Genomic DNA, 60,948 nt, shown 5'->3' with positions numbered 1-60,948 from the left:
TGGATCCAGGGTAAAGGCCGAGGATTGGCATTTCTGCCAAATCCTGCTGGTCCAGGGCCCAGACTTTGAGAACTATCAGCCTAGAGGGAGAAGGAGCTTTGGGTGGATGGTGTGGCTGGCATAGCGACATGAAGGGGGACAGTCTGCAGCAGGGGAATGGGAGCGTGCTGGGTGGTCATCTGCTTCAAAGTCACTGGGTTACACCAGGCCTGTGCTACTGCTGTGGGTTGGCCCCATTCTCAGCCCTGTCTGGGGTCCTGCTCCTTGGAGCTCCATAAGGAAGCAGGTACCTCCTAAGGAAGGTACCTCCTACTCCACCAGGAATGATGCCCCAAGGTCTGGGAACCTGGGAATGAGCCTTCCTGGTCCCTCTTGGATGGGTGCCCAACAAGTGCACTTGACATGACATGTCATGTACAAATGAAATGTCATGAAATGCCATGATAAATGGCTAGAAAATGGGAAAATGGTAAACTTTATGCTATATATATATTTTACTACAATGAAAATTATGTGTGTGTGTGTGTCTGTAGTTTCCTGGCAATTCGCTATAGCAGTCACAGGAAGCTAATACACCCTCCATAAATGTTGGTGGAAAAATACAAGGAGAAGGAAAGTGCCTTTGAGGGTGGCCAGTAGTACAGAAAAAACTTTGACCTCAGTCTGGCTTCTCAGACCTAAGCCGCCTCCCCAGCCTTGGCGAGGGGGTGTCTCTTATTAGAAACAATTATCCTGGCCTCCTCGAGCCATCTGACAGCTTATGGAGAACCAGCTGGAAGAAACCCCCCCACCCCATCCCCTAGAGGCCAGGGCTGGACTTCCTAGGCCATGTTCCCTGGGTGGGCTCTGAAGCCCCCAAAGGAAAAGGAGTGGTGGACCCCTCAGAGTCCCTGCACATGGCAGCAGGGTGAAGGGCTGGCTCTGCTGGCCCACCCAGCCTGAATGGAAGCCAAGTGCTTTCTGCCAGGGACACCCCAGCCCCTCTTCCACGCAGAAAACAGGGCTTGCCCCTCGGAGGCCCCTCCCTGGATGCCTGGCCCTGCCTTCACTGGTTCAGGTCCCATAAAGACTTCCCTCCAGTCTGAGACATGGGAATGGGGAGATTCCCTTCAGCTGTTCTTCTGCTGCCAACCGCTGGCTACCCCCATCCAGTCTAGTCTCTGCCCCCCGCCTTCTGCCTTAGGAGTGGCCCCAGCCCCCACGTCACAGTGACCAGAAAATCAAGAAGAATTCGCTGGAAATGTCTCAGGAATGCCCCCCCACACACACACACACACTCTGAGGAGGAGGCCATGACAGCAAAGACAAAGGCTCCTCCCAGGATGACCCTCGTGGGGTGGTGCTCCGGTAATCCCGTCCACACCTGACTCCACGTGCTTTCCCTCATGCCCTCAGAATGTCCTCCTGGAGCCCACCCCTGGACACAGAGAGGACAGCCTCGCTGCCACGTGTCCCCCAGAAGACTGGGACTGGCTGGGGCTCCAACGTCATCCTCCCTTCCCCAGCCCGAAAGCTGACTTCGAGTAAGAATTTCCCATGTTCGGAGCTTCTCTTTTCCTTTGATTCTTTCTTTAAATCATGACCAAAGAAGTCTTGAATTTTCCCTTTGGCCAAGAGATACAGGCCTCCTAACAAGCATGCAGCCCTGCCCATCCCTCTGACCTGTGTCCCAGCCTGGATGTCCAGGCCCCTTGTCAGTAGGCAGTGGGGCAAACAGACCCCCTAAGCGTGGAGTTGAAGCTGCAGCTGGCAGCAAAGGGAGGGGCTCCCGGCTGGAGGAGGCCAGGGCTGCACCTATGGACAGGGCTGGCTGTCCACTATCTCAGCCTCATTGTTAGCTCTGGTTAAGGGGGTCAGGGTGGGGCCCTGAAAAGACTTCCTCCCCCTCTCCCCCAAGAACATCCCCCAACCTGGTCCTGGAGTCCCTAAATCCAGCATCCTCGCAGTTTGCCTGGCTCTGCACTGCCTGCATTTAGTCCAAGCTGGTAATGAGTTGAGACAGTCCCCAGCTATTACCTGCACTCCTAAAAGCCTGACCATTCTGCTTCTCTCTTAGCACATCCGTGCCCATCCGCACTCTTCTCTGGGCAATTAGCTTGGAGCGATGATGTGTGGCCATCCTGGCTTCAGCCAGCCCTGGGTCCCAGCCCTGGCTCAGCCACGTGAACTGTGCTGGCTGTCTTCTCCTTTCACTCACCGGCCTGAGCCACGGGGCCAAACAGAAGCCCATACCACGTGTCTGAATATCTAAGTGTGATAAATCAAGCTAATGAGTAAAATATACTCCATGTCCCCACCTTGACTGTATTCTTTCAAAAGACCTGGGAGTCTAGGTTTGAGTTGAGAATTCTCGGGCTCCATGGAGACCCACTCCAGGACGTGGCCATGGCGGGAGTGTGGACCAGTGAAGGCCTGGCCCCTGGCCTGCCCCTAACCACTCCACCTGTTACCATAAAAGCCTACACATGCACACGACTTCCCAGCCCCGCGACTGAAGAGCTTCCACAAAGAGCTGCTTCTTGGCCAAAGAGCTGCCTCTCGGCTACTCCTCCACCTGCTCCAGTCCTGGGTTTCCTTTGAAAGAGAGTGTTAGTCGCTCAGTCGTGCCCAACTCTTTGCAGCCCCATGGACTGTAGCCCTCCAGGCTTCTCTGTCCATGGGATTTTTCAGGCAAGGATACTGGAGCGGGTTGCCATTTCCTTCTCCAGGGGGATCTTTCTGACCCAGGGATCGAACCTGGCTCTCCTGTACTGCAGGCAGGTTCTTTACCAACTGAGCTATGAGGGTTTCCTTTGGGGTTGGGTTTAAGGTTGGGGAGGAGACCCTCACGGGGCCTGGGATGAGGCCTCCGGCCATCGGGGCAGGAGATCCAGGGAACCAGGTATACCGGGCTTGGTCCAGATGGTCTCACAGGCTTTAGGTAGGCATGTCCCCCAGCACCCAGCCTCCTTACCCCAAGAGGAGAGCAGAACCTTCTAAAGCAGGAGTCCCCAGACTCCAGGCCACAGACCTCCTGTCAGATCGGTGGTGACATTAGAGTAGAAATGAAGCGCACAATAAATGTAATGTGCTTGAATCATCCCAAAACCGTGCCTCCTGCCCAGTGTGTGGAAAAACTGTCTTTCACAAAACTGGTCCCTGGTGCCAAAAGAAAGTTGGGTATCTGCTCTAAAGCACAGTGTCCCCCCCTCCACTTGCTGAGGTCTCAGCCACTACTGGTGTGACCTTAGGATATTTTTTCAACCTTTCTATTCTCAGCTGCCTCCTTGATAACTTGTCCAGCAGAGGTGATGTGAAGGTTGACTGGGATAAAGCAAGTAAAACCTCCAGCACAGCATCTAAAATGTGGAAAGTGAGCAAATACTGCTGGACAGATTTGTCATGTTTGCTGATTTTTCCTGGCGTGAATCCTCCCCCCATGGTGGATTTCAAACTGTCCACGTGACTTTACTGAACCTGAGCTGGCGGGACCTGGCTCTGGCCTCCGCTGATGGTTTCCAGAGGATGCAGACAAGACCGGTGAAGTCAGTGCCAAGAACGAGTGGCAGGAGAGATCATGTTGGGGGTGGAATGAGGGATGGTACCTCCTGAAGGTGATGGCATTTGGGGTGAGCTTTGAAGGGGTGGGAAGAGATGTGTGAAGATTTCCCAGGCAAGAGGGGCAGCTTGGGTAAAGGCCCCTTGAGGGAGAGCCTCAGGCACATGGAAGACCCACCCCAGTCAGAAGTGGGGTACCCAGAGAAAGATGCTGGAAGATCTGATTGGAAAAGCACTTGAAAGCAGAGCTATGGACTTAACTCACGTGGCAATGGGGAGCCACAGAGGCTTCTGTGCAGGGGCTGATGTGGTCCAGAGGATTAAGCAGGAGCAGGTGGAGGTGGCCTGGATGCAGAGGGAGACTGGATGGGAAGTGGGGGTGGTGGGTCGAGGAGCAGCCCCAGCTGCCCAGCCCAGAGCTCACACGAGGGACAGGCAGACACAAAGGGTCGTGTTAAACTCTGCTCCGAGGCTACAGCTGGGGATTTGCTGTTAGTTTCCTCTGAAGAATTGTTCTTCTAGAGAGATGAGAAATGCTAATGTCCGTGTCCTGAAAACACTTGCATCTTCCAGACAAAGAATGAGGGGTCTCCAGTGGCCCCTGTAGGGGAGAACTTGCAGGGGAGCGGGCTTCTCCAAGGCCTCCCTGCACAAGACCCAGCATCCTTCGAGGACCTTCCAAGTCTCAAGTTCCTCTTGGTCACCTATCTCCATGGTAACAAAGAGAAGACAGGACAGGGAAAGCTGAGCGTGTGATTTGTGTAAGAGATGCCTAGCAATCCTGGTCAGGTTGGGGGGTAGAGGAGACCCTTCAGCCCTGTCATGCTCCATGCACCCTGCTGTTGTCCTAAATGAGGGTGGGCGTGAATCGTTGTCAAAGACCCATGTGCCCCTCACACTATGACATATCGTCCCCCTTAATCCTCACACACATCCTGACTGGAAGTCGGTATTTATAGCTCCACTTTACAGATGGAGGAGCTGAGGCCCAAAGAGGGCAAGGGCTCCAGCAGGCAGGACGCTGGAGGGCAAGTGCTCTCCCATGCCCAGGGCTCTGCCTTGGGATGTCCAGCCTGTCCAGGGGCAGGAAACTTACACCTGTGCAATATCAGAAGGAGCAGAGAAGACTTTCTGTGGTCATCTGCAACTCAACAGCCTGACGATGCTGGTCTGAAGAAGCCTTGGGGACCCTCGGGACAGCACATTGCACCTGTGTTCACCACACAGAGGCAGCCCTTACGGTGACCCAGATGGAGACACCTCCATCTGTGAGTGTGTAACCAGAATAGAGCCCAGTCACCCCGGGACCAGACAAACAGAGTTGAGCTCACATGAAACACGGGCCTCTCCCAAAGCCTTGAAAGGGTTTTCTAAAGTGTCTTCTTGTTCAGTCACTAAGTCATGTCTGACTCTTTGCAACCCCATGGACTGCAGAACGCCAGGCTTCCCTGGCATTCCCAAAATATCTCCCAGAGCTTGCTCAAACTCATGTCCACTGAGTCCAGGATGCCATCCAACCATCTTACCCTTTCTCCCCCTTCTCCTGCCCTCAATCTTTCCCAGCATCAGGGTCTTTTCCAATGAGTCAGTTCTTTGCACCAGGTGGCCAAAGTATTGGAGTTTCGGCTTCAGCCCCAGTCCTTCCAATGAATATTCAAGGTTGATTTCCTTTAGGATGGACTGGTTTGATCTCCTTGCCATCCAAGGGACTCCAAGAGTCTTCTCTAGCCCCAAAGTTTGCATCAAAAGTGACTAGAAGAGGCAAATACAGGAGAAGAAGGATGTGGGCAGGGGTGAGGGAATATTCCAAACCTACAGCCCCCACCACCACATCTCCAAACATCCCTTCCCCAACTCTCTCCGAAGTCACACAGCACAGCGAGCTCTCCTCTCCACCGCAGGCTCCAGCGCCCTCTCTGCCTCCCTCCCTTGCCCCCTCCTCTCTGCCCTGATCTCTGCACTCCAAGCTCCCTCCTCCAGGAGGCTTTCCTCTGAGAGCAGCTCTAAGTGCTTTCTCTGGAAAATCGATTTAGCCTCTCGCATCTTCTAAATATCTCCTGCCAATCATCCCATGAACACACCAAGGCTAGGGGGAGGAAGGCCAGCCAAGGCTGAGGGGAAAATGTGTATGTCACAGTCACTCATTACTCGTTCTACCAGGCGATGGGGAAGATCCTGGGCTGCAGCTGAAGACACCTGGATGTCACCTCAGCTCCATCACTCAGGAAGTATGTGACCTCCAGTGGGACATTTAAGCCTCGGACTTTGACTTAGAGCAGAAACTGGGAGCAGGGGCTCCTCCCCCTGGGATGAGAGATGCCGCGAACTTTGAACCTGCTTGATCTGGGGCAGAGGAGTGAGAGACAGAATCATATCCCATCCCAGGGAAACAGACCCAAACAGAAGGATGCTTCTGCAACACAGTCAGTCTGTGGTCCTCCAAGGTGTCACAAAGGTCACAGGACTCTAGAGAGACATGGCAGCTGAAGGCAGTACGATCTGGGAGTAGATCCCTAACATGGGATGGGGTGGGGGAAGGCATCTATAAAGGATGTTACGGGCACAACTGGAGTGTGTACATGGATCACACAGTAGATCATCGTTTTGAGTCCATGTCCCAACTCATGAATCTGATAAACTGCATATGGGGTGTGTGAGAAAATGCCCTTGTGTTTGGGAGACACACACTGAAGTGTTGACAGGCAAAACCCAGGACTCTCCAGCTTTTTCAAATGTTTCAGAAATTAATAACAGCCTAAGTGTATATATGCATGCGTGTATATAATACATATATACTTTATATGGGCTACCCTGGTGGCTCATATGGTAAAGAATCTGCATGCAATGCAGGAGACCTGGGTTCAATCCCTGAGTCGGGATGATCCCCTAGAGAAGTAAATGGCAACCCACTCTAGTGTTTTCATTTGAAAAATCCCTTGGACAGAGGATCCCGGCAGGTCACTGTGCATAGGGTTATAAAGAGTCAAACACAACTGAGTGACTAACACACATATACCATACTTATGTTTTATATATATGGAGAGGACAGTGCCAAATGCTAACAAATAGGAAATCTGATAACTTTTTGGTCTTATTTTAATGAGTTTTCTATGGAAGCATTTCAAAGCAAAGAGTTAAAAAGAAAAACAACAGTGGTACATAGGAGTCCTGTGGTTGTGAATTTTAAAATATTAAAGAAGCTTGTTACCCAACTCTCATTCAACAAGGATTTGCTGAGCACCTGCTATATGTCAGACACTGCTAGGAACTGGGGCGTGGGGGAAAAGAAGCCCCAGTCTAGAAGGCCAGACCAAGATCAGGAGTGCAGAGGGCTCTGCTGTGTACTCCCCCATCCTCCTTGGACCCCAAGGCTCTCGTGCCCTGGGAGGGCTGGGGCACACTGCCGGGAGGTCCTTCCCAGGAACTGCCCACACCTGAAGGCATCTACTTTGGCACTCCCCTCCCAGGATCTGATGGCTGGTCATTTGGGGGTCCCGGGAAAGGCTGCTGGCCCCTTGTCTGGATTTCGGGTAACAATAAAGGCCTCCCAGCTTCAGCTCTCCCACAGGGTCAGCCAGACCCCTGGGGAGACAGCATGGCAAATCAACTTCTCCCTTTGCCAAGAGCACACAACTGAAGACTCAGGGTTTGTGTCCAAGGAAACTGAGAACTTTAAAGCCCCAGCAGGAATCAAATGCCAGAGTCAGATCAGGCAAAGTCGAGGTGGGTTCTCAAAGGAACAATTGACAGGAGTGTGGGTGGGATGTGGTGGGACCACAAGGGACAAGGCAGTGAGCTGGGGCCGGGAACAACCAGGCTGTGGTTACCCCTACAAGGGAAGTCCCCAGGGAGAGTGGTCATGTGGAGCAGGGTCCTTTGGAGAGACATAGCCAGCCTGAGAGGACCCTGCAGAGGGAGACCCCTGCCCCCTCCATTCTCTCCACCTGCTCTGAGTCACCCCCGCCCCCGGGGCTCGGGGCACAGGGGATGAAAAAGGTGGTGGTGGGTCTGGGGACAGGTGGAAAACAGGAAATGGCAACGTGGAGGAGGAAATGGCAACCCACTCCAGTATTCTTGCCTGGAGAATCCCATGTGTAGAGGAGCCTGGTGGGCTATAGTCCATGGGTCGCAAAGAGTTGGACAGGACTGAGTGACTAACTCTTTTACTTTCACTTCAGGGCCCAATATTTTGCCTTTGGATCTTATCCCTTTGAGAATCTGATGGGAGTTCTAAACTCTCCCAGGGAAATGGAACCTAAACACACACAAAACTTTGCACCTAATTTTGAGAATTTCATGGATGCTCCCCCAGGAAGGCACTATAGCATCAGTTACACAGTACAGTGCTATGGAGTGGTCCAAGTGGACCCTCAAATATGGGCTCTGGAAGAGAGGAGAAAAGCAGAAGAAAGGGAGGTGCCAGTACCCTTATCCTACAAAGCTGGGAATTGAGAGTTACATCAGCAACTGTTGTTGGAATAGGAGGTGCTCCTGCAGAAACCAGAAACAGTCTCAGAAAGTTCACACATTGGGAGTAGGGATCTAAATGCTTGTCTGAGCAAATGTGGGCTGAGTAGCTACTGTCTAATGTCGGGGACTGAGGAATGGAGGTACAAGTTTGAGATCTGGAGTTTGGAGAGAAAAACATACACTGGAACTAACTTCCAAAAGATGTTGTCTCTCGGATAGGTTGGAAATCTCAGCAGGTGAGGTGCAGCTGTTTTCATGTTAACATTTTTTGATAGGTCTGAGTTGTTGCCACATATGTGTGTGTGTGTATACTGTATATTACTTTGATAAATAAAAATAACTTTTATTTTAAAAGCCTTGCTTTTTGTCTGCCCTTGTCTCTACCTCCGCAGGTCCTCAAGGCAGGAAAACCCTGCATCCCTCCAGCAGGCAGGCTCACTCCCACCTGCGGAGCAGAAACAACCCTGCTTCCGCCACCTAATTCTGTGTCACAAAAACCCAAAAATGCTGACTCAAAACAGTAATGCATTCTTTCTCACCATTCTGTGGATTGACCAGGTGGTTCTGGCTGGGAGCTCAGGAGAGCTGTTGACCAGAAGCCTCTGTTGCTGTGTGTGTGTGTGTGTGTGTATGGTGTGTGCGCATATGGTGCGTGGTGGGTGTACGTGGCATATGTGTACATGGTATGTATGCGTTTGGGGTGTGTGTGTGTATGACGTGTGCACGGAAATGACGTGTGGTGTGTGTGTGTGTATGGTGTGTGTATGGGGGGTATACGTGTGTATGGTATGTGTGTGTATGGTGTGTGTGTGCATATGGTGTGTGGTGTGTATGTATGGTGTAAGTGTGTATGGTATGTGTGCATATGGTGTGTGTGAGTGTATGGTACGTGGGGTGTATGTGTGCATGGTATGTGTATGTATGGTGTGTGGAGTGTATGGTGTGTGGGGTGTGTGTGTGTGTGGTGTGTGTCAGCGTAAGCATATGGTGTGTGTGAGTGTATGGTGTATGTGGGTATATGGTGTGTGTGTGTGTGTATGGTGTGTGTGAGTGTATGGTGTGTGGAGTGTATGTGTATATGGTATGCGTGTGTATAGTGTATGTGTGTATATGGTATGTGGTGTGTGTGTGGGGGTATGTGTGTATGGTGTGTGTGTGCATATGGTGTGGTGTATGCATGTGTGTGTGTTGTGTGTCTGTGCATGGTGTGTGTGGGGTGTGTGTGGTATATGTGTATGTGTGTATGGTGGGTGTGTGCATGTGTGGCATGTGTGTGTATGTATGCTATGTGTGTGTGCAGGCACAGCCACTCTGCACAAGTGTTTCCTGAATGTCTGTCCAGGTGCAACCTGCAAGGACGCAGGTAGAGGGTCCTAGGTCCCAGCCTGTCTCACTCAGGAGGGAGACCATTGCGACAGGGTGAGAAGGGAGGGGAAGGACCAGTGGCCCGATAAGCATCTTAGTGGGCCTTCTGACGGCCTTTCGAGGCTTCTAGACAAGAGAGTAGCAGACAAGACAGTCACACCCACTGAACTCCCCAGGTGAAGGTGTGGAGCCATCCTTAGACAGGTCCTTGGGGTGTAGTCTCTGAAGGAGACACAGAAATCTGGAGCACACATTGCCTCCAGGAAGGGACAGAAAAGGAGAGAGACCCCTGAGTATGAATTCTTCTGCATCTTCTGGGTTTTATTTCATGTGAGCAGCTCTTCAAAAGCAGAATAAAACTTAAGATCGAGACTCTGGGAAAGTAGACAATAGTTCACCCGAGTTTCTTCATAAAGAGGAATCAGTCAAATCCAAATTGAAGAGAATTCTGAAAAACAAATGGGTTTCCCGGATGGCTCATCAGGTAAAAAAAATCCGCCTGCAATGCAGGAGATGTGGGCTCAATCTCTGGATCAGAAAGATCCCCTGGAAAAGAAAATGGCAACCCACTCCAGTATTCTTACCTGGGAAATCCCATGGACAGAGGAGCCTGGCAGGCTACAATCCACGGGCTTGCAGAGTCAGACACGACTGAGCAACGAAGCATGCACACACAACTGCCAAACGAACAACATGAACGCTTTAAAATACCCCCATCTGGAAAGACAAGGTAGGTAGGAGAAGGTTCAAATGAGAGGTGGTAGAGAAGACCCAGCAGTGGGGAGAGGTGATGGGCCTTATCTGGACCCTGGATCAAGAGGGAAAGGCCAGGATTAGGAAAACTGACAAAATCTGAATATTGGCCCCAGAGAGAGACCAGATATGCCTCTGTGTAAGATTCACTGGTGTGATAAGGGTTTTGTTCTTATGAAGGAGAATGTTCATGTCTTAGAATAGATGTGCAGGCTTACCTGCACAAAATGTGCAACTTTCAAATAGTCCAGGGGAAAAAAAAGAACCAAGAAGAAAAGAAGGAAGGAAATATTACTGAATTTTTTTGGACCAACGTCTGTGCTTCTATAGCGAGATAGAGTAAATGTGGCAAAACGTTAACTGGTGATGAATTTGACAGTTATTATTGTCACAGTTTTCTGTGGCTGAAAATTTTTTCAAATGAAAAGTCAGGGGAAATTAAGATGAACATAAAATAAAAATCCTTTTTAAACAATTGCTTATGAAAGGAAAAAATAGCGAGTATTGGTAGATTCTAGAATGAATGTTGAAACTTTTCATATTTTAGTCAAAAACACATCCCTCCCCTGGACGGCAGTGGCCAGCTGACCCACCCCCTCCTGCGGGTGACATGATGCTGAGGCTTCCAGATGACTTTTTAAAAACACTCACCCTGACTCCACACAAAGGGAGAAATAAATCATGGTAAAGGCGCTGAGGGAGCCACACGCTCAGAAAATTCTCCGTTCTTTGCAAGCATGTAGCCATTTCCAACAGTACAATGACCTGACCTTTTTCACACGCCAAGCCAAAGTCATTTTTCTTTGAATAAGCTCAGATTTAGAGCAAGAAAATTACCCAGGTGGCCTTTAAAGCACGAGTGTGATTGTGGAAGTTCCCAGCACCAGAGCAGCAAGAGGGGCCATGTTGATGGCTGGTGACTTGGGTCCATTGGACCAGTGATGTCCCTCCTTCCAAACACAGGTGCCGGTCGGTTCACCACGAATTCAGAGTATGGACTGGCCATCACGCTGCGTTTCCGGTAAAACTGGAAATAATAAGAAAGAAAATTCACTACCATTCACGGTGGCCCAGCAGTGAGTTGGCCCTGATAGACGTCTGCAGAGGAGGGTGTTGATAGTACCAGGTGGCACCCAGGGAGAGGGGTCCTGGTGGGGTCAGTAGTTCCTGCAGAGGGGAATCCTGAGATTTAAAGAGGTGTGGAAAATTGTGGGTGCTGAGGACAAGGTCTTGAATTTGACCCTGGGTATTCAGATTCGGGATCCAATCCTGAGCTGGCACAGTCTCTCCAAGCCTTATCACCTTCATCCTTAAACCGGGTGGGTGAGGAGCCACCAAGAGGTATACCCTGAAGATAAAGAGATTGGAAGTCTCTGAAGCCCCTGGGTGTGGATGAGCACAGACCAGACCTGGATGTGCTCCACAGAGACCAGACCCAGGGTTCCTCCATCACTGCACAGGGGCGAGTGGAAGGTGTGCTTTGTGGCCCTGGTGGGGAGAGTGGGGAAGGTAGGACCAAGGAGTTACCCCACCAAGGAGAAAAGAGATGCCTCATGAACTGCAGGGCTTCTGCTTCCCCGAGTGGAATTTGCAAGTTTGGATTCTGAACTGAACCACTCAAGAAAATGGGGTTGAGACTAAACCAGGACCTGTCACCCACCTCCCCACCAGCTCCCCACTAAATATGTGCCGAAGAAAGTGGTTTCATAGTTTATATCCATGGAGAAAAGAGGGAGCCTTCAGAAGAGCCTGATTCACTGGGACAATCAGGCGGCCACCTGGGAAAAATAAAGCAGGATCCCCACCTTACTCCTCAGCCCAAAATAGACACAAGAAAAGATGCTTGGCACCACTACTCATCAGAGAGATGCAAATTGAAACCACAATGAGATGTCAGCTCACACCTGTCAGAATGGCCACCATCAAAAAGACCACAGATAACAAATGCTGGCAACAATGTGCAGGAAAGGGAATACTCACACTCTGTTGCTGGAAGTGGAAAAAGAGGCAGCCGCTATGGAAAACATACGGAGGTTCCTCAAAAAATCAAAAATAGGATTACCATATGAGCCAGCAATACTACTCCTGGGTAATGTCTTGAAGAAAACAAAACACTAATTTGAAATATTATTTAATTTGAAATATTTGGTATATGCATCCCTATGTTCATTGCAACATTATTTGCAATAGCCAAGATATGGAAGTAACCTAAGTGCTTACCAGTATATGAATGGATACTGATTAGTTTTTATATATGGATACAGTTCAGGTTATATATATATATATGTATATATATACATACACACACACAGACACATGGAATATTAGTCATTAAAAAGAATTTAATTTTGCCATTTACAACAACACAGATAAATCTAGAGTGTTTTACGCTAAGTGAAATAAATCAGATAGGGAGGGACAGATACTACACATGGCATTTTCATTATATGTGGAATCTAACAAACAAAACAGAAACAGACTCATAAAAACAAAGAAGAAACAGGTGTCACCAACAGGTCAGGGGTTGAGTGAAATAGCTGAAGGAGACGAAGAGCCACAAACTTCCAACTACAAAATAAATAATTCACAGGGATGTGGTTTACAGCTAATAGAATATAGTAATAAATACTAATTTTTATGTATGGTGACAGATGGTTACTAGAATTATTGCTATGATCATTTCATAATTCATTTGATTGTCAAATCACTATGTGGTACATCTGACACTAACATAATATTGTTCATCAACTACACTTCAATAAATAAATAAGTACATAAATAAATAAATTCCAGATGGGTCAGAAATTTAAACATTAAAACAAACCATATAAGCATTAGGAAAAATGGAATAAGTTTTTTAAATAATCTCAGAGTGGGAAAGATTTTTCTCAGCAAAACAAAATCTGGAAGGCATTTTTTTGAAGTAATAAATTATATTAAAAATTTAAATTCAAGTGTCAAATAAAAGTCCAAATATAAACAAAATACAAAGAGATTTACAACTTGGGGGTTGGCAAAGGCCAATTTCCTTAATATATAAAGCACTTCTAGATATCAATAAGAAAAAAGCCAACTAATTTTTATGTATGGTGACAGATGGAAGTGAAGTGAAAGTCGCTCAGTTATGTCCGACTCTTTGCGACCTCATGGACTGTAGCCCATCAGGTTCCCCTGTCCATGGGATTCTCCAGGCAAGAATACTGGAGAGGGTAACTTTTCCCTTGTCCAGGGGATCTTTCCAACCCAGGGATCGAACCCAGGTCTCCCACATTGCAGGCAGATTCTTTACCATCTGAACCACCAGGGAAGTCCAGAAAAAGGCCAACAATCTAATTAAGAAAAAAAAAACCAAGATGGGGAACGCCCTGGTGGTCCAATGTTTAAAACTCTGTGTTTCCACTGCAGGGGGCATGGGTTCAACCCCTGGTACGGGAACTAAGATCCTACATGCTAGGTGGTACAGCCAAAAAAAAAAAAAAAGATGGGAAAGGTTAGAAAAGAACTTATAGAAATGGGAATGAAGGGTCTTTGAATATAATGAGAAGATGCTTTAACTACACTGGTATAAAGAAGAAAGATTATAATGACTACTACATACCAATTACTTTAACTCCTGGGCTGGTAAATATCAAAAAGTTTGATGGACTTCTGTGTTGGTGAGGGTGTAGAGAAACAGACGCTGTCAAATATTGTTGATGGGACTTAAGAAATCAGTACAGTCGCCCTAGAGGGCATTTTGACAATATTTATCAAAACTAAAAATGCACATATCTTTTGGCCAAGAACACCACTGCCAGGATTTATCCTGCAGACATGTAGGCACTTGCACCAAGCAGTCTAGTTAGAAAGATAAAGATGCTCACTGTGACTTAGAGAGATAGCAAGATTGGGAGCAATCCAAAGGCCTGGAAATAAAGAATTGGTTAAACAAACATACAATCCTACAAGGCATACTAGCAGCCACTTTTTAAAATGAAGAAGCACTTTCTGTGCCCATACAAAACTATCTCCAAAATATACTAAATGAATTTATATACAGTTGCCCCTCCCACAGTGGGATTGGGTTCAGTCCCCTACCCCCACCTCCAGCCACACCCCAAAATCCTCAGGTGCTCAAGTTCCTCATATAAAATGGTGTAGTGTTTGTATATGATAGACCTCCATCCACCCATAAACTTTAAACCATCTCTAGATTACCTACAATACCTAATATAATGCTGGCCCACACAGCAAATCCAAGTTTTGCTTTATGGAACTTTCTGGAATTTGGGGGAGGAATTTTTTAAATTTATTTTTAATTGAAAAGTGAAAGTGTGTCCAGCTCTTTGGGACCCCATGGACTATACAGTTCATGGAATTCTCCAGGCCAGAATACTGGAGTGGGTAGCTGTTCCCTTCTCCAGGGGATCTTCCCAATCCAGGGATCAAACCCAGGTCTCCCACATTGCAGGTGGATTCTTTACCAGCTGAGCCACCAGGGAAGCCCAAGAATACTGGAGTGGGTAGACTATCCCTTCTCCAGTGGATCTTCCCAACTCAGGAATCGAACCAGGATCTCCTGCATTTCAGGCCAATTCTTTGCCAATTGAGCTATCAGGGAACCCCTTTTAATTGAAAGATGATTGCTTTACAGTATTATGTTGGTTTTTGCCAAACATCAACATGAATGAGCCACCGGTATACCTATGTCCCCTCCCTTTTCCTCCCTACCACCTCCCTCCCCATCCCACCCTTCTAGGTTGTTACAGAACCCCCATTTGAGTTCCCTGAGTCACACAGCGAATTCCCATTGGCTATCTAGTTTACATACGGTAATGTATGTTTCCATGTTACACTTTCCGTATATTCTACCCTCTCTTTCCTCCTTTGGGGGAATATTTTTGATCCACAATTTATTGAACCCATAGTGTGGAACCTGCAGATAGGAAGGGCTGACTCTGTGTGTGTGTGTGTGTGCATGTGTGCCCTGCATATATTTATATGTACATACAAATGTATATAATCTATACATTTCTACATACTTTGCACAAAATATACACATATATATGCTTGCAGGGACTGCCTCTGGAAGACGTACAGGTCGTGGTTCTCTCTAGAGAAGAAGAAGGGATAGAGGGGTGAAGCCACTTATGTTTCATGTGTAATTATACTAACATGTAGATGTTTTACCTATTTTGAAAAATAACACACTTTACACTTGGGTAGATCAGCCACGTCTTCCTCATGGACAAGTTCAATCCCTCAAGACAGAAACCAGACTCCTAGGGGACCCCAAAGGTGATGCAGGCTTGGAAATGGAGAGACCAATTGGAGGGCCCAATGTACCCCGCTGCTCCAGGCTGAAGCCAGCCCCAAACCCAGGGAACATGCTTCTGGCAAACTGGCCAGGCAGAGAGAGATTGGTGGTGTGGGGAGAGGGGTGGTGGGCTCTCCTAAGCCAGGAGCCAGTCACCTCCAAGAGAAGAACGAAGAAGGAGGCAGGGCCAGGACTAGACTCAAGGAGGTGGCTGGGTGGGGGAGGGCCGCTGAGAAGGCCCTGGCTCAGCCCAGGGCAGGGTGGAGGTGTGGAGAGCCCCTTCTCAGACAAAGTCCTGGGCCTAGCAGCCTCTGCCCAACCCGAAGGTCCCACGAGGCTGGAAGCAGCCCCCCAACCCCACCAGCCACATTTCTGCCCAGAAGTTGGCCTGTGTTTGCAGCCACCACGCAGTCTGGACCGAGTCAAGGAATTCCAAGAACAGTCGGCTCCTGCACCCCCAGGCGACCCCCCACCAGACGTGCGGTAGAGCTGGACGTGGGTCTGCGCTCTGTAACATCAGCCGTTTCTCTGTGCCCAGCTTTTCCCCTCTATGTCTTAGTTAAGTGTTCCTTTTGGAAACTTTCAGCCCTTTTATGGCATAGTTAAGGGGAGAGGAATTTTTCCAGAACTCAAAAGACGCTGGTTTCGCTGGGTTGGGAGGAAAGGGCGATTTCGGGGAGAAGAGCCAGAGCAGCTGTGGCTGGGGTGAGGGTGGAGAGACAACGTGAGACCTTGGGGAGCGGGGGACTGGGCTCCTCCGGCCTGGGCCACCTGTCCCAGGGGCCATGGGTGCTGAGTCTCAACGGCCTGCACACATTACAGCTCTCCAGCCTTTGGTCCTCCGGTACCTCTCATCTCCTGCCCTGGCACTGTCAACATTCAACACACATGTTCAAATGTCCCCTGCCAGCCACAAGTCCCCATCGTTCCCTTCCTCCCCACAGCTTGCCTTCACCTCTCTCCAGCGACACCACAGAGAAAAACTGCTAGGAAAAAGAACTTTCTGGACTCCATCCCAGCTAAAGTTGCTAAGAGCAACTCAGAGGAGAGCAAGCAAAGTCCACGGAGGCCACTGACCCACCCGGACTCCAGGGACTTGCAGGGACTTCCGGGGGTCTTCGGAGCCCCGTCCAGTCTGCCCACTCAGACTGCCTCGGCCCAGCCCCTCTGTGAGGCGTCTGCTTTCTCCACTCTGTCGTCTTCCTCCCATGGCTTGTTGATTTCCTGCCAAACCATTTCCCTCCTGGCTCCAAACTTCTGTCGGGAAAGAAATGAAATCAGCACTTGGAGGGCTGGAAGGGGAAAAACAGCTGCTTCTAACAAAGTGGGGTGGGGGAGGGGCTGGCGAGCAGCTGGATCCTGGTGGAAAAGGAAGCGTCTGGTGGGGGCGCCGAGCTCATAGCTGGAGGGGCAAACTCACGGCCCAGTGGGCACCAGGATGGAGGCTTCCTATGGGCATCTTGGGCTGCAGTCTTCAGACGCAAACACATCTCATGTCCATATTAACCATCCTCGGCCGTGTGTTTCCCTCCACTTGATAGATGTGAGTCCAGCATCTTTCCTCTTGACTCTCCTAGGAAGAAAAATTATAGTGCATGTGTCTGGAACATGATAGAGAACAGTGGGGGCTGTGGCATCAGGACCCTCCACTAATATTGATCAGCACAGGAAGACACGGCGGCCTCCACCAATTGTGGCCACGTGGAGCATGGACCTCCGATAATAAACCTGACCTAGAGACCCAGATTCTTATGCACAAATCGCCTGAGATTTAAATGTTGGCAACTAGCTTCCCTGGTGGCTCAGACAGTAAAGAATTCGCCTGCAACACAAGAGACCTGGGTTCGGTCCCTGGGTCGGAAAGATCCCCTGGAGAAGGGAAAGGACTCTGGTATTCTTGGCTGGAGAACTCCATGGACAGAGGAGCCTGGTGGGTTACAGTCCAGGGGGTCACAAAGAGTGAGACACGACTGAGCGACTAACAACAAGTGCAGTGGCCTTAAGGCACTGGCAGACCAGCTCACTGGGGGCTGAGAAAAATTAATGTGAGAGCTGGGCTGACAGGTCAGAGGCGGAGACCCTGCTTTATGGGTGAAAGCTGATGAGTGGACTTGTCTGATCTGGCCACTGTGGCCTGAAGTGGGCAATGCTAGGGGCCCCACGCACCCCTTGGGTCTCCATTTAACAGCATGTATCACTGACTCCTCCCCACTCAAAAGGACTTTTGCTCTCTGGAGAGTGCCCCTGGGGCTCGTCTTTGAAAGGCTGCCCGCCTGCCACAGAGTTTCCTTGCCTGGAGACAGTAAGCCTGGAGCACTGGAACTTCCCAGTCTTCTCCCACACCCCACTCATCCACCAGCTTTGGTGAAGGACTAACAGGAGTATGGACACTTGGCCCTCTTGCCTCGAGTCAGGATAACCCTGAGCATCCCTCACGTTCCAGAGGTCCCAAGGCTAACACACCCTCTGCTAGACTCTGCCTAAAATTGCTCCTGCTGTGGCCTTCCCCCTGTCATGACCTGCTTTCTCCACTCCCTTCAAAGTTTCTTCTGGGAGAGCTTCCTTAATAAACCACAGGCACAGGATCTGTTCTGGAGGCCCCTTCCATAGACACAGCCAGGCTAACAGACAACCCCGCCCACAGTGGAAAAAAGAAGTTTGCCAGGAGCTGAAACCACAGTTAGAGAGCCTCAGAACTGTCAAAGGACACTGCCTTTTCTGAGAATCAGCTTAGGATGCTCAGGGCTCCCACAACCCCTCTACTCTCCTGTCCCACCCCACCCCTTCCTCTGCAGGTCACCCTTCTTTTACCTTGTGGTTGCTGACAAAGCTCCCCCAGGTCCACCCCCCACCACCTGGCAGTCATGAAGACTGTATGTCTGACCCCACCCTGGACCCAGGGGTGGGACTTGACTGGTAAAAGTCAATTTCAGTAAGCCCCGTGGCATAGTGGCTGGTACAAATAACCAACCTGAAAGTCATTAGAAAACAAAACAAAAAAATTCCCAGGGAATGCTCTGGGGAGTGGCGCAGAAGTAACCCAGTTATCTTGAAGATGGAAATTCTAGAAGACACATGCAACCATGATATGAAGGCTTGGAAAATTAGGGCAGTTGGTGAGAATAGGGGTTAGGGTTAGCAGCCAGACTGGATGGTTGTGATGGACTCTATGGCTTCCCCGGTGGGTCAGTGGTAAAGAACCCACCTGCCAAATGCAGGAGACGCAGGAGACACAGGTTCGGTTCCTGGGTCTGGAAGATCCCCTGGAGAAGGGAATGGCAACCCACTCCAGTATTCTCGCCTGGGAAAATCCCATGGACAGAGGAGCCTGATGGGCTACAGTCCATGGGGTCGCAAAGAGTCGGACACAACTGAGTGGGTGCTCACGCACAGAAGAGGTCGGATGAAAAAATGGAAGAGAAAAGAGGACAGAGAGCAAGCCTGGTGCCTGTTGACTACAACCAAAAGCACCCAGGAAGTGAAGGAAGCCAGTTACCGCTGTGGGCAGCTGGGTGACCACCAGAGCAAGGCAAGGGCCTCGGAGTTACCCCAGCCAAGGGGAAGGGACCTGGGGCATTTACCCATCAACTCCCACCAGCCAGAGCAGCAAGGCTCCGGCTCCCGGGGCCTCCCGCTAGAATCCTCGCAGGAGTTTCTTTTCAAACTCACAATGCCTGGGTCCACGTCCAGAGATCCTGGGTTCATGAGCCCCAGCGCTAGGGCTGGAGAAAGCTCCTCAGGGAATCCATGAGCACAGTATGGCTTGGGAAACCCCAGTCTTGCTGACTTCTCGGATCCCTTGGAGCCTGCAGGCTCAGGGCCTCCCTGAATAAGTTCAGCTGAGGATGGAAACCCTGGGAAAGCCGCCAGTGCAGCTGGAGATAAATCACTCACGGGCCGGGACCGCAGCCGGTGGAGGCTTGAGAAGCGGGGGATTTTGGCCTTCACTCCACTGTTTGCGCTCCCGTGACCAGGACGGAGCCCAACCCACTTTTCAGGAGGAAAGAAAAAATGTCAAGCATATTTTCTGAGCTTTAATTTCCTCCCAGTGTCCTGAGGAAACCTTCCTAAAGCTCAGGCAACCTCAACCCAAGCGTCCGGTATAACATCAAAGACTTTGAAATCGATACCCAGTGTGATTTTGCTAAAATAAATAAAAACCAGGGGAGGAGGAAAATTAGAAAGAGCCTGGGTCTAGGAGAGGCCGAACCTCCACCGAGAAGGTGAAAAAAAAGAGGCTGGTTGGGGTAGGGGAGGGGGCAGAATTCTGAGTTTCAAATTCAGGGAAAGGGTTGCCAGATTCAGCAAATAAAAAAAGCCTCGTTCAATCAAAAACTGGATGCCTAGTTCAATTTGAATCACAGATGAACACTGAATAATTTTTTTAGTGTAGGAGGGTGTCCTATGCAATACTGGGGACATACTTGTATTAAATATTGCATGGGACAAATATTAAAAGTTGCAAGCATTGCCTATCTGAAATTCAAACTTAACTGGGCATCCTGGATTTTATCTGGCAACCCTAAAACCTACAGGCAAGTAGATAGGTCTCAATTGATTCTGCTGTGCTCAGTTGTGTCTGACTCTTTGCGACTCCATGGGCTGTAGCCTGCCATGCTCCTCGGTCCATGGGATTCTCCAGGCAAGAATACTGGAGTGGGTTGTCATTGCAACTGATTCAGTTCAGTCCGTTCAGTCGCTCAGTCATGTCCAGCTCTTTGCGACCCCATGAACTGCAGCACACCAGGCCTTCCTGTGCATCCCCAACTCCCGGAGTTTGCTCAAACTCATGTCCATCAAGTCGGTGATGGCATCCAACCATTTCATCCTCTGTCATCCCCTTCTCCTCCTGCCTTCAATCTTTCCCAGCATCAGGGTCTTTTCAAATGAGTCAGTTCTTCGCATCAGGTGGCCGAAGTATTGGAGTTTCAGCTTCAGCATCAGTCCTTCCAATGAATATTCAGGACTGATTTCCTTTAGGATAGACTGGTTGGATCTCCTTACTGTCCAAGGAACTCTCAAGAGTCTTCTCCAACAACACAGTTCAAAAGCATCAATTCTTCAGTGCTCAGCTTTCTTTATAGTCCAGCTCTCACATCCATACATGACTACAGGAAAAACCATAGCTTTGACTAGATGGACCTTTGTTGGCAAAGTAATGTCTCTGTTTTTTAACATGCTGTCTAGGTTGGTCATAGCTTTTCTTCCAAGGAGCAAGCGTCTTTTAATTTCATTGCTGCAATCACCATCTGCAGTGATTGGGAGCCCCAAAAAATAAAGTCTGACACTGTTTCTCCATCTATTTCCCATGAAGTGATGGGACCAGATGCCATGATCTTAGTTTTCTGAATGTTGAGTTTTAAGACAGCTTTTTCACTTTCATCAAGAGGCTCTTTAGTTCTTCTTTGCTTTCTGCCTAAGAGTGGTGTCATCTGCATATCTGAGGTTACTGGTATTTCTCCTGGCAATCTTGATTCCAGCTTGTGCTTCATCCAGCCTGGCATTTCGCATGATGTACTCTGCATATAAGTTATATAAGCATGGTGACAATATACAGCCTTGACGTATTCCTTTCCCAATTTGGAACCAGTTTGTTGTTCCATGTCCAGTTCTAACTGTTGCTTCTTGACCTGCATACAGATTTCTCAGGAGGCAGGTAAGGTAGTCTGGGATTCCCATCTCTTTAAGAATTTTCCACAGTTTGTCGTGATCCACACAACCAAAGGCTTTGGCATAGTCAATAAAGCAGAATTAGATGTTTTTTCTGGAGCTCTCTTGCTTTTTCGATGACCCAACGGATGTTGGCAATTTGATCTCCGGTTCCTCTGCCTTTTCTAAATCCAGCCTGAGCATCTGGAAGTTTGCGGTTCATGTACTGTTAGAGCCTGGCTTGGAGAATTTTGAGCATTATTTTGCTAGCATGTGAGATGAGTGCAACTGGGTGGTAGTTTGAACATTCTTTGGCATTGCCTTTCTTTGGATTGGAATGAAAACTGACTTTTTCCAGTCCCATGGCCATTACTGAGTTTTCCAAATTTGCTGGCATGTTGAGTGCAACACTTTAACAGCATCGTCTTTTAGGATTTGAAGTAGCTCAACTGGAATTCCATCACCTCCACTAGCTTTGTTTGTAGTGATGTTTCCTAAGGCCCATTTGACTTCATATTCTAGGATGTCTGGCTCTAGGTGAGTGATCACATCATCGTGATTATCTGGGTCGTGAAGATCTTTGTTGTACAGTTCTTTTGTGCATTCTTGCCACCTTTTCTTAATATCTTCTGCTTCTGTTATGTCCATACCATTTCTGTCCCATACTGTGCCCATCTTTGTATGAAATGTTCCCTTGGCATAATTTTCTTAAAGAGCTTTCTAGTGTTTCCCATTCTATTGTTTTCCTCTATTTCTTTGCATTGATTGCTGAGGAAGGCTTTCTTATCTCTCCTTGCTATTCTTTGGAACTCTGCATTCAGATGCTTATATCTTTCCTTTTCTCCTTTGCTTTTTGCGTCTCTTCTTTTCTCAGCTATATGTAAGGCCTCCTCAGAAAATCATTTTGCCTTTTTGCATTTCTTTTTCTTGGGGATGGTCTTGATCACTGCCTCCTGTACAATGTCATGAACCTCTGTCCATAGTTTTTCAGGAACTCTGTCTATCAGATCTAATCCCTTGAATCTATTTCTCACTTCCACTGTTAAATCGTAAGGCATTTGATTTAGGTCATACCTGAATGGTCTAGTGGTTTTCCCTACTTTCTTCAACTTAAGTCTGAATTTGGCAATAAGGAGTTCATGATCTGAGACACGATCAGCTCCTGGTCTTGTTTTTGCTGACTGTACAGCGCTCCTCCATCGTCGTCTGCAAATCAGTCTCATATCGGTATTGACCATCTGGTGATGTCCATGTGTAGAGTCTTCTCTTGTGTTGTTGGAAGAGGGTGTTTGCTATGACCAGTGCGTTCTCTTGGCAAATCTGTTAGCCTTTGCCCTTTTTGTACTCCAAGGTCAAATTTGCCTGTTACTCCAGATATCTCTTGACTTCCTACTTTTGCATTCCAGTCCCCTATAATGAAAAGTACATCTTTTTTGGGTATTAGTTCTAGAAGGTCTCACAGGCCTTCATAGAACTGTTCAACTTCAGCTTCTTCAGCATTATAGGTCAGGGTATAGCTTTGGATTACTGTGATATTGAATGGTTTGCCTTGGAAATGAACAGGGATCATTCTGTCGTTTTTGAGGCTGCACCCAAGTACTGCATTTCGTACTCTTTTGTTGACTATGATGGCTACTCCATTTCTTCTAAGGGATTCTTGCCCACAATACTAGATATAATGGTCATCTGAGTTAAATCAACCCATTCCAGTCCATTTTAGTTCACAATTCCTAAAATGTTGATGTTCACTCTTGTCATCTCCTGTTTGACCACTTCCAATTTGCCTTGATTCATGGACCTAACGTTCGAGGTTCCTATGCAATACTGCTCTTTACAGCATCAGCCTTTACTTCCATCACCAGTCACATCCACAACTGGGCGTTGTTTTTGCTTTGGCTCTGTCTCTTCACTCTTTCTGGAATTATATCTCCAGTTTGGGCATCTACCAATCTGGGTAGTTCATCTTTCAGTGTCATATATTTTTGCTTTTTTCATACTATTCGTGGGGTTCTCAAAGCAAGAATACTGAAGTGGTTTGCCATTCCTTTCTCCAGTGGACCACGTTTTGTCAGAACTCTCCACCATGACCCGTCCGTCTTGGGTGGCCCTACACGGCATGGCTCATAGCTCCATTGAGTTGGACAAGGCTGTGGTCCATGTGATCAGTTTGATTAGTTTTCTGTGATAGTGGTTTTCATTCTGTCTGCCCTCTGAGGGATAAGGATAAGAGGCTTATGGACGCTTCCTGATGGAAGAGACTGACTGAGGGGAAAACTGGGTCTTGTTCTGATGGGCCACTGGTTAGGACTCCCTTACCTGGGTGTGAGAGTTACTGGTAGCTCTGCTTGGGTAGAAGTCTCTAGTCTCACCTGGCCATCCCTGACCAGGCAGGTTGTCTCTGGCCGTCTACTTGTAGGTAGAGTGGAAATGCCAGAAGAAAATGTGGAAGTAGATGGAAAAGGGAGGAAAGAAGGGAGGAGGGGGTCCAGCTGGGGGTGTGGGGTGAGGAGCCCCACATCCCCTGACCAGCCCTCCCACTCCAACTCCACCCCATCCCACCCCACGCTACAGGCCAGGGTAGAAACTGCCTCTCTCTCTGCCAACGGAGGATGTGGAGCGAAGGTCCGAAGACACCCGGGAGCTGCCCCAGCCCAGCAGCGACGGGAGGGAGACTGAAGGCTTATTCACCCCGCCCCCATACTCGTTACTCAGGGCCACCCCTTCCCCGCCCCCCACCCCCACCCGCTACACTTTTCTCCCGGGTTGCCTGCCTCCACCCTCCTCTCTCCCCACCAAATAAGGAACCGGAGGGGGAAGAGCGGCGGCGAGGATGCCCAGGGGCTGGCTGCTACTCTCCCCGGGCAGGATCCGGCTGCCTAGCCGCCGGGGCTGGTGGAGCGCAGCTGGAAGCGGCCCCTCGGGCCAAGGTCAGGGTCGGGGGCGGCGGCGGGAGTGAAGCTCGGGCCCCTGCAGGTGAGAAGAGCCCGAGGGCCGCCTAGATCCGGGCCGCCCCGCGCTGCCTGCGGCCCCTTCGTGGAGGATGACGTGGCGGCGCGAGGCAGCGCCACGACTTCGGCCCAGACTTCCATCCCCCGGGATCCCGGGATCCTACCCAAAGAAAAGAACGCAGACCCAGGAGGGACGTATCCGGAAGCCGTCGCCCGTGGTAGGGGACACGGTTTAATAAATGTTGGTACATCAGCACAGTGCAATGTGACTTTATGTCTCCTGGCACTCCTTAGGTGCCCGATGGGTGACGGGCACCCTGCCAGCCTCTGGGTACACAAAGGTAGAGATAAGCTCGGCTCTTTGGCTCTTTCCGGGGAGTGAGGGCTCGGGCCCCGGGGTCACAAGGGCAACAACAGGTCTTTAAGAGTTCAATCTCCAGAACCGGGTAGCCAGTGGCAGGTTTGAACACGGGTCTCTAGCCAGCTGTGAGATGAGGACCTCAGAGGGACCTGGGGAGGGTCCAGTGGGGTTCTGCCTGCGAGACCTTTGGCACAGAGCCTGGCATGTAGGTGAAGCTGCCAACAGTCACCAATTATTATTATTACTATTACTCCTATAGTAATACAATAGGAGTGCAATAGGTGCTGGGGGCTACCCAGGTGGCGTAGTGGTAAAGAACCTGCCTGCCCATGCAGGAGACAGACACGGTTTCAACCCCTGCGTCAGGAAGATCCCCTGGAGGAGGAAAGGGCAACCCACTCCAGTATTCTCGCCTGGGAAATTCCATGGACAGAGGAGCCTGGCAGGCTACCATACACAGGGTCGCCAAGAGTCAGACATGACTGAATCGACTCAGTGCACAAGCAAGTGCTGTAAGAGAAGAATGTACAATGTAGGATGCAGGCACAGAGACCAATGGGCTAAGAATCCTAATAAAGGGCACAGAAGCTTCCAGGAGGACACAGAACAGAAGGGCACTCTTAGCACAGAGGGTGGGGTGTATCAGCCTGGGGATGTCGCCAAAGCTCCCATCCGTTCCGTTCCGTTCCGTTCAGTCGCTCAGTCGTGTCCGACTCTTTGCGACCCCGTGGACTGTAGCCTACCAGGCTTCTCCGTCCATGGGATTCTCCAGGCAAGAATACTGGAGTGGGTTACCATTTCCTTCTCCACAGGATCTTCCTGACCCAGGGATCAAACCTGGGTTTCCCGCACTGGAGGCAGACGCTTTAACCTCTGAGCCACCAGGAGTAACAGGCAGGTCTGGCTTTGGAGTACAAAGTGAAACAGGGCAAAAACTAACAGAGTTTTGCCAAGAGAATGCACTGGTCATAGTAAATACCCTCTTCCAACAACACAAGAGTCGACTCTACACACGGACAACACCAGACAGGCAATACCAAAATAAGATCGATTATATTCTTTGTAGCTGAAGATGGAGAAGCTCTATATGGTTAACAAAAAGAAGACTGGGAACTGACTGTGGCTCAGATCATGAATTCCTTATTGCAAAATGAAGAAAGTAGGGAAAACCACTAGACCATTCAGGTATGACCTACATTAAATCACTTACACTGGAAGTGTAAAAAGATTATACACTGGTGGCCGCAAAGCTGGATCATGAAGGATATGAAGTTTGCTGGATAACAAGAAATGAAAAGGTGTTTCATGTGGAAGCAAAGATGTGGGCCAAGGAGGAGGAGAGAAGGGGCGGGGCGGATTCCAAGATGGACTTCTAAGTGTCTGGAGGAGACACAGATGAGTGAAGGGTTGCAGCTCTTCCCTCGTGAGCATCTGCCCTCGACTGCGCGTGTGCCAAGCTGGCCCTCCCTCTGTGACCGTCTGGACCCCACCAGGCATAGCCTCCATCACGGCGAGGTACCCGTCCTTTCAGCAACCACCTCAACCCACTCAAGGTGCTCTGAGGCTGACATCCAAAGGGAAGGTTCTGGGTCTTTTATCTTTTTCTTCCCACAATGATTCTTGGCCCTTGTGCAAATCTGCTTACCCTTTTCCAGCCACCTTTGAGCTCTTCACGGGTGAGTCATTTTTATGTCCATTGGCCAAAATCCAAGTGAAAAGATCCCAGGTTCTTGAAAGAAGGGGCTGTAATGATAATATTAATGATAACAGTTAGCAAACATGGCGGCTTCCTCTCCATCAAGCACTGTGCTGACGCTTTCTCTGTGAATCACTGTTCTTACCCCCTGGTTTCAGGTAATGCAGCTGAGTTGAAGTGATCTGTTCAAGGGTCACCCAGCTAGTAATGGTGAATCTGAGATTCAAACCCAGGGCTGCCTTACTCCAGAGCTGATTCCAGGACCACTGGGCCATCTTTCTTCTTCTTCTTTTTTTTTTTTTTTTTGCTTGCAGCATGCAGGATCTTAATTCCCAACCAGAGATTGAACCCTTGACTCCTACAGTGGAAGCAGTCTTAACCACTGGACTACCAGGGAAGTCCCTGAACCATCTACTGAGAAAGCTAAACGTGTCTAGTTAGGGCTTAGATCAAGAGAGGGGAGAAGGGAGGGCTCCTAACCTCTTCATTTGGAGGACAAGTTAGCTGGTGAAGATGTCACCAGCCCAACGGGGGCCACAGCCATGGACCTGAGTACCACCTGGTGAGTGTCCTGAAAGCTCCAGATACCACCCTGCACATCATGTCTTTCAACCAAGGGAAATCACATGAGGTCTTTCAACCAAGGGAATTTAACACAGAAAATTTGTTTTGCAGCGTGGGCTTCCTGAGGAGCCAAATGGGATGGCGAGGTGACCAGACAGTTTAGTAACAATAGTAAGTCACTGCTGCCATCACTAGGGCCAGGACAGAAAGGGAGAAGCTAGGGTTACCAGAGTCCATGGCTCAGGCCACCTGGCAGGTCTAGAACCACAGCAGAGATGTAGCCACAGAAGCACAGGGTTGGGTGGGATGGGGATTTCTGGCAACCACCCTCCAAGGTAGTTATTTTTACCCCATTTTAGAGATGAGGAAACTGAGACTTGGAGAGGTTTAGTGACTGGCCCAACCATGATGGAGGTCAGTGTGTCTGTCTGCATAGCTCTGGCCAAACCAGTCAGCTCAGGGACCTTGTGAGCCATGAAGAATTCAACAACAGAGGAAGACAACTTAGGAGCCTTCAGGTTCCAAAGACCTGACAGGGGTGGGGGTAAGGGATCAAGGGCCCTTGGGTGACAACAATGCCCGTGTGTCTCTCTTGTGCTGTCCCGCCAAGTCCCAGCTGTAGCCCAGAGAGGTATGTTACATGAAGCCACAGCCTGGACTCTGCGTGTTGGGACTAAGGGCGATTCTTTTTCCTTTGAAGTCGTCTGTATTTTCCAAATCTTCCCAGAGGAACACACACATCTTCATTAGTGGGAAGGACAGCTCATCTCCAGGCATCACTGAAAAGGTAGAAGTCTCCAGACAAACCTTTAGCAGAAGAAAAGTTGGGGCCAAAGATGGTGACACGAGGGAAGACTGATCAACACGGGTGGCTCGTCAGCAGCCTGCAGCCTCCTCCCCGGGAGGGAACACAGCCAGGAGGTGAAAACATGCAATGGTAAGAGCTGCTGTACACACATACACACCCAGCCCTCTTCTGCACAATACACACACATATGACACACACAAATGTACACACACACACTCGTGTGCTCTCATAAGCAGGTCCAGCACACATATTTGCTTACACGTACACATGAAACACACATATAAACACACATTCCCATACACACATATCCACACATGTGCAAACAATAACACATGTACATTTACACATGCCAAACAGAAGTCTGTTGTGCACATGCACACATCACACCCATGTACACACACACACACACAAACATCACATACACACAGGCTCATTCTGCTTCTTTTCAAATGAGACTTGGCCAAATGTTCCTTGTCACAGCATCTCCCAGGGTGTGTCTGGCCTCCTTGGAGTAGATCCCAGTATCACCTTCCAGGAACAGAGAGGGCTTCACAAGCCACAGGTGCCGTCTCAAGGGTGGGCCCCAGAGAGCACCTCCCCCTGTGATGTGAGTGGAGGCCCAGGCAGTCCCCCTGAGCACCCAGCAGTCCAGCAGTGCCCATCGGGCAGCCTGGGAGCTCCCTGAGGACCCACACCCTGCTGGGCCACCCCGAAGTCTCAGGAGCAGCTGCAGAATTGGCAGAGTCCTCATGTCCCCAGAGGAAGTTGAGAGGCCAGACCCAGCTGGGCACCCAGGAAGGCTCCTGGAGTGTTATTATGAAGCGAGGAGTGCTGGGAAAGCTGAAGAGTCGCATCCAAATCAGTGAAACTGGAACACACCCTCACACCATGCAGAAAAATAAACTCAGGATGGCTTAAAGACTTAAATATAAGACAAGACATCATAAAACGCCTAGCAGAGAACATAGGTAAAACATTCTCTGACATAAATTGTACCAATGTTTTCTTAGGTCAGTTTCCCAAGGCAACAGAAATAAAAGCAAAAATAAACAAATGGGACCTAATCAAACTTACAAGCTTTTGCACAGCAAAGGAAACCATAAACAAAACAAGAGACAAGACTGGGAGAAAATATTTGCAAATGAGTCGACCAACAAGGGCTTACTTTCCAAAATATACAAGCAACTCATACAACTCAATAACAAAAAGCAAACAACCCATCAAAAAATGGCAAAAGACCTAAATAGAAATTTCTCCAAAGAATGCATACAGATGGCCAATAGGCACATGAAAAGATGCTCAACATCAAAATTATTACAGAAATGCAAATCAAAACCACAATGAGGTATCACCTAACACCTGTCAGAATGGTCATCATTAAAATGATGTCTAAAAATAATAAATGCTGGAGAGGGTGTGGAGAAAAGGGAACCCTTCTATACACTGTGGAAATGTAAATGTGGGAATGTAAATTGATGCAGCCACTATGGAGAACAGTATGGAGGTTCCTTAAAAAACAAGAAGCAGAATTACCACATGATCCAGTAATCCCACTACTGGGCATATATCCAGAGAAAACTCTAAATAAAAAAAGTTCATAGCAGTACTATTCACAATAGCCAAAACTTAAGGGTACATTGACAGATGAATGGGTAAAGAAGCCATCATATGTATAATGGAATATTACTCAGTCATTAAAAAGAATGAAATAATGCCACTTGCAGGATCAGGGATGGAGCTAGAGATTATCACACTAAGGGAAGTAATTCAGGCAGAGAAAGACAATTACCATATGATGTCTCTGATATGTGGAATCTAAAATATGACACACACGAACTTATCTAAGAAACAGAAATAGATTCACAAACACAGAGAACAGACTTGTGGTTGCCAAGGGGGAAGACTGGAAGGGGAGGGATGGAGTAGGAGTTTGGGGATTAGTAGATGCAAACTATTATATGTAGGATGGATAAGCAACAAGGTCCTACAGTAAAGCACAGGGAATTATATTCAATATCCTGGGATAAACCATAATGGAAAAGGATATAAAAAAAAAAAAAAAGAGAAGAAGAAGAAGAAAGAAAGGCCCTTGCTGTAAGAATACTCAGACCAAGCCCCTGTCTCTAGGTGGGCTCAGTTTCCTCCTCTGTAATGAAGGGGGCTCTCAACACACCTCGGCACATCCCTTACCTGCTACATCAGGGTCTTGTAGTTCAAGCTGCAGGTTTAGCTCCTGACCTTTACAAGCAGGGGGAGAGGAATCTAATTCAGAGGCTAAAGTACATTCACCACTGTCAGTGCCACTATAAATATACATGCCACTCACTCACCAGAGCACCCAGGTGGCTCAGGAGGAGAACACACCCCACCAAGCGGTACACTTACCCACTCTGGGCCCCTTCAGGTTAACCACAGCCCCCTGTGGCTTGCCAAAAACATCTGCCCATATGTTTCCTGGATGACAATAGAGCAGCAAAGGGCCTGGGATGGGAGGGGCCCGCTGGAAGCTGAGAGCCTCCAGGAGATCTAGAATAGGAAGCAGGTGGCAGGCTGGTCTGCAGGTGTGGGACAGGGTCTCACAGGCTTCTGAGCACCAAAGCAGGGGACCTGCTCAGGGTGGGCTAAGATTCCCCTCTGTAGAGAGGTAACTTTCCAAAGAGGATGCCCAGCAGAGACTGAATTTAGAGCTTTTGCTTATTTATTTATTTTTTAATGTATTCATTTTTATTCATTTGGCTGCATCAGGTCTTAGTTGCAGCATGTGAGATCTAGTTCCCCAACAAGGGATCAAAACCAGGGCCCCTGAATTGGGAGAACAGAGTCTTAGCCACTGGAACACCAGAGAAGTCCTAGAGTTTTCATTTCTTTAGATAAAGACCTTTCCCATTACATGGGAAGATGGGTGAGGACAAGAAATTAGCTTGAAAAGACCTGGACTTGGCATCCCTTGGAAAAGGAGCCACTTGATGGTCCAAGGGGTAAGGAGAGGGCACACAGAGGCAAGGTAACTCAGGGAGTCCAGATAGTGCTGCCCTTAACCCTGGTGAGAGCTCATACGCTGGTCCTTCCTGGCCGTGTTAGGTAAGGAGTTGGTGAGACCAAGGGGACATGTCGAGCCAGATGACCCACAGCTGTGTGACCCTCGGCAGGTTACTCAACCTCTCTGATCCTTCATTTCTTCCTCTAAAGTATGATGTCATGTGAAACTTTTACAAGGTTGAATCACAATAAATACTGAATGAAAACAGCTCTTCTAGGGCACACCCTCTTCTTCAAGGGCAGCATCTCCAGGCCCGAGGGGTGGCCCAGGGCCTCTGTCTGCAAGCTGCTTTCCCCAGCAGCTGCGGTAGCCAGAGTCCCAACAGAAAAACAAGAGTCCAGGCCAAGTGATTCCACAGGGAATTAATGTAGGAAGAAGCAGATGAAAACCTAATAGAAGCGGCAAGAAACCGCTGCTTCCCTCAGGCTGGAGGGACAGAGGAAGCAGGGCAAGATTAGTAGCTAAAACCAAGGAGGAGACACCGCCCGCCCTAGCTGCAGAGCTGCAGACACGGTTCAGAGCCGAGGGCGCTGGAGGTACCCCGCGGGGTTTCTCTTCTCCCGTGGAGGGGGAGGCGGTGCCTATCTCCTTTCCCCGCTTCCCATTGGCTGAACCTAACGGGGATGTCCGCGTGCACGGGACCCTGGGAAATGTAGTCCACGGGCTTGGGCCAGGCAGCACTGCAGAGCAGGGGACGTGGGGGGGAGGGGGTGGACCCGATGGCAGTGACTGATGCCCAGCTGTACCATGGGACGGAAAAGGGCTGCTGTGCCTGCCCGAAGGCAGCGGGTTTGCCTCTGCTAAATCTTCAAAGCTCCTCGATCCACACATCGATGGAGGGTAAGTCTGGAGTCGCTGTCACCCCGCACCATCAGGAGAGAGAACGGGAGAATGACCTTGTGGGCACTTCAGGTCACTTGACCCGGGGCTGGGGAGCTAGTACGCTGGATCCCAACCCTGACCTCCCTGCACGGTGACTCCTGAGCCGCCCTGCCGGCCACAGCTGGTCATCTAACTCCAGGTTAGTGGAGCGCCGCCAACATGGGGGGCCGGGAAGGGGTGGGGGAAAGGTGATGGGGGGTTGGTAATAGCAGTTGCTGTTGGTGAAGCCTTTAGGAGTGTAGGCGCTAAGCTTCATGCTTTAGATGGACAGTTTCATCTATTCAACAACCCGTAATAGGCACCAAGTATGTCCCCATAAAATCCAGGGGGAAAAAATTTTATAGTCAAAAAATTTTTAAAGTATGTCCCAGGTGTCCACAAATAACTGAGCAAAGTCAAAATCCTGAAACTGAAAAATGGGAACCTCCCAGAAGGTCTGAGCAGGTGTGGTGTGACTGGTTGAGGCCAAACAAGACCTTGGGATCAACATAATTTTCTACTAGGTAGATAGAGAACCATTCACTTTGGCCTATGTTCTATGTAATACAGCAGGCATCAGCACCCCCTCTGTTTTCCTTCAGTATTTATCATGATGCAACGTTGTAAAAGTTTCACATGACATTATACTTTAGAGGAAGAAATGAAGGATCAGAGAGGTTGAGTAACTTGCCTAGGGTCACACAGCTTGCCCTTGAGAGACAGCATGTTACTCTGTGATGGAGTGGCTGCTAATGAATCCCTCTCCCACTACTATTTCCCCACCTATCCAATCAGGTCCAGGGTGCCCGGTGCTGAGCTGAGGTGGCAGGCAGGGTGGTGATGTTGGATGTTTATACTCTGACAGCATCCCAAGGCCAAATATAAACTGGGTGATGACCCAGAGTATGATACTACACTGTCTCCAGGTCATGATGGTGAGCACATCATGCGTAGACCGAGCAGGGTCAGTGCGAACCCCAGTGGTCAGCTCTCAGAATCCTCTCTGGCTCTCCCTGACTTTTCCCTTTAAGCCAGTAAGAAAACGACAGCAGGAAGAGGTTATGGGGCTCTCCAGTCTCCCTTGCCCTGCAGGCCCCAGAGGGTGACTTGTCCAAGGTCACACAGATGGTGGAGGATAACCCCATACCACACGTGCAGCTGCAAAGCCATTTCATGCCTGCTTCCTCTCTCTGTCTCTGAAATGATGCCCCTTCACCGCTCAAGTTTCAGTGGTTCAAACCTAGAGAGCAGAATGGTTTGGGTTGCATTTTTCACAAACGCCTTCACAGGTTACAGTCAAGATTTTGCTTGTGAACTGAAAGTAGGAATTTATTAAGTATGGTTTAGGGCACAGCTCTCTCCCTGCTCCCCAACCCAAATACATCAGGATCTTTTCTCCTACCCTGAAAATTATATGACAGGGTGGAAAAGAGGAATCTGTTTCGTTTGCCCACTCCTGGTGGGACATTTCCCCCAAAAGGCAATTCAATCCTCACTGGAAGATTAGGAAGAGGGCAGCTCCCAGTCTCATGGCTGCATGAGACACAGGTGGACGAGAAGAGACCTCAGCTTGAGTCCAAGGCCTTGGGCTCCAGGCCTTTTGTCCACCAGGCCTCTCGCCCAGGCCTCAGCCATTTCATCAGGGGGCCAGGGGGCCACATCTTCCAGGTCCTTCTAGGAGGATTAGCATTCTGCTAGAAGTCTTGTACTGGGGGGGGGGGGGGGGGAGGGGGCAGCAGTGCTAATACCTGAGTTCACAGTTAATGAGCTGCAGGGAGCAGGAGGCTATTTCAACACACTCAGAGACGGGCAATCTACTTGAAAATGGGGCTACTTCTGAATGCAAGGATGATATTACATCAGAGCGCTTTGGCTGCTTAAAAAGCACCCCCAAACTCAGTGGTTTAAAACAACAGCCATTTACTTAGCTCATGATTCTGCAAGTTAGCAGTTTGGGCTGGGCTCACTCCTATGGCCTGTGGCAGGGTTTGCCTGGCCCGGCTGACGTGTCCGACCAATGGCTCAGCCAAAGTGTATGGCTTCATCCTCACAGGGAAGCCTGGGCTTTATATCTTATAGTTGGCAGGATCCCAAAACAAGAGCTGGGGGTTTCCCTGGAGGCTCAGTGGTAAAGAATCCACCTACCAATGCAGAAAGACATGGGTTCGATCCCTAATCTGGGAAGATCCCACAAAGCCTATGCTCCACAGTTGTTGAACCTGTCTCCAGAGCTTGGGAGCTGCAACCACTGAAGTTCATGCATCCGGAGCCTGTGCTCCATAACAAGAGAAGCCACCACAGTGAGAAGCCCATGCAACGCAGCTAGAGAGTAGACCTCACTCACTGCAACTAGAGAAAAGCCTTCAGAGCAACACAGACTCAGCACAGCCAAAAATAAATAAATAAAAATAAAATTAAAAAGATCAGAGCAGAAGAACTCAAGGTCATAGTCACTGTGACTGTATTCCACTGCCAAGGTCAAGTGACAAGGCCAAGCCTGATTTGAGGATTGAGAAACTGGCTCCAGCTCTTCATGGGGGAAGCTGAAAAGTCACATCCCAAAGGGGCATGAACACAGGGAGGAAACAAGGACTGTCACCATGTCCCCAGATGTCCTTTCTAAAGTCTTCTAGGAACAAAGTAGAGACTCCTGGCAAAAATAAAAATGTTGAATAGAATAGTCCACCCAAGCAAGGATTTTGTGGCATCAGCCCAGTGTGCACCTACTAAGTGCAAACTGTAAGTCTTCGCAGTGTTGAACTGGAGCCCTTGAGTCCTGGTTCACAACAGCAACTGTTAAATCCCCGGGAATTTTGTGAGCCCGGCGTTGAACCATCGCAGCTCGAAACTGGCCATGGCAGGACTATTTCCACCCTGGGAATCAGCAAGTACCACAAATCAGGGAACTGTGTTAGCAGGACTCCACTTGTTCAGTCGCTCAGTTGTATCTGACCCTTTGCAACCCCATGGACTGTAGCACGCCAAGCTTCCCTGTCCTTCACCATCTCCCAGAGTTTGCTCAAACTCATGTCCATCGAGTCGGTGATGCCATCCAACCATCTCATCCTCTGTCATCCCCTTCTCCTCCTGCCTTCAGTCTTTCCCAGCATCAGGGTCTTTCCTAATGAGTCCGCTCTTCATATCAGGTGACCAAACAAACACTACCATAACAAACATTTTCTCTCCCAACCTAATAAGTAAGATGGACAGATACACAGCAAAAGATTATAAGACTCTAATCAGAACAGGCTGAGTGCAGTGCAAGACAGAAGTCAAGAGACCGGAGACTCAAAGGGAAAGGAAGTCGTGGCTCCCGGAGGTAGAGTTGGGGTAAGGAAGCCATTCTGGGGGAGTTGGCCTTTTCTCTGGGCCTTGAAGGTTGAGTAACGGGAGGCAAGGCTGCAACAGGAGTAAGGGGTGCAGGCAAAAGCAGAGGGCGGGGCTGAGATCACAGAGCCTTGTTTAGTCTGAGCTTGGCTTGCGGTGACCGTCAGAAGTTTGCTGATCCCATCTCAATCTTGGGAAGTAAGTGGTCCAGGCAGGCATGTGGCCCTGCTCCCCACCAGCTCTTCCCCCACCCTGTTCTAGAATCTCAGCGAACAAGTGCACGACCTTTTCCCTCCTCCTCCTCTAGTGGGCTGTGGTGGGTGGTCCGTACACCCACCTGGATTTGACACCCGGCTGTGTGTGCTTAGACAGATTGCTTAACCTCTCTGAATCATTGTTTCCACATCAGCAAAATGGAGCAAAAGTAACTGCAGGATCCCTGGGATTCAGGGGCTGATACCAGTGCGGAACTTAACATGGTGGCTACCCACAGAGTGGACACTCGGTGGGGAGTGTGTGTGAGAGAGAGACAGGCAGGCAGGCAGAAAGATTGGTTCTTCCCTCCCTTCTAGGCCCTGACCAAGCCCATCTCAGCCTCCCTCCACCCACTCTGGGGGAGTTGGGGGGCAAGGCCACTCTCCTTCCCAGGCTTGCGGGGTTGGGGGAAGAAGGCCCTGGGTGACCTGGCCTTGTGTTGGTTGATTCTGCATGGGCAGCCATGCTCAACCTTGGCCACTTCAGTCCAGTTCACTGAAGTCACTGCTTCAAACAAAGCATCCAGGGGGACTCCTGGCTGCAACACCCCAGCTTGTCCACCTTGGTTGACAATTCAGGAACCCCATGATGGGATATGGCCGCCACACATGCCTGGAAAGGCCTCTTTAGGAAACAGCACCAACCCCTCCAGGAACAAAAGGTGGGGTGTCTGGTTGGGGCAGGACCTGGATGCAAGCCCAGGGGGTGTGAGGGCCGGAAGTCGGCTGGGTCAGTGAGCCAAGCAAATATTTGATAGATCAAGGTTCAAGGCTGACCTTGAGAGTGCTTCACTGGGTCCTAGGAATGTGGGGTCAGGCTGCTCTCCCCCGCCTCCCCCTCACTGCAGGGACAAGTGTTTCTAGCCCGGAGCGGCCCCCACCCCCCATCTTCCCAGCCCCCAACCTAGAGTTCCTGCCTTGCACACCTCACCCCAGTGGCTCCCCTACAGGTCAGTGTCTCCCCCAGAGTGAAGCATCTGACACTGTGTGTTCATTGGAAGGACTGATGCTGAAGCTGAAGCTCCAATACTTTGGCCACCTGATGCGAAGAACTGACTCATTAGAAAAGACCCTGATGCTGGGAAAGATTGAGGGCAGGAGGAGAAGGGGACGACAGAGGATGAGATGGTTGGATGGCATCACCAACTCAATGGACATGAGTTTGAGTAAACTCCAGGAGTTGGTGATGGACAGGGAGGCCTGACGTGCTGCAGTCCATGGGATTGCAGAGTTGGACATGACTGAGCAGCTGAATTGATTGATCGATCCCTCCTGGAGAGAGGCCTGCTACTCGCCCCCACCCCTAACATCCTAGCCCAGCTCTCAGTGCCCCCAGCTGGTGAGGATGTCCCCCTCCAAGCCTCTGAGGGAGACAGCCTTGGAGGCATGCGAGGGAGCTGGACACACATCCCCCACGTCCCCCGCAATGGAGAAGGCCCCCCGTGCTTTCTTAGAAAGCTGCTGAACATGGGCTCAGCCAAAGCCAAGAGCACGGCACTGCCTGCCCGGGTTCTTTGTTCCACTTCCTGAAGGGCTAAAAATACCCTGGCACTGACAAGGAGCCCAGGGGAGCCAGCAGTGGGAGCGGTGATCAGGCACTGGCACAGTTAAAGGGAGAAACGCAGTCACTCCTTCAGAGCAGAAAGAGCCGGCTTCCTCTCCCCTGCCCACTTGGTCCCCAAGACTCTCCCTTCTGTTTCCTCCTCTCGCCATCAAGGGGGCTCCCCCAGGCCCCTGCTGCACCCCTGCTCCCTTCCTCCTTCCTCCCACTGAAACATCTCCATCCCAGAGCAGACAACTGGGCTCTGACACGTGTCAGAACAGCCGCCCTCCTGCAGAACACCCCGGAAGCCTCACGTTCCTCCAGCAAAGCTGTGATTAGCACCCAGGCTTCAGATGGAAATCCCTTAGTGGGTGAGAACCCAGGGGCTTCAATTCAAGAGTTGGGTCTTGACATCTGTCCGGCCTCAGTCAGTCTTCATCTTCTCAGGACCTCAGGCCTCTTTGAGAATCTAATGAGAGGTCCGGCCCCAGAGGAGCCTTCTCCAAGCAATGTGAGGGAATGCACGATGGTCAGAGCCCCATCCGTTCCGTTCCGTTCCGTTCCATCGCTCAGTTGTGTCCGACTCTTTGCAACCCCGTGGACTGTAGCCTACCAGGCTTCTCTGTCCATGGGATTCTCCAGGCAAGAATACTGGAGTGGGTTACCATTTCCTTCTCCAGGGGATCTTCCCAACCCAGGGATCGAACCCGGGTCTCCCGCATTGGAGGCAGATGCTTTAACCTCTGAGCCACCAGGGAAGCCCAAAAAAGTCCAGCTTTGTCAGAAGGACCCCCCAAAGTGAGGAGCCCTCCATGTGTTGGAAGCCAGGCCTTGAGTAACAGCCTGAGATGGACGATGGGGAAGGGGTGAGGGTGTGGGTCGGGGCATGCAGACCACCAACAGGGCAAGCGTGGGGGAGAGGACCAAGGGCTATGGGGTGGGGGCTGCAGGGCCAGGACAAACCGGGGTGCAGAAAGGAAGAGGGCGCATTCGAACGGGATTTTGACGGACAGACAAAATTTAACCAGAGAGAAAATGCAGGGTCAGAGAATGGCATGAAAAAATAGCCTGTCTGGAAGCAGGAGCGGCCAAAGGACTTGCAAAGGTCTTGAGGGGCGACCGTGTTGTTTTTCCATTGCTGTGTAACAAGGAACACACGCTAGTTGTCTCACAGTTTTCGTGGGTCAGGAGTGAGCACAGCTCTGCTGGACTTTCTGTCCACGAGTTGCAGAAGGTGTCTGGGGGACTGTGGTACCCCTGAGGCTTCAAGGGGACAAATCTGCCTCCCACTTAACCCAGGTGACTGGCAGGATCCACTGCCTCACAACTCCAGGACCAAGGGCCCCAGGTTTCTACTGGAGGCCACTGCAGGCTCCTGGAAGCCTTCTCATCACATAAATTGGCTGAGACGGAATCTTATATAAGATAACCTAATCAGGGAAGCTACATTCTATGGTCAAACAGGCAGTCACAGGTCCTACCTACCCCTGGGGGAGGGGATCATACAGAGGGGTAAAAATAGCGGGTGGAGTTCACCAGGCCATTGTAGAATTCTGCTGACCACAGTAAGACTTAGCTGGAAGACAGGGTCAAAGTCCAGTTGAGAAGACCCTTGATTCAGTGGGAAACAGAAAGCCCTGAAAGGGGCTGGGAGGAAAGGATGAGAGCAGAGGTACAAAGTCAGTGCCCTTTGGGAAGGCAGATGCCATGGTTAAGTGTCCACTTGGCTGATTCTGATTTCCTTCTGGCCTCTACTCAAGTAAGTAATCAGTAAGTCTCATCAGTAAGTCTTCCCTGTCTACCTGACAGGAAATGCTCACCTGCCTCTTCTCCCAGCTCCTCACTCAGCTTTATTGTCTCACAGCCCTTACCACCATTGGTCCCACTCTGTGTTTGCCGATCTCTCTGCTCATTGTCTTTCTCTCCCTCATAGATTGCAAGAATTCTATTTGGCTTACTGCTGTAGCTCCAGCCACATGAACAGTGCCTGGGGTATAGCACATGCGCAATAAATATTTGTCTGTCACTCCAGACAGAATGAATGGATGAATGAATGGGTTCAAGAAATTCTGGCAAGAGACTTGCTAAAACTGCCTATGATTACAATTCAGCAGCGGAAGCAGGCTGCACTGGTGATGCACTGCGGCTCGCGTTGATGAGTGGAGTGGTGATGCTCACCCGCATCGCCATAGGAAGGGGATGATCACAATGGAAAGTGGACACTGAGTTTAGCTTTGGTGGAATGAATCTGAGATGGCTGGGAGCAGCCAGGTTGGGATAGCTAGTTGGCAGTTGGAAGTCTGAGATTCAGAGCTCACGAGATGAGGAAGGAACGGGAAATAGTTTCCGTAGTTAGTGCTCATAGGGGACAGATAAGTCATAAGGTTAAACAACAGGAGAGAACCAACGAAGCATCTGGAAAGGAGTCCATTTGAGAAGCAAGAGGAGAAGGGGGGTGCGGGGCAGAAAAGTTCCTGGAAGGAGGTGGTCCACGCTCAGTGCTGCAGAGAGGCCAAGCAAACAAGACAAGAGCCGAAAGGCTTTGGTAATGAGGGGCCGCTGATGACCACGTGAGAGCAATCTCAGAGGCATGAGGGATTCCAGGTCAGTGAGAGGCTGCAAGTGGTACCAAGTACCCCTTAAGGAGGAACCTGGGGTGACGCTGAGAACAGACATGATGGGAGGAAGGGAGGAGGGAAGAAGAGGACAGGTCCCAAGGTGATGAAGGATGTTCTGGGACAGCCGAAAAGCCCAGACTCAGACCCAGCTCACTCACCGGAATGTTCCCTGTCCTGCCCCGCCCCCACCCAGCCATCAACACAGAAGGAACTGATGAAAGCAGGGGCTTGGGTGGAGAACACATACCCGTCCCTTGAACCTGCCCCGGTCTTGGGCTTGAACTAGCTGTTGAGAGAAGCTTAAAAGGGAATCCTCGGGGGGAGTTCAGCGACTGAGGGCTCCTGGTTACTCATGGGGCATTCTGCTCTCACCCGTTCCCTGGGGCTGGAACCCACTGGGAGGAAAGGATGAGAACAGAGGTACAAGGTCAGTGCCTTCTGGGAAGGTGGTTGCCATGGTTCCAAGGAAGTGGATCAGGGACTGTGGCCATGGGGAGGGAGAAGAAAGACCCAGTAAAAGACCCGTGGTAGATGGCAGCATCTCCCATCCACGGGCTCTTCCACAATGCGACCTCGACACACCCCTACTGAGAGGTGAGGCCTGAGTCTCTCCACCCTGACCCTGCATTGTGACTCGACTAGTAGAGTCTGCCATAAAGCACAGCGATGACCTCATCCTTGGGGTTGGCCCTCATGGCTGGACAGAACTATGCAGCTTCTGAAAGTTTCTCTCTCTGGGAACATGTGTCTTTGTAGCCCTGAGCCACCACATAAATCTGACTAACCTAAACCACCACAGAGAAGGCCCTTCAACCTGGCCTCAGTTGAACTCCCAGCTGACACATCCTGGCCACACCTCTCACCAAGACTCTTGACAGCCAGGGCTCTTGACCTTGATCTGCCTTGTTCCTGGGGTGGATCATAATGCCCAGCCTACCCCCTGCCCCCACTGGCCCTGAGAAGGCTGACTTTAGTCCCCCAGGGCCTAGAGTGAGTGATAGGCAAGCAGGCCCCTGAGCAGTGGACACAAGTCACCTGCCAGCTCCCAGACCCCCACCCACTCTCCTCCAGGAAACATGAAAATCCAGAGACCATCCCAGGCCCTGCTGCACTCCAGGAAGGGAGACTGGGCAGCAGCCCAGAATCACACAAAATGGACTTTGGGCTGATTGCCCAAGCTGGACCGATGCCCCCACTTTCTTAGAAAGGGCACTCTTTCCGGAACCAAGGCCACAGCTTGTCACGAAAGCCAGATGTTGGTGGAGCAGGACAGACGGATGGGAGGGGCCACTTGAGGTAGATGGGGCACCTCCCTGACGCCTCCCCAGCCTGTCATTTGGGGGCAGGGAAGGCGGTCATCAAATGCAGGGAATAAGTCGTTAGGGAGGACAGTTCCTGCTGCTTCTGAGAACAGGCTGCAAGGGCACTGGGGACTCAACCCCCAAATCTCAGCCTTTAGCAGTGAGATAAACAGAGTTTGGGGAGCATCACAAGATGGTCCTCTTTAGAGCAAAACTGGTAAGTGGAAATCAGGAAGAAAATGTTTCATATTCTGTGCTTGTATTAGGATACATGTAACCGGCCATTTAGGATAGGGTTTGATATATTATTTAACTTGACTTATTTTCAGTTGGATGGCATCACCAACTCAATGGACATGAGTTTGAGCAAGCTCTGGGAGATGGTGAAGGACAGGGAAGCCTGGCATGCTGCAGTCCATGGGGTCGCAAAGAGTCGGACACGACTGAACGACTGAACAACAATTCTCAGTTATCCATTCTTTTAAATAATTTGGTAAAATTTATCTTTGGCTATGCTGGGTTTTCCTTGCTTCAGAGGCTTTTCCCTTGTTGCAGAGAGCAGAGGCTGCTCCCTAGTTGCAGTGTGCAGGCTTCTCATTGTGGTGGCTTCTCTTGTTGAGCACGGGCTTCAGGGCACGTGAGCTTCAGCAGTTGTGGTGCACAGGCTTAGCTGTTCTGCCGCATGTGGGATCTTCCCGGATCAGGGATTGAACCTGTGTCCCCCTGTATTGGCAGGCAGATTCTTTACCACTGAACCCCCAGAGAATTTCTATCCATTCTTTTAACAAATATTCATGGAACATCTAATATGTGCCCATCTCCCCAAAAGAGAAAGACATGCTTTCTTGAATACATATATGTGAGAATATGCAGAAGCTATCTCCAGGACAGTGGTCCTCAACCAGGGTCCCCAGGGACATTTGTCATTGTCTGGAGATAATTTTGGCATCCAGTGGATGTTGCTTGTATCCTACAATGCACAAGACTGTCCCCATGACATAGAACTATTTGGTCTGAAATGCCATTAGGGCTGACACTGAGAAACTCTGGGCCTGGAAAGATGAACATAACACAAGAAACAGGTGAGTGATGCTTACCTGTGGGGCAGAGGAACTGGGAGACCGGGATACATGGAGGTGCGAGATGATTCTTCTCCATTGTGTACTATTTTGAGCCATTTTGTAGAATGTCTTACCATGTGCATGTTTTCCTTATTTTCTAAAAGGAGTAACTATGACTTGTCATAGCCGTACTTATTTGGGAGCCTTCTCCTGTTTGTTGGGGCAAAGGAATTTGAAGAGGAGGGAGTCCCAGGGCGTGCACAGTCTGGAGCACCTGCAGTTGTGGGCCATCCAGCCTCCTGTGGTCCAGGGCTCCTCAACTTTGCCACTGACACTGGGGCCTATGTCAGTCTTTCCCGTGCACTGTTGGGTGTTGAGCAGCATCCCTGACTTCTGCCCACTCCATGCCAGGCGCATTCTCCCCTTCGCTGTGACAGCCAAACATATTTCCAGATATTCCCAAATGTCCAAGGGGAGGCTGGCAAGTGGCAAAATCACGTCTGGTTCGGAACCACTATGCCAAACCCACTCTGCAAATCCAAACACAGGGAATTTCCCATTCACTGACCTCACACATTTACAGTGGCCAGGCTGCATCCCCAGAGGGTCACAAAACCATGCAAACCAGCATGAGGACGTGGAGTGAGCAGAAGCGTGGGGAGCAGAGAGTGAGGTTTCAGCTACTTATGGAAACTGATGCTCCCCGATCCCTGAGACAAGAGGGGCCTCGGGACTCCTCTGAACCATCCACCCATTTCACTGAGGAGGAAATAGAGCAGAGACGTGATGTGGCCAGAGTCACACAGTGCATGATGAATGGTGACACTGGGACCACCATTCCCTGTAGCGTCCCGAGATGTCCCTTGGACAGGACGTTCTCCTTGTTCCTCATCCACTCCCTATTCTGTGGGCACCCTGGAGTCTTCTGGGACACTCTTTTGAAAGTAGACCACCTAAGAGGGTGCAGGGCTAGCGTCCTGTGTTTTCCACATTTACCCTGCCTTTCTTGATAAGCTGTTTCCAGGCAGCACTAGCTCCAGTGTGAACCGGCTTGTTTGTGGACACAGAGTTGTCTCCCAAGGGTTCCTTCTGAGGCCACAGGAGCTGGGACCTGGGGAAAGCTGGTTTACAGAACCCTCTGACGTTTCAGTGACAGAGACCAGCAGGGAGGAATGGCTGAGAATCAAAAGCCACCTAGTTTCAGCTCCCTGGGGAAAGGCAAGTCAGGGTGAGCCTGGCTTTGACAACAAAATCAGACAAGCCATCTTGTCCCTTCTCTCCCGGTATGAAAACCCAGGCTGCTTTTACCATGGTGAAGAACCCAGGCTTGGAAGCTGGACTGCCTGGGTTTATAACCCTCTTCTGCTACTTTCTGCTGTGTGGTCTCAGGCAAGTTACTCAACCTCTCTGAGCCTGAGTAGTTGCATCAATAAATAGCCATAACAGTGACCACTTCACAGTATCATTAGAGTCAGCTAAAATAAAATACGTGACATTCTTAGCACAGCTACCAGCACATTGTACCTACAAGTTACGTGATTCCACTCCTATTGCTGTATGATTCATTATAATTAGGAATACAGTGTTTACAAATATAATGATATAAATATAATAATACCATGGCTCATGGGCCCAAAACAGGTTTTCACAAATAAATTCCATCTGGGGACAAATGGGCTATAAAACGAATGAGACATTTCTGGTCATTTGTATGACATTCCCCCCACTCCCCATCCCATACTGGAAAATAAGAGGCACTTTTAAAAACAAATTTTAATGGTGGCCTAGCTCAACTGAACAGGACACAGTCGCCCTGTTGTTGATTTCGGCTGCTTTCCAGCTGCGGTGTTCTTCTCATTGATCAGAGAGAAATCCCCAAGGCCTGGCAAAGGAAGCTTTTAATTGCTCTGGATGGACCGATTTGGGGCTTAGCTGCTCAAGCATATAATTGAGAGAGCGGGAGAGAGGATGAATTACTTTGAGATTGCTTTCAGATAAACATGCAGTCAGACCTCCCCCTCCCCAATCTGACCTAAAAGAGACCCCCTCGCTTGTCTCCCCCAGCTCTGGAGCTAGGAGGCCCAAGGCAGGAACCGCGTTTTCCTGCTTTTATCAAAATAACGATGGGTGATAATAACCATCACTCTCCATCATCTGCATTTGCTGTAGGTTGGATTTCCCCAGGAGAAGACCTGAGACAAACATGGAATCAACCTTCTTTATTTGGAGGGAAGCCTGGAGGGACCAGTAAGGGAGAGGGAAAGTGAGTCAGAGAATGGGAGTCGGCCAATAAAGGCTGTGTTGTCAAGCATGTAACCACTGGGGCCCCTGGCACTTAGTCCCCCAGGGAACTGTGGGGGCCGGCGCAGAACACAGACTTCAGCATCAGCTTGTTCAAGGGACAAGGGAGCTGGGGGAAATTACACACCAGCCCACTTGGTCATGGCCTCAGGGCTGCTCCTGGTTGGAGGGGGTCAATTCCCTGGCACGTGCAGCCACCCCCAGGGCAGGCAGCCAGAGGAAGGGTGACAGAGACAGAGGGGGGGCCCTCTGGAAAGGGAATGTGGGGGGTGAAGGGGCACCAAGAGACTCAAATAGCAAGCCCCCCAATAGGATGATTCTATTAGGGGAACCACTGGCTGAAACGACCCGCCATGGCCAGACAGCACGGTAACCTTTTATATGAGTTGTTTTTACAACAGGAGGTCCCGGTAAGAAACACAGAACTAACAAGCTACCACCAACTGGAAGAATTCGGGAAAGGTCAAAAGGAGAGAGCAAACTCCAGTCCATATGTCTTACCAACCTCCCAGGATCCTTCTGGCTGGAAGCCATCTTGGCTGAGTGGATGCAAGCACCATCAGGAAGGACTCCTGACTCAGAAGAATTGGCCAGAGACAACCCAGAAACTAATCCCATCACCATAAAACACAAGACTCTGAGCCACGTGGCAGAGCCCTTCTGGTTTCCTTTATGCTGCTGTTCTCTGCCCAGGCATCTCTTCCCAATAGAGTCTCTTGCTTTGTCAGCACTTGTGTCTCCTCGGACAATTCATTTCCGAGTGTTAGATAAGAGCCCACTCTCGGGCCCTTGGAAGGGGTCCCCCTTCCTGTAACAATTCCCTGTTTCCCCACTCAAATATCCAAAGGATGTGTGACCTAACTGAATGTATTTAAGATAATCTTTTTTTTAGTCAATGAAATAGTTAATTATCTATTTATAACAAGTAACTTACTTGCCATCTGTGAGGTTGGCGAGTCATGATCACAGGTTATCTGTGACAACGTGTTACTTTAGAAGAGTGCTCTCATCACTCTATTCTGTCACTCAATTTTTTGCCCCCTCATCCACCGCACCGGTGGGCTCAGGATCTCTGCCATCACTGAAGCCACCTTTTGAGTCATCTGAGTCGTCTAAGCACGTCTTCTCTCCCTTCTTGGTTCTCTGTGAGGCAACATTTTTGAAATCTGTAGGATGCTTTCATGGGCGTTTTTATCCAAGCTTCGAGCACCTATTTGCATAACATTAGGGCAGCTGGCAGTCCCATTCATCGGAGGTGTCCCTGCCTGATCCTCATCCTATAACCACGGATTGCATGTTCTTAAGTGTCCTCAAAGGATCTGTGCTCACTCACACTGGAGCCTATGACGCCATAGGATCGGTTCCAACCTGGGTTAAATTTGCTAACTGCCTGTCAAGCAGTTCCTCAGCTGACCTTGACCAGCAGGACCTATGCAGGTTGTTTTAGGCAGCATATCTCACTGGTTGTTCAAAAACTAATCACTAAGAACACTCCACTGCATGGAAGAATGTGTGCCGTCTGTCTTGAAAACAGCCTCCTGTTCTGGTATCATTTGGTAAGTGGGGAAATTCATGGTATATCCAAACAGAGTGCTTTTGGTGGTTCTGGGCATAAGCTCATGTAACCTCACTACCCCGCTCTGTGAGGTGGGCTCTGGGATACTTCCCATTTTATGGATGGGGAAACTGAGTCTTGGAGATGGGAACGGACTTGCCCAGAGTCACACAGGAAGAGGCAGTAGAGTGATCTGAACCCTGGGTCTGACTGAAAAAAGGAGAGAAGAGGGCTGCGGGGGGCTGGGTCCCTCTGAAGTTGGGAAGGGCCCTGGGTGGCGAGGAGAATGCTGTGGAGCTAGACACCTTCGTCGCCCAGCAGGGGCCCAGCCGCTGAGCCTTAAGGGCCTCCTTGTCTCCCAGGATCCCCTGACCCCACTGGAGTCCACCTCAGTCCAGGCCTGGAGTCAACGGCCCTATGGGGGCACCATCCTCTCCCCAGGCTGGGGGCAGGGCAGGGCAAGGAAATCCAGCAGCCACATGTGCCCCTGAGTCCCAGGTATGTTTCTTCTCTTCTGGAAATCAAGATGAGAAGAGCAAAGAGGAAGAGATGGGAGAGGGGAAACTGAGAGAAGACAGGGACCTGATTTCCCCTAAAGGGCCACGAGAGGGGACATGGTGCAGCCACGGCTGCCAGATCCCAGACAGAGCTGGATCTTTCCAGGGGTGCCAGCCGTCCCACCAAAAGGCCTCCCTTGGCCTTGCTCTCATGTCTCTTCACAGCTGCAATGTGCAGAGGGTTCTCACAGGCAGGGTTTTAGTTTCACAAACATATGCTCCGAAAACGGTGCCTCCCGCCCCACCCCCACCCCCAACAGCAGCCACATCAGCAAATCATGCCATAGAGAAAAGGTTTGCTGCCAGCAGGGCTGGAAGATGGCAGGAGCCAAAGGCCACTTGGGTGGGATGCTCTGTTTTAAATTAGCCAGTGGCTTCCCCTTCCCCAGGGACAGTAACCAGATTTGGGGGTGAGCAGGTTTGCCCCAGCTCATGAACATTTGATGGACGATCCCCAGAGTGTGAGGCTGGGACCGTCCATGGCCACACAGAACCTCCAGCTCAAGTAGCCCAGTGACCTCAGGACAGACCGCAGAGGACTGGGCGAGGTGGCTTCTGGGACCCGCCCAGTAGGACAGGCTCTAATCCCATATTCTCCTGGTTTCTCCTTATAATGGCTCCACTGGGCCCCTAAGTGGTCCCTGAACTGTCTAAAAAAGGAACACGTGTACTTTGTGGTGAGGACACTTACCACAATTTAGTCTCAAGAAGAGACTGGAAGACAGCTGTCATCTCTGACAACCCTCTTCTTATGGGGTGGGGGCTCCCACTGTGGGGATCTCGGTGAATGGTAGGACAATAGGATAACCCTGCCCAGGGCTCCAAATGGTGTGACCTTGGGAAAGTTAACCTCTCTAAGTGTTCATTCCTCACTTACAGAAGGGGAACAACAACTTATAACAACTTGATAAGCTGTTGAGTGAAAACAGCAAAGCCCTAAAAATAATGCCTGACACAAAATAATTGCTCAACAAATATTAGATCTAATCTTCAAAACACATTCAGAGGGTAAATAAGCATCTTATCCCCATTTATGGAATGATAACCTGATGCTTTCCTTGTGGCTCAGCTAGTAAAGAATCCGCCTGCAATGCGGGAGACCTGGGTTCGATCCCTGGGTTTGGAAGATCACCTGGAGAAGGGAAAGGCTACCCACTCTGGTATTCTGGCCTGGAGAATTCCATGGATGGTATAGTCCATGGCCTCACAAAGGGTTGGACACGACTGAGCAACTTTCACTTTCAAACTGATGCTTAGAAAGAGTAAGGCCTGAAGTAAGTCAGAAAGAAAAACACCAATACATTAATGCATATACATGGAATTTAGAAAGATGGTAATGGTGACCCTATATGTGAGACAGCAAAAGAGACACAGATATAAAGAACAGACTTTTGGACTCTGTGGGAGAAGGCGAGGGGGGATGATTTGAGAGAATAGCACTGAAACATGTATATTATCATATGTGAAATAGATCGCCAGTCCAGGTTCCATGCATGAGACAGAGTGCTCAGGGCTGGTGCACTGGGATGACCCTGAGGGATTGGATAGGGAGGGAGGGTCAGGATGGGGAACACATGTACACCCATGGCTGATTCATGTGAATGTGTGGCAAAAACCACCACAATATTGTAAAGTAATTAGCGTCCAATTAAAATGAAAGAAGGTTAAGTCCTCTCCTGGGCGGTAAACTGGGAGTTCAAACCGATTCCAGAGATGCCTGCAGGTTATGTTATGTAGATTAAATGCCTGTGTACACCTATGAGATACATAGTGCAAGGTCCGGGGATACGGCTGTCACCAGACCCCGCGCCCTCGCTGGACGCTGACCTGGCCGGTCCTCGGAGCAGCCCTGGCTGCAGCCAGAGGGATGCCCATCGCCCTCAGGCGACTCAGGACTGCGGGAAGGAAGGGGAAGCCATCGCCGTGGGGGGGGGGGGGCACCCTCTTGGGTGGCCGGAATCTCCAAGAGCCCCCGCTGCATCGCTCGCTGCAGCTGGCGACCTTTAAATCCAGCTTTAAATAAACACTAGTCCGAGCAGAAGGAAACCCGGAGGGAGGCGCCTGCTAGGGAAGTCCCGCCGCCCCGGGGCTGGCTGCTGGCGAGCGCCGAGCCTGCCCGAGGCCGCCACGTAGCGGAGCCGGCCTTCCGGCCCCCTCCCGGTCCGGCCCGGCCCGGCCCGGCCCACTCCGCAGGCCGCTGTCAGTCAGCCTCCCGAGTATCCTGCACTCCCGCAGGGATCCGGGAGGGCCTGCCCGCCGGGCCCCGCCCACTGCCGGCGGCTCTCAGCGTAGCCCCGCCCACCGGAGCGGCCGACTCCTCCCCGGCTCCTGCCTCCACGTCCCTGTTGCTCCATCTGCTCCTGCGCTCGCTCCCCGCAGCAGCCTCCGCCTTCGTGCTCACACTCTCACAACATCCAACCCCCAGAGCTTCAAGAGCATGCGCTCTAGTATCCGACTGGCTGCTTGCTGGATCTGTGACTTTGGAACTTCATCTCTCTGGGCCTCAGTTTCTCCATCTGTAAAACGGGGATGATGGTAACAAGTGCTCACTCCATAAGGTTATCAGTTCAGTTCAGTTCAGTTCAGTCGCTCAGTCGTGTCCGACTCTTAGCGACCCCATGAACCACAGCACGCCAGGCCTCCCTGTCTATCACGGGAGCTCAAATAAAACAACACAAATAGAGGGCCTGGCTTAAAATCAGTGCTGATCTCGCATACAATGGAAAGGGGCTAATCAGAATACAGAGCTTAATCATCCCAAGGAGACTTAGGGTTGACCAAAAAGGAGGGTTGGGGAGGTCCTGTTTCCAGGGACAGGAATTAAGGCTTTGCTTTAGAATAGGCAGGAGGTGGGGGGAGGTGGAGGGGCCCCTCTCTGTCTTCTAGATACCACAAAGCCAGTGGAATTCCATGGTCTGTGCTTGTTTATCAAGCACATATCAAGCACCATCTGTGTGCCAGGCACCGCCAGGGGAAACCACAGCTCTTGGAGATCAAGGAGCTCTCAGAGTCCAGGGGCACCTAGCAACACACTGCTGAAGGCAACAAGGAAGCACATAGAGCCACAGAAATAGGAGAGGAGTCAGCTCCAAGGCTCAGGGAGCAGCTGGAAACCTCCCTGTCAGGGAGCTGGTCTCCAAGGAGGACCGCTTACATGGGCAGAGAGCATCGTCAGCTCTCGGATGTGTGGTAGGTCTCATTTGCTCAGCTGGGGAGACGGGCTGCATTCCTTAGCCCCATTCAGCTGATGGAAAAGTAGAGGCCCAGAGAATGAGTAACATCTTCCCCAAAAGCAGGCTTTTAGTAAAAGAGTATTCTCTCAGATCCTAAAGAGCCAGTTCACTCAGCTTCCAGGAGTTTACCAGAAGACCAGAGATGATGGGGAGGAGAGAGGCTGGACAGATAAGCCAGGCTGGCTGGCCACAGGCCCAGCCCAGGGTCTGGACTTTGTCCTGTGTGGGCGTGGCAAGCCTGCACACAAGTGTCCACACCCCTGTGTTGCTCTGCCAGCTGCAAGGCCAGACTTTGTCCCTGTGACTCCCAGAACTTCCTGAAACAGGGCTCCTCACCACGACACATGGTTTAAATGTAGTGATTTAAAAGAAAGCTGTTGGAGAGAGCAAGGGCCATTCCCACCAAGAAATCCTTTCCTCATCTTCCCGTCTTTGCAGTGTCCACACAGGCACAAGGAGGATGAGAGGGTGCCATCATTTATTGGGCACTGGGTGAGCCAGGCCCTCTGCTGGGACCCTCACAAATATCAGTCCCCTCCATCCTTCAAATCAGAACCCTGGGGCAAGAGTCATGAACAGGAAGCCACCTGGAATGAAAGGACGGAAGCCTGGCTCTGGCTGAGTCGTGCAGACATCTCAGGAGGTTGGGGATGGGGGATTTGACTCCCCTCCCCCCGCAATGCTTCAGGTTGGGGAGGCAGAGGCCTCTCCTGGTTCACTTGGAGCCCAGGCGGGCCAGGGAGCAGGCACAGGGAGCTTCTTGGCAGGGTGAAGTCAGACCAAGTAGGAGGCCCTGGCCAGCTTTGGCGCCTGGTAGGCGGAGCAGCCAGACTTACTGAATAAAAAATGCAGGATGCTATTTACATTTGAATTTCAGATGAATCAGAAATAAGGTGTTGTATAAGGTGTTCCATGGACTAGGGCTGTTGGGGTGGGGAACGAAGGGACAGGGACAGATTTAGGATTTGATGAAGAGATAGGCTCTGGGGGATTGCCGTGAGCTGGATGCAGGAGCCAGAGAAATCAGGGATCCCCCAGGCTCCAGGCTTGCAGCAAGTGTGCGGTTAGTGGGACCACTGAGTGAGCAAGAGCATGGAGCAGGGTCAGGTCAGCAAGGGGAACCAGGGGCTCTGTTTCTGGCTATTAAGTTGAAGGTGTTTATTTGAGCCCCATGTGGAGGTTGTACAAGTCTGGGGCTTAAGGAAGGGACCTACTGGGGGCCTATCAGCATGAATTTAAAGCCGTGGTTCTGGACGTGACCACCTGGAGCATGACAGAGCAGAGACAGTGGTCCTGAACTTGACCTTGAAGACTCAATATTTGCAGGTCATCCAGAGAGGGAGAGGCAACCAAGGAAATGGACTCAGAGTGGCCAGGGAGGTGGGAGGAAAGTCGACTGGGGCAGTAGATGCAACAGAGAAGTGTGTTTCTAGAAGGTACGGGCAGACTGTGCTGAATACTGCAAGGAGGAAGGGAGCAGAAGCCAAGGCTGGCCTGCAGTGGACTGAAGGCAGAATTAGAGGGGAGGTGCAGAGGGCCATCAAGAAATCTTGCAGTGTGGGTGGCGCTGGAGGCAGAGGGAGTGTGTGGCACTCCCTCTCCCTGTGGTGAGGCAGAGGAGGCAGTGTGGTCCAGACAGTTCAGTTCAGTTCAGTTCAGTCGCTCAGTCATTCGCTCTTTGCAACCCCATGAACTGCAGCACACCAGGCCTCCCTGTCCATCACCAACTCCTGGAGTACACCCAAACCCATGTCCATAGTGTCAGTGATGCCATCCAACCATCTCATCCTTTGTTGTCCCTTCTCCTCCTGCCCTCAATCTTTCCCAGCATCAGGGTCTTTTCAATTGAGTCAGCTCTTTGCATCAGGTGGCCAAAGTACTGGAGTTTCAGCTTCAGCATCAGTCCCTCCAATCAACACCCAGGACTGATCTCCTTTAGGATGGATTGGCTGGATCTCCTTGTAGTGCAAGGGACTCTCAAGAGTCTTCTCCAGCACCACAGTTCAAAAGCAGCAATTCTTCTGCACTCAGCTTTCTTCACAGTCCAACTCTCACATCCATACATGACCACTGGAAAAACCATAGCGTTGACTAGACAGACCTTTGTTGGCAAAGTAATGTCTCTGCTTTTTAATATACTGTCTAGGTTGGTCATAACTTTCCTTCCAAGGAGGAAGCATTTTTTAATTTCATGGCTGCAATCACCATCCACAGTGATTTTGGAGCCCAGAAAAATAAAGTCAGCCACTGTTTCCACTGTTTCCCCATCTATTTCTCAAGAAGTGATGGAACCGGATGCCATGATCTTAGTTTTCTGAATGTTGAGCTTTTAAGCCAACTTTTTCACTCTCCTCTTTCACTTTCATCAAGAGGCTCTTTAGTTCTTCTTCACTCTCTGCCATAAGGGTGGTGTTGTCTGCTTATCTGAGGTTATTGATATTTCTCCCAGCAATCTTGATTCCAACTTGTGCTTCCTCCAGCCCAGCGTTTCTCATGATGTACTCTGCATATAAGTTAAATAAGCAGGGTGACAATATACAGCCTGGACGTACTCCTTTAACTATTTGGAATCAGGCTGTTGTTCCATGTCCAGTTCTAACTGTTGCTTCCTGACCTGTATACAGGTTTCTCAAGAGGCAGGTCAGGTGGTCTGGGATTCCCATTTTTTGAAGAATTTTCCACAGTTTATTGTGATCCGCACAGTCAAAGGCTTTGGCAGAGTCAATAAAGCAGAAATAGATGTTTTTCTGGAACTCTCATGCTTTTTCCATGATCCAGCAGATGTTGCAATTTGATCTCTGGTTCCTCTGCCTTTTCTAAAACCAGCTTGAACATCTGGAAGTTCACAGTTCACATATTGCTGAAGCCTGGCTTGGAGAATTTTGAGCATTACTTTGCTAGTGTGTGAGATGAGTGCAATTGTGCGGTAGTTTGAGCATTCTTTGGCATTGCCTTTCTTTGGGATTGGAATGAAAAACTGATTTTTTCCAGTCCTGTGGCCACTGCTGAGTTTTCCAAATTTGCTGACACATTGAGTGCAGAACTTTCACAGCATCATCTTTCAGGATTTGAAATAGCTCAACTGGAATTCCATCACCTCCACTAGCTTTGTTCATAGTGATGCTTCCTAAGGTCCACCTGACTTCACATTCCAGGATGTCTGGCTCTAGGTGAGTGATCACATCATCGTGAGTATCGGGGTCATGAAGATCTTTTTTGTACAGTTCTTCTGTGTATTTTTGCCACCTGTTCTTAATATCTTCTGCTTCTGTTAGGTGCATACCATTTCTATCCTTTATTGAGCCCTTCTTTATATGAAATGTTCCCTTGGTATCTCTAATTTTCTTGAAGAGCTCTCTAGTCTTTCCCATTTTATTGTTTTCCTTTATTTCTTTGCATTGATCACTGAGGAAGGCTTTCTTATCTCTCCTTGCTATTCTTTGAAACTCTGCATTCAAATGGGTATATCTTTCCTTTTCTCTTTTGCTTTTCACTTCTCTTCTTTTCACAGCTATTTGTAAGGCCTCCTCAGACAGCCATTTTGCTTTTTTGCTTTTATTTTTCTTGGGGATGGTCTTGCTCCCTGTCTCCAGTACAATGTCATGAACCTCCGTCTATAGTTCATCAGGCACTCTGTCTATCAGATCTAGTCCCTTAAATCTCTTTCTCACTTCCACTGTATAGTGATAAGGGACTTTATTTAGGTTATACCTGAATGGTCTAGTGGTTTTCCCCACTTTCTTCAATTTAAGTCTGAATTTGGCAATAAGGAGTTCATGATCTGAGCCACAGTCCACTCCCGGTCTTGTTTTTGCTGACTGTATAGAGCTTCTCCATCTTTGGCTGCAAAGAATATAATCAATGTGATTTCGGTGTTGACCATCTGGTGATGTCCATGTGTAGAGTCTTCTCCTGTGTTGTTGGAAGAGGATGTTTGCTATGACCAGTGCGTTCTCTTGGCAGTACTCTGTTAGCCTTTGCCCTGCTTCATTCTGTACTCCAAGGTCAAATTTGCCTGTTACTTGACTTCCTACTTTTGCATTTCAGTCCCCTATAATGAAAAGGATATCTTTTGTGGGTGTTAGTTCTAGCAGGTCTTGTAGGCCTTCATAAACCGTTCAACTTCAGCTTCTTCAGCATTACTGGTCAGGGCATAGACTTGGATTACCATGATATTGAAACTTCCATCCATAACTTTTGGGGTACCTTCCTACCTGGAGGCATGGAGACAAACCTTGACCACCCCCCTCTAACTGACAGTGGAACCCTGGACAAATCAAGTCAAATGGAACCGGACTAAGGGCCTTTGAAAGTGTGCTGCTGCTGCTGCTGCTGCTGCTGTCACTTCAGTCGTGTCCGACTCTGTGTGACCCCATAGACGGAAGCCCACTAGGCTCCCCCATCCCTGGGATTCTCCAGGCAAGAACACTGGAGTGGGTTGCCATTTCCTTCTCCAATGTGTGAAAGTGAAGTCGCTCAGTCATGTCTGACCCTTAGCGACCCCACGGACTGCAGCCTACCAGGCTCCTCCATCCATGGGATTTTCTAGGCAATAGTACTGGAGTGGCTTGCCATTGCCTTCTCCGTTGAAAGTGTGCTAAGTGACACAAAAGAGCGTGAGGGATGAACACACACAACAATGTGAATGGATTTCAGAACTATTATAGAGTGAGGATCCCATGGAATGAGGAGCCTGGTGGGCTACAGTCCATGGGGTCGCAAAGAGTCGGAGACGACTGAGCGACTTCACTTTCTTTTTCTTTCTACTTGGTGAAAGAAGCCCGCCTCAAAATAGTCTCTGCAGTCGGACACCATTTATGAGAAGGTCAAGAACAGGCAAAACTCATCAAAGATGAAATGAAGATGCGAACCATGGCTGCCTCTGGGGGCAGTGTGGGGGTGGGTGGACCAGGAGGGGGCTTGAGGGCACCATCTGGGTGACAACGGCAATGGTCTGAACTTCGACAGGGTTCTGATTCACACAGGCAGACGCTTTTGTCAAAACTTGGCAGATGGCACGCTTAAGATTTGGAAACTTCATTGCATGTAAATTTCACCTGAGAAAAATGAACTACAAAGTAATTATTCAACAGAATGATACATAAGCTGAAATGTTGGATTGATGGTTAGAGGGCTGGACAGATATACAGTGAAGCAAACAGAGCAAAATGTCATCCGATGATAAGTATTTGAATGTTTGCTCAACTTTTTTCAGAATTCACTTAACTTTTCTGTATGTTCAAAAAATTGTTATAATAAAATGTTTGGGAGGGGGATAAAGAAAAAAGGATGTGTGAACACTTTCACCCACTCCCAAGATGTTTGTTGAGCGTTGACTATACATCGGGTTCTGCGAGACTGGAGTGGTGTTGATGGTGACCCCAGAGCTGTGGCGTGACATGCCCTCTGAGTGAGTTTTCCTAGAGCAGAGAACTGTCACTGTTCCTTCTCATGGGGGACACCAGAGACTAAGAAAAGCACACAAGTCTTCCAGGGAACTGATTTAAAGAAAGAAGTCACTGGAGCCAGTGGGGTAGGTGAACAGCCAAGTAAACAAATGAGATTTGGATTGGGATATTCAACACATGCTAGAACACTAAAAGATTGTGAGATTTGGAAACAACTGCTTCAACCCCAGAGGTTAAAATATGCTCCATCTAATTCGGCTACTGTCAGGGGTGGGGTTGGGGAGGTTGAATAATGTTCCAGTCCCTATGTCTATACAGCAGGAGAACATGAAACCCAGATGCCCCCACCCGGGATGTATCCTCACTGCCTTGTTTTAAGAGTCAAAGTTTGGCAGCAGCTGACATGTATGTTGTGGCGGTGGGGTCCTGGTTAAGTCATTTATGCATGCTTAGACACTTCAGTCATGTCCGATTCTTTGTGACCCCAGGGTAGCCCGCCAGGCTTCTCTGTCCTTGGGATTTTCCAGACAAGAATCCTGGAGTGGGTTTGCCACTTCCTTCTTCAGGGGGTCTTCCCAATCCAAGGACCGAACCCACGTCTCCTATGTCTCCTGTCTTGTAGGCAGATTCTTTACCCACTGAGCCATCAGGGAAGCCCTAAGTCATTTATGGTGGTTTATAAATGCAGTGGAATTCTCTGCAGCTGTTAAAAATGAGTGCAGTAGATCTATATGTCCTGGACTTTGAACAACTGAAATTTTACTGTAAAGTAAAACAATAATAAATATTTATATAAATGATCTTAATTATATTAATTATGTCAGAAATGTGTGTAGATATATACAGTTGAATATAAACATATATCTCTCTATATATTATGCTCCTCTGTCCATAGAATCCTCCAGGCACGAATACTGGAGTGGGTTGCCATTCCCTTCTCCAGGGCATCTTCCTGACCCAGGGGTTTAACCTGGGTCTCCTGCATTGCAGGCAGATTCTTTACCATCTGAGCCACCAGGGAAACTCCATATGTTATGTCCTGCTTGTCTGCCCAAATCCATATGTTGAACCTGTAACCCCCAATGTGGTGGTATGAGGAGGTGGGGCCTTTGGGAGATAATTAGGATTAGATGAGGTCGTGAGGGTGGGGCCCCCAGCATGGAGTTAGTGTCTTTATATGGAGCTCCCTCTCTACCAGGTGAAAACACGGTGAGAAGGTGGAATCTACAGCCAAGAACTGGGTCCTTGCCAGACACCAAATCTTCAGGCTCTCTGATCTTGGACTTCCCAGCCTCTGCAACTGTGAGGAATAAATGTTTATTGTCTAAACCACACAGTCTCTGCTATTTTTGTTATAGCAGTCTGAGCTTGGTATATAAATGTACACAGAACCATGAAAGTGTTCACCAAAATGCCAATAAAGGCACTTCTCTGTGATGGAATTTGAATTATTTTTTTCTTCACTTGGTCTTCCCTGGTAGCTCAGACAGTAAAGAATCCACCTGCAATGCAGGAGACCTCAGTTCGATCCCAGATCCCCTGGTGAAGGGAATGGCTACCCACTCCAGTATTCTGTCCTGGAGAATTCCATGGACAGAGGAGCCTGGCAGGCTACATACAGTCCATGGGGTCACAACTGAGCAACTTTCCCTTCCTTTTTCTTTACTTTCTGTATTGTTTAAATTTTTCACAATAAGCATGTATCATTTTAATGAAGCAATTCTCTTTAAAGATATTTCTTGGAGTAAACTGACACTTGCAAAGTGCCCCCAACTGTGTCCTCCTCACCCTGAGTCCAGGAACAGGAGGAGCTTTAAGAGGGTGGGTAAGCTGGGGACCCTCTCCTGAGTAATTCAGGGCATTTCTATCTTCTCCAAAGTCCTGAGACAGGAGAAGTGACATCATTTGTGGGGCCAGGGAAAAATCAAATTGTAGAGCTCCTTGTTCAAAAATCATGAAGAATTTCAAGATGCTGACAGCAGAGCATTAAGCCAAATGTGAGACCCTGGTAAGCACAGGGCCTATATGAGGCCCGCCCAGCCTGGCGAGACAATCTGGGAAACAGCCAGCGAGGCAGCCAGAAAAAATGGTCCAGGAGGAACTGATCGTGGCCTTAGGAAGCTGAGTGAGGGACCTTCACGGGCCATCAGCTCACCAGGAGTCTCCCCAGGGCCAGCGTGAGAAACATTCCGGTCTTGGAAGGCTGCCCTTTGGAGTGTGCAAGCCCCACAGCCCTGCTCATAGAGGGTGGGGGTTGTTGAGCTGCTTTAATTAGCAAGGGGGCATCAGGAGGGCCTCCTGTCCTAGGAGAGAGTGAGCCCTTTGGAAGCGGCAGCCACCCACAGTGTGGCACCTTCTCCTGGGAACCCTCAGACACACCCTGGGAGCCCCCAACCCAGCCCTCCATCCCCCTGGCCAGGTCTCCCTGGGGCCCTGCGACCACCTTATCCAGCTGCTCACAGAAAACCTGCTCCAGAGCCCCGACTCCGGCCACAAGGAGAGACTGTGTCAGACCAGCAGTACAAACGCCAGTCTGTGAGGGGAGGGCAGGGACTGGGGTGCGGGCAGGGGCTCCCGCACAGTCCTCGGGCTATGGATTGGCCTAAGGGCTCCACAGACTCTCTGCTAACCGGTTCCAGCCACTAGCTGTCCACACCCTCCAGCCCAGCTGAACAGGACTCCAGAGATGGGAGCGAAGACCAGTGGCACACAGCCGGCCCATCCAGCGGGCACCCACGTTCCCCTGCTGCCTCCTCCCTGCTGTGCTCCACTGGCAAACCTGTGCTTCCACTGAACCAGAGAACCCTTGGGTCCATGCCCAGCCCCTCTCAACCCTTCAAACACATCTCCTCCACGTTCCCCAAGACTCCCTCCACTGCAAGGACCCTTCACTCCAAGACTTCACACTGGGTGCCTGCTGCAAGCCCGAGTCCACGACAGCATCTCCACGCCAGGCACCAACCTCAGCGGGTGCCTTGTCCCTGGCCACCCAAGTGCACACAGCAGGCGCTCAGTAGGTGGGCCTCCTTGGAGCCCACTGAAGGCTGGGCCTCCACCTTGAGCACTCAAAGGGCTTCCTTGCTCCAGCTGAAGGTGCTCAGACAGAAACTGCAGGCGAGGGGGGACAGACAGTTTGGGGGTAGTGAGGTCTGGGGGCAGTGAGGTCTGATGCCGCCAGGAGCCACCTCCACCCATGAGGGTCAGGAGCCTTTGGATGCTTCCCGCAGCTTCCTCTCCCGGTAGGACAATTCTGGGGCACATCCCACCCACTTCCTCGGGTGGTCCCAGCAGGATGGGGTCCCAGGTACCCCATAGGAACTGCCCACGAATGCACTGTGACCTCCCCTTCCAGCCTCCTTGCCATCCCTCCCTGTGCGTGGGCATCACCTGGCAAATACCTGCCTGCAATGGGCTGGCACGGGTCCCTCTGGCGCAGAACTTCATCCCAGGCCTCCTCTCACCCACTGTTTCCCTCACATGCGACAAACATTTGCCCCCGTCTGTTAGGCATCAGGCAGGGGTGCCTTGGGGTGAGTAGAAACCTTCTGTAGGCCCCCTCCCCCTGTTCTCAGCAGTGGGGGAGGTGGGGAGAAAGAAAATAGAACCTGGAAGGGAGAGGCAGGGAGAAAAGGTCTGAGTGTTGGGTACCTGGACACCACAGCCCAGGGCTGACCGCCCTCACTGGCTTCTCCAGAAAGGCCCTGCAGGCTCAGGACCTGCCCTGCCCCCCAAACCCTGGAAAGCTCGCGCTAGGGCAGAAAGCAAAGAGGAACTGAAGAGCCTCTCGAGGAAGGTGATAGAGGAGAGTGAAAAAGCTGGCTTAAAACTCAACATTCAAAAAACTAAGATCACAGCATCGGATCCCATCATTTCATGGCAAACAGATGGGAAACAATGGAAACATTGACAGGTTTTATTTTCTTGGGCTCCAAAATCACTGTGGACGGTGACTGTAGCCACGAAATTAAAAGACAATGCTTGCTCCTTGGAAAAAAAGTTATGACAAACTTAGACGGCTTATTAAAAAGCAGAGACATTACTTTTCCAACAAAGGTCCATATAGTCAAAGCTATGGTTTTTCCTGTAGTCATGGATGGATGTAAGAGTTGGACAATAAAGAAAGCTGAGCTCTGAAAAATTGATCCTTTCAAACTTTGGTGTTGGAGAAGACTCTTGAGAGTCCGTTGGACTGCAAGGAGATCCAACCAGTCAATCCTAAAGGAAATCAACCCTGAATATTCATTGGAAAGACTGATGCTAAAGCTGAAGCACCATTATTTTGGCCACCTGATGAGAAGAGCTGACTCATTGGAAAAGACCCTGATGCCAGGAAAGATTGAAGGCAGGAGGAGAAGGGGGCAACAGGGCACAATATAGTTGGATGGCATCACTGACTCCATGGACATGAGTTTGAGCAAGATCCAGGAGATGGTGAAGGACAGGGAAGCCTGGCACGTTGCAGTCCATGGGGTCACAAAGAGCGACTGAAGTGAGGGCTTGTGTTGCCTGGGGGGGTCTGGTCACCCTCTTCCTGGTGGATACAGCCTTGGGGAGACTGGAAGGAGATGCAGGGAGGACTCAGGGCGTTGACCCAGCCCTGTCCCCCAGCTCACCAGTGACTGGAGCCCCTCTCCCTGAACCCTGCTGGCCAGCGCTGCTAGTGGGCACCTCATCAGCCCTTTCGGTTCTCCCCACTCTCCCCACCTGGCTGTGAACAGCCTCTCCATTGGGAAAATGTCCTTAGTGACTCCCACTGAGTTGCTGTTGGTCTGCTGTTGCCCTGACAGAGTGGGGGCCAGGAGGGCATCCCACTCCAGCCTTTGTTTTCATGTCTGGAAAATGGGTGTGACAATAGCAATGCTAACATCTCAATGATCTCAAAACGACAAATGCCAGACCCTTCTTCAGACCCACTTGGGGAAGAGGAAATTCTCAAAGGGCACTGGGGCCCCTAACGTGACAGAGGAACTTGAGCCAGGGTCTATGACTGGTTCCTTTTGTCTTTCTGTCCTTCTCCCTTCTCTGTTGCATCTCACAGGCAGCCAGCTAAGCTTCCCCTCCAGCTCACCAGTCCTTTGGCTCTCAATAAATATAGACGTTATTGCACAAAGACACTCACATGTGTCCCGGGGAGAACCTGCTTCTGTTCACTGATCACCAGACACCTCGCCCACCTTGCCGTATGTTCTTCTGCTCTGCAGCCACATGGCCCCACATCTTCTGGGTGTCCTACTAACCTTCACTTCCTTGACTTGTCCCTAACCCCAGGGTGTTTTTGCAGTGACTGTCAACAGTGTCTGGAGCACACGTCCCTTTCTAGAGTCCTCTCCCAGGATCCTTTCTTCTTTTTTTTTTTTTGGCTGCACAGCTTGTGAGATTTTAGTTCCTTGACCAGAGATTGAACCTAGCACCCTCAGCACTGAGAGAGCGGAGTCCTAACCATTAGGCCGCCAGAGAAGTCTCAGGGTCCCTTCAGAAGCAGATACTGACTTCCTCTCCATCCTGACTGCCTTGCTCTATCCCCAGCCCTTGTCCTGGCTTCTGCCTGGAGCTCATGAGATGGTGCAGTGCAAGCACACCACCCTGTCCTCCAGTCCTGCCCTGACGTTCTCTGAGCTTTCCGGGGACAGACCCCTGGAGTACAACATCATCCCATTTGGTCCGTGTTCCCCGGCAGCCATGAACGGTTGACTCTTACACTGAAGAAAACACAATGCTATTCTTGTCTCCTCCCAGCCAGGCCACCTCTACTCTTTAAGTTCAGACAATAGCCATTCGATTGAGCACGCACATGCGCATCCCTCCTAAGGTTTTCAAAAGAGGAAGAGGGACACCACAGAGCTTTTTCAAGTATTGCACAAAATACAGTTTCAAATATCGTGTCAGGCACAGTCCCTGGGGGTGTAGAGGGCATTCAAATGGGGCAATTTGAGGGGAGTTTGATAAGCAGACTGTTGACAAAGGTGCAGGAGGATTTAGTGCCCAGTTAGGCAGAATCCTGGGGTGAGCAATATCGGGGGTCCTTCTCAGATGATCCAGAGAGAATGACCCATGTGAGGTCCTGGACAGGAGCAGGGGACTTTAGGGGAGGGAGGTCCCTGATCTGTGCAGACCCAGAAAGGAAGGAGCTGGGCTGGGGGGTCAATATCCATACCTTGCCTTTCTCCTACCCTGCACGTACCACCCCCCTGGATGGACCTGCTGAAAACAGGATGTCCTGGCTTAAACGTCCAGCATCCTGGGACACAGGTCAGAGTAGACAGGGACCAGGGGGTGGGGGCCTGGGCGGGGCACAGGCAGAGAGGAGGACCAGTGGGAGATATATGCTCCCAACAGATTTGAAAGTGTGCAGTGCAATTAGAAATGATGAATTTAGTGAAAAGGGAGTAGTTATTTGCACAACTAAATGCTTTTTTGATTTTACAAATATTGCTAACTAATT

At 50.0% G+C, this 60,948-nt stretch overlaps 1 long non-coding RNA gene across 1 annotated transcript; it reads right to left on the bottom strand.

Annotated features, from left to right (window-relative positions):
• Positions 1–9,682: 9,682 nt before the first annotated feature.
• On the bottom strand, positions 9,683–29,738 carry LOC129558856 (uncharacterized). Its single transcript, XR_016039174.1, has 7 exons — positions 29,638–29,738; positions 26,025–26,122; positions 16,842–16,994; positions 16,499–16,678; positions 10,963–11,152; positions 9,957–10,089; positions 9,683–9,820 (listed from the first exon to the last, which is right to left on the bottom strand). It is a non-coding gene; the product is annotated as an uncharacterized LOC129558856 (long non-coding RNA).
• Between the last annotated feature and the right edge of the window lie 31,210 nt (positions 29,739–60,948).

This window comes from Moschus berezovskii, chromosome 15 (genome assembly GCF_049115385.1).
Source record: "Moschus berezovskii isolate FMDL1 chromosome 15, NW_MosBer_1.0, whole genome shotgun sequence".
In the NCBI taxonomy this organism is placed as follows: Eukaryota; Metazoa; Chordata; class Mammalia; order Artiodactyla; family Moschidae; genus Moschus; species Moschus berezovskii.
This window is presented reverse-complemented; position numbering and strand designations above follow the sequence as displayed.